Source organism: Crinia signifera, chromosome 4, assembly GCF_055691185.1.
Source record: "Crinia signifera chromosome 4, ASM5569118v1, whole genome shotgun sequence".
NCBI classification, from domain to species: domain Eukaryota; kingdom Metazoa; phylum Chordata; class Amphibia; order Anura; family Myobatrachidae; genus Crinia; species Crinia signifera.
The window spans coordinates 38,316,890-38,388,978 of record NC_139220.1 but is presented as its reverse complement, the minus strand read 5'-3'; the positions used below and the strand labels follow the sequence as shown (position 1 = coordinate 38,388,978).

Here is a 72,089-nt window from a genome sequence, read left to right as displayed (position 1 = left end):
TTAACCCCTTGAGTCAGGACCGCAAATAGGGGGGTGCTGTGAGTACAGCTGTCCTAGGCCCTGGCCTCTGGAAGGGCCCGGAAGCTCATTTTGCCCACTGCAACCCCCCGACTGCCTCCGCTGCTCTGAAAAAAGCAGGTCCCGGAGTGCAGGCTTCTTCGACCCAGGACGCCGGTAGCCAATTAAAATGCTGCACCGGCTTTTGAGCCAATCAGAGCTCACGTACCAGCAGCCAATCAGAGTGGCTGCCCTTACATGAGCTCTGATTGACTCAACAGCTGGTGCTGCATTTTAATTGGCTGTCTGCATACTGAGTTGAAGAAGCCTGCGCTCCAGGACCTCCAGACTGCAGCTCAGTGGAAGAGGAGAGGGGGGTTACGGTAAGTCAAGTGAGAAGGGGGAGGGGGCCCAGGGCCCGGACTGGAAATGAGTCCCGGGCCCCAAAATTTCAGATGGTGGGTCTGCCTTGAGTGGTGGGTTTTGTGGGGCAGGACAAACCTACCAGGGCAGGTCTGTCCTGCCCCAGCAAAACCCACCACAGAACGTATGGCCACCAAGAACCAACTTTCTTGCCAGGATCTTGCAGCACTTCCCTTAGCAACAAGCCTTGCACTTTTAACTTTAACTTGCATTTCCACCTTAATATTACATTTGTACAATCCCCCTCCATAACCTATTATGCTACTTACTAAGATGGGAGTTCTATTGAAAATGGGATGTTTCCCATAGCAACCAATTTATTTATTTATTTACAGTTTCTTATATAGCGCAGCATATTCCGTTGTGCATTTACAATAGGAAACAGTGATAAAACAAACTGGGTAGTAACAAACCGACATAGAGGTAGGAGGGCCCTGCTGGCAAGCTTACAATCTATAGATAAGATTCTACATATTTAGCACCTTCTAGAAGATATTAGATAGAATCCGATTGGTTGCTATGGGCAACATCCCATCTATAAAATAGAACTCCCATCTTACTAAATTTACCCCTGGGATTCCCAGCATTTGCTGTACTAGCAGGGCCCCATTCAGGCCTCCAGTGCAGGACAGATCTCACTCAGGGCTGTGATAAAGCCTGTCTGCTGACTGGAGGGATGCAGAAAGCTTTGATTAAATTCAATATGAAAATGGAAACGACTTTTAATTTGTTTGTGGTATAAGGCTGATTTTTGGAATGATTAGATTTAATCATGACTGCCGCGGCTGAGCTAAGTTTGCAGCTTGCAGATGAAAATAAAGACATTAAAATAAAGACTTTGTAGCCATATTAGCTGGAACGGCCGTTTTATTAGGGCCTGTCACATTTATATTTATATGTACACACTATTCTTTATCAATATTTGCACATAGGCACAATTCACAATACCGCAAAAAATAACATACCAATACAATTATCTTTATTTAATTCATTCATTTTTTATTTATTTCCTATTATATATTTTTTCTTTTTCCAAATCCTGCAATCTGTTTAATTTTTCTTTTTACTTCTTGCAATTATAATACTTCATTTATCTCCAAACACCGAACTCTTAAGGTGCCCACACACTAGAACGATTTTTGGGCCGATTGGCCGATATTTACCGATAATCGGTCGAAAATCGTCCGATGCTCGCTCCCGTGGATCTTTTGCTAAATCTTCTGATCTTACGTTCTGCACAAAAGATCAGAAGATTTAACAAAAGATCCATAGGAACGCACACGGGATCTTAAGAAAAATCTTTGGTAAAGATGTGCACTTGCCTGAAATCTTTTGTCCAGATCGGACAAAAGATTTGAAGGCTAATTTATGCGCACATCTTATGATCGCAGATCGCAGATCTTTCTAGTGTGTGGGCACCTTTAGCATGCATCAGCTAATTATTCCTCTAATTAACAGCCTACATATTGGTACGTATGCACTCAATTTATACATATCCCCAATTATCATTATTATTTTTTATATTTTTTATGTTTGTTTGTCCTTCACAATTTATAAAAACCCTCTCTTCCCCCCTTTTTTCGCTCATTAAAATCTTCACAAATTGTTTCTTATCTGATCAGATTTTCTGCCTGCCGAATGCCTCCACACTATTCGTCTTCAGTATATGCCTCTCATACATACATGCATTGGTTTATTTAATTAGCCAGCAATGGTTAAAGATCGCCACCCTGTCTCAGCTGTATCAGATACCTAATCAGCTGCATATATATGCTCGACATTGCGCACACCACGTTAGGCTTCCAGGTGATCAAGCCCACGTGGTGAAACGCGTTCTGACGCTGCACAGGCTACAGCAGCTCCCTGACTCCATGGGGAACTGTCAGCCTTGACATCGTTCCAGCCACCCGCAGCTGCCGCAGGTATCCTCCCCGTCCCTTCTTCCTTCTCTGTGCGTGAGGGACACGCTGGCGGCGCATCTCTGTCCTGCTCTACCCAGGTATCAGGTTAGACCTAACACCGCGCACAGCGTCTGTCCCCACACATCTCTCCTATTTATCTCTCCTGCAGTGTGCCGACTTCACCACTCTCTTATCTGCCGTCCGCTCAGTGAAGACAGGACTTCAGTGATTGATCCTGGCAATTTGCACTGCTATTTTCTTTACCCTTTCCTCAGGGGCAAAACATTAATACATGCAAACTTGCATCTTTAATTTCTCTAGTGTCTGAATGCTCAATGTGGCTAATTGTTAGATTGATAGGTGTTACAAATAACCAGTAACACACTTACTGTTTGCACATATCTCCTTTATTCTACCACCTATTTACACCAGATACTATTGTGGCCAATTGTTAGAGTGATAGGTGTTACAAACAATCAGTAACACACTTACTGTGTGCGCATATCTCCTTTATTCTGCAGCCTAAACTACACCAGATACTATGTTTTGACCTAATAGCCTCTGTAGCAGTTTAAGTTCCCATTTCTGGGGTTTTTTTATGTTTACATCACGTTAAACCTAACATATACATATTTCATACCTCCCAACTTTTCATGTGAAGAAATAGGGACACTCGCGCGGCAAAGCCGCGCGAGCGCCCGAAAAGGGGGCGTGGCGTATGCAAATGAGGGCGCGGCTTATGCTAATTAGCCGCAACCTCATTTTCATACGAGAATAGACGCTGTGCGCATGCGCACAGCGTCTATTCAACTACATTGGGGGGTCTCCCAACTGCCACCCCCCCGCAGCGGGACAATGCCTGCCGCGGGTGGGACGTCGGGACAGGACCCGAAAATCGGGACTGTCCCGACGGAATCGTGACAGTTGGGAGGTATGATATTTGAATATCCCATTTGATCTGACATAATTTTTTTTACAAAGGTTTAAAGTTACCTTCAGCCTCCCCCCCCCCCCCCCCCCCCCCCCTTTCCGTGTAGGAGAGACTTTCTGGTGGCAAATTTCAGCCCTGCAATGCTCTAGTATCAAGGCTGATCTAACACCACATACAGAAGTGTCCTCCTTACACTTGCTATCTTTCTATCAGTGTGTCAATCTCTTCTCTCACCCTCCGTCCGCTCATCTTTGTGAAGACGTTGGGCAGCAGAAAGAATTGAGTCCAACTCACTGTACTTTTCCTTTCCCCATCTCCCCAAGGGTACCTGTGATGCTATGAATATATACATTTTTGTTCTAATTGACGGGTATTGATGTGACTTTCTGTAACATATCTATTTAAGGGGCTGGAAAGTGCCCTATGATGGGAGCACAGAAACACTTGGTCGGACGCTGATCGGTCGGTTGCTTGGAGTCCGAGGCTGCACTGTGCCCCCGGGGAAACTCGGGAGTGCCGAACATGCACGGGTGATACCAAAATCACCATGCACTAGTAAGCACTTGCACTGCGCACTTCCCTTCAGGTCACGCTTCACGTCCTTACCTCGTCCTTTTGGATGGGGTAGGACAATTTTTCACACCCCCACCCCGGCCTTCTGGCTGGGGTCTCTTTATTATTTATTTCTCTTCCCCTCTCACGTTCGTCACTTTTCACGTTCCTTGTTTTTTGTAGTTTTGTCACTTTTTTTGGGTAGTGTGGTCGACCCTTACGGGCCTTCCATTTCCCCAATGTGCCGAAGCTCTCATCCTTTTGGGGAGAGCTTCGGTCCCCTTGAGGACGACCCAGAGCCGCAAGGCGGAGGGAAGTCTAATGCGGGTCTCTCCAAACCTTCCAGGGGTTGAGGAAAGAGGGTCTCTCTAAGCTTCGGCGAAGAGGACCCACCGATCCCTATTTTCCCCTCTTCGGCCTTATGGTTGAGAGGGGTTAGGGGAACCACGGGGCCCTTCTCCTTCGGGAGAAAGCCCGGTACTTATGAGTTATCCGGGCGTCCGATTTTTAAATCGGGTCGGATCGGGACATCGCATCGCATCGCATGCGACCATCGGATGCGATGCGATGACCCGATTTTTCCATAGGAATCAATGTTAAAATGGACTGAGTCCATTTTAACATGGAATTCAATGGTAAAAAGGGTCCTTTTCATACCCCTACTATCCAAGTGGGCATGGAGTTGGATATAAACCTGTGGCGAGCGTAGCGAGCCACCGAGCCCGAAGCGTGGCGAGCGTAGCGAGCCCCGCGAGGGGACACAGAATACCGTTTGCTCGCCACGCTTCAGGCTCGGTGGCTCGCTACGCTCGCCACAGGTTTATATCCAACTCCATGCCCACTTGGATAGTAGGGGTATGAAAAGGACCCCTTTTTCCATAGGAATCATTTTAACATTGATTCCTATGGAAAAATCGGGTCATCGCATCCGATGGTCGCATGCGATGCGATGCGATATCGCATCGCATCGCATCTGATTGTATGCCTTAACTTAAGGCATACAATAAAAAAATCGGCAGCCCGTATAACTCACAAGTACCGAAAGCCCATTCAATCGCACGACCCCCTATGCACGTGATTAGGCACAGCACTGGTGGAAGGGAGCACACCTCGAGCTCCTGAGTTTTTTCAAACCCATCTATTTAATCAATTTTGCATTTTTGACTGTATTATTAATGATTATACAGATTTGTCACACACTCTGGACGTGTCACCAGCTGTCCTATCTAAGGACCTAAATTAAATTGTATATTAATACTATACGTTTGTCTAAATAACACCACTAACTGCCACTCTTTTTGATACTGGTATATGGTAAATGTCAGTGGCTATTTTTGCTTACAAAACCTTAAAAAATATTGGTACTTATGTAATATCTGGGCTCCCGTTTTTCTTATGAGACCGCGTCCCCTCGCGGGGATCGCTGCGCTCACCACGCTTCGGGCACGGTGGCTCGCTGCGCTCGCCACACTATATAAAATCAACTCCATGCGTAGTTGGATAGTAGGGGTATAAAAAAATGGGGTGCATTTAACATGGGAGCCCAGATAATACATAAGTACCAAAATATTTATTTGTTGTTTAACTCTTCATGGCTAATTATGCATCATATCACATTATAGAGTTACTACTATTTTAGATTAATTGGAATTAAAAGTTAAGTTTTATATTCACTCATTATACATTATTCCTAATAATTTAAAAGTGTGCCTCCAAAAAGGAATCCTTTCTGTGAACGGTTTCCCACCTCCTGTGGATCACCGTTTCTCTTTTTCTAAGTATACTAGTACTTGATTCCTGGGGGCACCTCCAACATCATATAATTGTTGTATGTTGTCAACGATATTATCTTTCTAGTTGGTTCTTTAAATAAATTTATCAATCAATTTCTTTGTCCTGTGCATGATACTACCCCCATTTGTCTCTTTTATTAAGGCCCCCAGATGCCTAAGATGGCCCTTTTTCATGCAATTTTAACCTATCGTGCTGATACGTGTCCGCAGATCATCATGGCTGTCAAAAGGATTTCTCTGAGCCCCACAGCATACTTACCTACTGTCTGGCTGCCCTTTCCAGGAGAGGACAGCCAGCTCAGGGGGGCGGGGCCACCATGAGTGAAAAGGGGTGGGGGAGGAGCCAAATGCCCCTTTGTTCAGCTAACGTGCCATTTTGGCCACACCCCAAACATGCAATGCCGTTTTCAAGGCATTGAACTAAGGTGGGCGGGGCTAAAACCCATCATTTCACCTGCGGACACCCCTCTCCCACCAAGAGGGAAGAGGGGGTAGTGGGAGAGGGGTGGCTTTCCGGGAGGGTTGCCCCTCTTTCTGGGGGGCCGGAAGGGGACCCAATTTGTGGGACCATTCCGGCCAGGGTAGGCAACCCTGCCCCACAGCCATGACTGGGGTAGCATGCGATACATCGTATGCAAAAGAACGATGTATTGTTTGCGCTCTAGTTGCCTGAAAGCTGCTGGCTGAGTTGGTGGGGTATCGCATGAGATACCCGCAGTAGGGAATGGGGGACTTCCAGTTGGAATTTTGTAAAAAGCATTATAAACACTACAGAACACACAGTAGTGTAGCCATCTAATCCTGGTGGAAATTTTCAGTCTATCTAAAGTTCAAGAATTGACTCTGCAAAATGATGACATTACGGGAAAGATTTATCAGTTTACATTCCAATAGGGGAGATTATAAACCATAGCAACAAATCAGATTCTAGTTATAATTAATATAATACATCTATTCAATTATATCAAGGGTCCCTGTCCCCCCCATGAGTTGTTGGCTACGGTTAGTGAGAACCAGAGGCGTAACTCTGGGAGGCAATGGAGTCATCTGCCACGGGGCTCCTGTTCCCAAGGGGGCACCTCTCCTGCAATTTTGAATCAGTTCATTGGTAGTTTTTCGAAATCGCTTCCATGACTGACTCCCCCTCCGAGCAGGACCATAGGAATCACACTTTCTTTATTTTAAACATACAGTAATATACATAACATACATACATACATACATATATTTTATACAAGGTGCTGCCTATGTGTGTGTGTGTGTGTGTGTGTGTGTGTGTGTGTGGGGGGGGGGGGGGGGGCACCAAAATGTATCTTGCCTCCGGGCAACTGGGAGGAACTTACGCCACTGGTGAGAACTGGCAGGTTCCGGAGGTTTCCATGATGAATACTGCTACATGCTGTCTTGTATATACTTATGTTATTTTCTTAGATTACAGAATGCTGAGTTCCCACTTCTGCAATGTAGAGGAACTACTGCTCCTAGTTTTTATTTTGGTTCTAGGTGGACAAACTGCATTCCTGGAAAGCCACAATCAATCATGATAACCAGGACTAGTATCCGTCCCCTACATCTGTCCACCCTGGGATCCCAACCATGAATTAACCCTGAGATGTATATGTATTGCCCTGTATACCAAACTCCGGCAGCTGACTTTGGGCCCACTTCAGACCTGATCGCAAAGCAGCTTCCAAAAGACTGTGCTCGCTGTCCGAATAGATGTGAATGGCTGCTTCTCTATTTGCAGCTGAATGAATATGTCCAAATCCATTCGTAAGCAGCTCACCATCATATGATTTCCCTACTGGTCGCAGGCTCTGAGCAGCCAGGGATTTACTCTGAAGCTGCGATGAAATCAGGCTGATCGAGGCCGGAACTGATGTCACACAACCTTCCCTAAAATGCTTGGGTGCAGAGCTGATTGGCTGGTTGTTTAAAGGCCCCCATACACTAGGGCGACTTGTCCTTAGGACAAGTCGCCCCCGACTTCCCCCTGAGCTTCCCCGGCTGCTCCCCAGGGGAGCTTGATTAGATTGGCACTTAATGTGCCATTTTTTACATGTGATAAATCGTCTCGATTTATCACATGTAAAAAACCCGGGGAGCAGGGGGGGGGCGCTAAGAGGTGGGAGCTGGTGGGAGCAGGGGGGCTGGGGACGCTGCGGGGGACACGTCTGTGTCCCCCGCTGCTGGGGACGCTGCGGGGGACATCGTCTGAGCGGCGAGAAGGTAGAGGGAGCAGGGGGGGCTGGAGACGCTGCGGGGGACACAGGCTGCATAGAGCCGGGCAGGGGAAGCCGGCCGGGAGCTGTCAGTAATGAATAAAAAAAAAAAGCCCATACAATGAATGGGCAGCCTGTGATTGGCTGAGCGCTCTCTCAGCCAGTCAGCAATTGGCTGAGAGAGCGCTCAGCAGCCAATCACAGGCTGCCCATTCATTGTATGGGCTTTTTTTTTTTATTCATTACTGACAGCTCCCGGCCGGCTTCCCCTGCCCGGCTCTATGCAGCCTGTGTCCCCCGCAGCGTCTCCAGCCCCCCCTGCTCCCTCTACCTTCTCGCCGCTCAGACGATGTCCCCAGCAGCGGGGGACACAGACGTGTCCCCCGCAGCGTCCCCAGCCCCCCCTGCTCCCTCCACCGCCGCGCCGCCCCACTAGGTCCCAAGTCGGGTGGTCGGACGTGCAGCAGGTCCGACCACCCGACGCAGATCCGATGCGCACGGGACCGCGCATCGGATCTGAGGGGACATCAAAACTAGCCGATTTTGGTCCGATTTTGGCCAGATCCGACTGATCTGGCTGAAATCTGACCAAAATCGGCTAGTGTATGGGGGCCTTATCACTCTAAATTTTATCACTTTTGAAGCTTAGAGAATCTGGCCCTACTCTTTGCGGGCTTCCTGTATGGGAACAGGGCGGGCATCTGACATCCAGTGAGAGATTCTGAATGGTTACTCCAAAATCTTTGCTATTGCGAACAATCCCAAATTGCACCAATGTGTCTATAGTGGGGAATTTAGAGCCTAATACAGATATTGACCCAAATTTTCTTCACAGTTTAGCAATGATCAGCAATCCTGACAGGAATCTAAGTCAGGGTTGCCGACTTTTTGAGAGGATGGGGTCTGCAGCCATGCTGTGAGAGAGGCAGAGCCAGAGGAGGGGCTATCAAAGTTAGCATTACCGTGGGGGTGTGGCCATTGTGTTTTCTCATGGCCACACCCCTCACTGTGTAATGCTGGTATTTCAGGGATTACACAGCGGGGGAGCAATTAACGTCATTGGGCCTCGTGGACTCCCTGCTGAGGGGGGGGGGGGGGATTGCAGGAGAATGGCGCTATTTCATGGGGTAGGCAAGTATGAGCTAAATTAGGGGTGGGCAAAATGCAGCCATCCAGCTGTTAATGACCTACACATCCCAGCATGCCTTGCATTAGTTTCAGCATAGCCAAATAGCAAAACTAAGTCAAGTCCTGCTGTGTAGTCCTTCAACAGCCGGAGGGCCTCTTATAACCCATTCCTGATCTAAGTAATACTGCGGTTTCACTGCTACGGTCTTTCACTGGTGATCACAGAGAGCGATATTCGCAAAGTGATTGACAGTCAGGGGTCATCTCAGGACGTAACATTTTGGAGGCCAGCTTGAGACAGATACAACTGTTATGCCTCCAACCTCTTACATCCTGCAGCCATTCTGAGAAGCTATAGGGCTACTCCGAGCTTTGACAATGGACTGATCTGCAATGAATACTGCATCCTTGTATACAGCCACAAGGATTTGCAAAGCCCCAGGGGCATAGTTGCCTACCTTCCTGCATTCTGCAGAAGACTCCCTGAAATAGCAGCAATCTCCCTCTCTCCCTCATTAGTCTAGCAATCTCGCTCATTTCACCTAGCCCACATTACACTGTTACATTTTTTGGGGAAAAAAGGAATGAGAGACAGATACTGTACATTTACATTGAATCATCAGCACCATTTCCCAGCACTTTACCAAGTATAGTGTCTCTTACTAACTGCTTTGGCGCTCATCTACATTTGGATATAAGTCATTTTAAAAGATCCCTCTCAGATGTAGCAGTACACACCCACGCTTCTAGGTGCCACGTTCTCAATCTCTTTTCACAATCTCTCGATATATGGAATTAAACACGCCCTTTGGGTGGAGCATGACACGCCCCCTCAATGGGGTGCTGTGCAAAATTCTACTACCAACTACAATCTCCCTGAAACTCCTTTTCAAAAGTAGGCAAGTATGGGCAGGGAGCGTCTCATCACAGATCCAGGCACTGCAACATTTCCATAAATTCACACTGCCGCTGCAGACACATTCACGCCTGCAAATTAATTTACATGCAGCTCTGAACCCGGGCATTGGACAGTAAGCTCCAATGGAGCAGGGTCTGATGTGATTGCTTTGGTACACCCTAGCAAGCACTAGGGTAATAATATGAGTAATAAGTGGTACTATAAACAAAACAATAATAGTCTTCCTTGATCTCCATCATTATCCAGCTGCATCTTGTGTATGTGTGCTATGATAACAGCACTCACACAATAAGCATTCAGGCTAATCCCAGTGTCGGCATGCCGCATTAATCTCGCATTTGTCTAGTTTTACAGGACTGACCTGGTAACCCCAAATACAACGTCATCTTGTAGTGTAAACAAATATTTGTAAATGACCACAGAATGTAAATGGCCACCATAGCTATATTACACCAATAGTGCACACAATATTAGGCAAACGAGAAATGCAGGTGAATTGGATAATTGAATGGGCTTCCAGCACTAGAGTGGGGCCAGGGGCGCAAATAGATATTTGTAGGCCCCATAGCAAAAGTTTGTAAGGGCCCCTGTTTAGCAACTGATGGTGATACATGTATGTAAAATATATTACTTAGACCAGGCATGTCCAACGTTGGCCCTGAGACTACACATCCCAGCATGCTTTGCCACAGTTTTGCTGTTAGAGAATGCTAAAACTATTGCAAAGCATGCTGGGATGTGTAGTTTCAAAACATCTGGAGGGCCAACGTTGGACATGCCTGACAGTAAAGATGGGCCCCCTTCAGCTCTGGGCCCCATAGCAGCTGCACCCCTTACATCTATGGTAGTTTTTTTTTCACACATTGGGCCTCATTCAGGGTTGAGTTGTAGTTTTGTGAGTAATTGCCACAACTCCCGGTGCCAGCATGTGGGGGGCGCCCAGCACAGGGCAAGGCCGCCTGTCATGCCGGGTCCTTCCCCATGATGCGATCCCAAACTTTTGCTATTGCATCACTATCATGCACTTCACTATACAGCAAAGCACCTGCATGCTAAGGGTATGGCACAGGCTGCGCAGATGAGCTGGTCCACCATGTTTTGGGTTTCACCGGCTGAGTGTCACATCACGCAGCAGCCGCAGCCTGACCTGCAAACAGTCTGGACAAATCTGTGTTGTCCGAACTGCAACACAGCTATGTCGTATCTACACCCCATCAGTGTAGATACGACAGATGCACTAAGCTTCCACAGTGATAAATTGTAGAGTGATAAACCACCAGCCAATCAGCTCCTACCTGCCATGTCACAGACTGTGTTTGAAAAATGTCAGGCAGGAGCTGATTGGTTCATTGTTTATTACTCTCCATTTGATCACTTTTGAAGCTTAGTGCATCTGACCACTGGCGTAACTAGGGCTCCACAGCCCAAACAGTGGCAGGAGGAGCAGGCTCCATAGGTGCGCAGGGTCCCGGGCTGTAACCTGCGGGAGCCGGAGCACGGATACAGGGTACCATCGGCATCATGTAGCGCCTGGGGCTGTGGGTGCAGGGACTGGGCACTATTGTCTCCCATGCAGAGCCTCTCTACTCACCTGCAGCTACTCCCCAGTCACTGCGATGCACTTTGGCCTCCCCTGACTGACCCGCTGCTCTCACTGCACCCGCCGCCTCAGGATCCCAGACCCCATCATCCGGGGATCCTGCATCCGCGCTCTGGGTGCTGTAGGTGCAGCAGCGGTCGGAGCGGGTGGAAGCGCTGAGTGAGCCAGCCGCTGATTGCCTGAGAGTGATTTCTCTTCTCAGCCAATCAGCGACCTATCTTTTCAATTTTCAAATTCCCCCGTTACTGTCCGCTCACTCAGTGCTTCCCGGACACTGCGGACTGCCTGCTCTGACCGCCGTTGCACCTACAGCCCCCGGAGCGCAGATACAGGATCCCCAGATGATGTGGGGAAGGAGAGGAAGCGGCCCCCAATCAGCTGGGACTGGTGAGTGAGACACTCTGGCTAGCATGGGGGGTGGGGCACAGCCGGTCCAGATGCAGGGATGTGACAGGATGCTATGGAAAGCCGGGGATACAGGACCGGGATCGGGAACACCATGGGGGTCTGGGATCCTGAGGTGGCGGGCACAGTGAGAGCAGCGTGGCAGTCAGGGGCGGGCATAATGCATCACAGTGACTGGGGAGTAGCTGAGGGTGACGGAGGAGAGAGGCTCTGCATGAGAGACAAAAGTTCCCAGTCTCTGCACCCACAGCCCCGGGTGCTTAATGCTGCCCAGGTACCACCACCCTGCTTGGGGGGAGGAGCGCCATGGACTGTTTTGCAGGGGGGAGAACATTTTCTAGTTACGCCACTGCATCTGACCCTTACCCTTTGAAGTCTGAATTGCTGGGAAAATGGCCTAGTGCTCAGACTTAACACTGCTGCTCTAGTAGAAATCGGCAGAAGAATGGTCGCCATTTTTCCTGAGATCTGTGCATGCATAGTGGGTTCTAAGGGGGCGATTCTAATCCCCTCATGGATTTATATGTGCACGTGCAGGTCCTCTGCGAAGTCGCCGAGCCGTTCTCAGGCATCAGAGCGGGCCGAGGGGTGGACAGTGGCAGGGTCGGGTGTCGTCCATGGGAATGCTCAGAGTTTCATGGGGGTCCCAATGAAAACGCTGGGCGTTCCCATGGGAATGCGGACGGGACAAAGTGCACAGTGGGTGGGCCGCTGACATATGACGTTAGCCGCCCACACTCTCTTCGTCCCGGCAGCCTCCACTGACTTTTATTTGCGAAGGCAGGAGAAATCATTCGATGGTCGGGGTGTCTTCGTTACATATCCCCTCGCATGGTAGCGATGGGACTCGGCGGGGCCGGCACTCAGTAAGCTGCAATCCTCGCTGCATGTGAGAATAGAGGGTTGGAAGAAGCTATCGGAGATACCTTCTGCGGTCCCTTTTTAATACATACTGTATGGTGATGTTAAGATCGCTTAGAAAACGCCTCTCCATTGCTCCATATGTAGGGACCATAGCGATAGTGATGCGCAGCACCGGCACAGCGCTACCGCCTGATGATTCAGATCCAGCATGCTGAATAAATCTAGTTAGATTACCGGTCAGGGCCAGTGTTCTCACTGGAGAACACTGGTCCGGACAGATCGCTCAGCACACAGGCCCTTATTCTGATCGGTGCGGATATATCCGCGTGCGTTCGGCCCGCCGATGTTTTGTGTCTGCGCATGTGCAGAGGCGTCTCTGCGCATGTGCGAGCGGGGCATACGGCCATATTCCGCATGATATGTGAACACTCCGAACAGGGGGTGGAGAGGGGCGTGCAGGGCTATTTGGGCTCATTACCATATGCATACGCCCCGCGTTTCATGGGAGTTCCCATGAAAACGCTGGGCGTACGTATGGTAATGCGGCCCTGACGCACGTGTAGGGGCGGACATATGACATAGCCGGATGTCAGCTGCCCGCCCAGATCTCTGCTTTTGCATGGAAAAATGTCCGTGTGGTCTGAGGTTGCGGGAGCTGGTGGAGCACTCGGTCCTGCATTCGATGGTCTGTGACCATCGAATGATGGGGGAGGTTCCCTTAGATGGAGGAGGCGTATTCCGTGAAAAATACACGTGCGGTCCGTTCGGACAGCTTCTTACCGCATACGGACGGAGTTGGCGATCCGTATGGAAGGCGGGGTTTCGTACGCACGGTCCTGGCCGCATAATCGGCTCCGGCCGCACCGATCAGAATAAGGGCCACAGTGCGGACACATCACAGTACTGTGCTGTGTGCTGAGCAATCTAGCATCGCTCAGCAAAATCTCTACTTGCGTAGGCCCCATATGAGTGATGTTTATGCCATGGATCTAATCTAAAGATAAATACAGTATGAGGTGTAGAAAAAAAAACATACCAAATCACCAAAATGCAAACTGTTAATAAATAGGCCCTCACCGCCTATAGGCAATGGGTTTTAAAACTATGGTTGCCCTAATTTTTCAAAAATAGGGGGCGCTCTGATACAACCTACATTCTGTAATTTATATTATTTTATATATTAACGTTTATACCATACATTATGTACACATAATAGTATCGCTTGGATACTATGAAGCATACACATTCAATGGAAACAGAACTGGCTGAGGGCCGGATGCAATAAGCTTCAAAATTGATAAAATGGAGAGTGAAAAAACAGACAGCCAATCAGCTCCTACCTACCATGTCACAGGCTGTGTGAAAGATGTCAGGCAGGAGCTGATTGGTTGGTTGTTTATCACTCTCCATTTTATCACTTTTGAAGCTTAGTGCATCTGGTCCCGAATCTGATGTCAGCTACATAATAACAAAGTGGGACAGCCCCAGAAATCAAACCCTCCTCTGGGAGAGGAATCCATGAGTAGACCTTGTAGGTGTGGTGCCGCCTGTAACCAGAGTCCACAGATAGGGGGCGCTGGACCGAGTTCTTTCCATTGCAAAAGAAAGGACTGAGGCGGGCACACCCTGTACAGAGAGTTGTGTTCTTTTCATTACAAACTTCTTCAGAGTTCAACCTCAGCTAAAGTCCCACCATGCCCGTCAAAGGAGGAACAAAGTGCATCAAATATCTGCTGTTTGCCTTCAACTTCATATTTTGGGTAAGTGCTATCTCTTTGGACAAGTATCCGGGGCTGGTGGGAGTGAATGCAGGGACTGGGAGACACTCAGGCAAAGCCTGCTGTGGTCACTGTGATTGCTGTTTAGCTAGGACGCATGTAGGTGTACTCGACACTGTGCATCTACATCCTGTGTATAGCTAGCCTTGGATTGCCTGTGCTGTTGGGATACTCTGCATATTGCCTGTGTGTAGCTAGCATTGCATGTGGGTATACTCTGCGTACAGCATGTGGGTATACTCTGCATCTACAGCCTGTATGTAGCTAGCCTGTACTGTTAGTATACTCTGCATATAGCAGCCTGTGTGTAGCTAGCATTGCCTGTACTGTTGGTATACTATGCATACAGCAGTCAGTGTGTAGCTAGCATTGCCTGTACTGTTGGTATACTCTGCATACAGCAGTCAGTGTGTAGCTAGCATTGCATGTAGGCACTATATACTCTGTATCTACAGCTTGTCTCACACCCTGCTTGTTATGTACATACAGTATTTTCCTGCTCTTATGATGGCTGCAGCTGCCTTTTGTTAGATCATGTTACCTAGATGTACAAGTTACACCCAAGCACCAGATGTAGGGGGTTTATAGCTTTCCAGGTCATGCTGGAACTTGTAGTCCTACAGCAGCAAGGCTAAGCCCTGGAGCTGGAACAATAAGCCCTGTGTTAATGTGTTTAACTCATTGAGAGGAGGTGAGCGGGGAAATGCCTGGTGCCAGCTGGGCTTAATGCAGGAGGCAGATGTGTGTGTCTGATGCTGGTAGGGATCCATGCTGACCTCATTAAGCACAAGGAAGGGCAGCATTGTAAAAGGGATGTGAGGAGACCACTTGTTACTGAACCAACTGCATTCTCCAGTCAGTGACGGATTGTGCAGGATGTTGTTACACATGTTTAAATATGGTGTGCATTGAAAATAAATCAACTGTATGTGTGTGTGTATGTATGTATGTATGTGTGTGTGTGTGTGTGTGTGTGTGTGTGTGTATATATATATATATATATATATATATATATATATATATATATATATATATATATATATATATATATATATATACATTTACAAATCTCCTCAGAAAATCAAGTGAAATAATTAGCTCCACCTGTGGATATTTTAAAATGTGTCCGTGAGTAATGAATACACATGAGCACCTGCTGGGTGACCTGGGAAACGTGAACTGTGTGGGGTCCTGAGGACCAAGTTTGACAACCACTGCCCTAGATTGTAAGCTTGTGAGCAGGACCCTCCTACCTCTATGTCTGTTTGTTACTACCCAGTTTGTTTTATAACTGTTTCCAATTTTAAAGAGCAACGGGATAAGCTGCGCTATATAATACCCATCTCCCACTAGCAAAACTAGTGGAAACACAAAATCCCAGGTCGACTGACTCGGGACTTCGACCCTGGTAACTTCCAGGGTTGGACCTGGGACACTCGCGGGTACAGGGGCAGTGAAAATGATGCAACCCGGGTCTCATGCTGTCATCTCCCAGCTTCGCCCCACCTCCCGATGACGTCACCCGCACGGCTTCAAATGGAAAAGCTTTTGCAAGCCTGTTGCGACCCGGCTTGCTACTGGAAAAGGGGTATAATAAACTATAAATAACTACAGTAATTGGGGTGTGGTATATGGTCCTGACTGTCATTAGCCCAACGTCGGGATTCCAACTGGCCCAATTCTGACAGCATGGCGAGCGCAACAAAGCCCCTTGCGAGCTTGCTGCACTGGCCACGCTGCGGGCACGGGATTCTCGTGGAGAAAAAAAACAGTGTGTCAGTGTTTTGACTGTCGGGATCCCAACATCGGGGTAATGACTGTCGGGATCTCGATTGTTGGATGTTGTGGTTTAGTAGGCGACACAAAATAAATGTTCTGTTCCCCTCAGCTGGTCACAGTTATTTGTTTATTTTGAAAATATGTATCTTGTATTTTCCATATTTGCATTGATCCAAGTTTGACATTTTCCAGAAGTGTAACTTTAATTTAGGCGCAATTGCGCCGTCAGAGACTGTGGCTTGTAAACAAGACTGGCAGAGCGCTCCCACAGCACACAGCTGAGACTAATCTATTTTTGTGTGTTTGACATAATTGGGTGCACTGGTGTTTTGCAGTAATTTGCCAGGGCGTGTTGCTGTTTTCGGGGCCCTCCTACATGTCTGTTCATTGTTCAGCAAACATTGGCATGAGAATGGCCTCATAAAGAATGTATTGTACAGTCCCTTTTTTACCACTGAGTTTTAACAGGGGACACCAGATTTGCAAATGCTGTTAATTGTGTTGTGATATCCTTTTGTAAGTGATAAAGGTTTTTTTTCTCTCTACATTTTTTCCTTTGTTTTGGAGAGAGAGGGTGTATGTGTGTATATGTATATACTGTATGTATATGTGTGTACACAAAAGAGGTCCTTTTACACAGGCGGTAACACTGTCCAAATGGCTATGGGTCCTGACGGCCGACATACATTAGGTCGACATAACTAAGATCGTCAAAAGGTCGACATGAGTTTGTTTGTTTTTCAAATGTCGACATGCCCCCACTCATGGCCCGAGGCGCTCGCCATTCATTAAACACCCAATTATATTATCCCACCATGCCGTAGCGGATGGTAGGGTATGAAACACTAACTGTTGGCACAAGTCAGCTAAAAAAAAACCGTGAAAAATGTGTCAACCTTTTTACTGTTGACCTAATGCTTCTGTCGACCTAGCCATATCAACCTGTGGATCTTTTAAAATGTGTCAGTGATTAATGAGTGCACAGCTAGGTTGTCTGGAAAATGTGAACTGTTGGTAGCTCTCGAGGGCTAGGGTTGGCTACCACTGTCTTAGCAGAACAGGTGCACTGCAGTGAGGCGATCCCCACTTACAGCACCACAACCAGTTCATTGCAGTAAGACAAGTTTTCCAGCTTACTAACGCTTTTAAGAATGAAAGCAGGTGAAGTTTCCCATGGCAACCAATTAGATTCTGTGTATTATTTATCTTTTGTATCTTAGAAACTGATAGACCTGATCTGGTTGTTGCTATGGGCAACATAACTCAATTTTTAGAAGCTTTAGGAAATCTAAGCTGGCCGTACACTTGTGCGATTTGGCCGTTTTCAGACGATTCCGACGGATCAGGCGTAAAAAATCGCGTGAAAAGTGTACAAATCGCAGAGGTCCAATCCGATTTGCGGTCCCACGATCGGACGAAGGATAAATAGCAGCCATCAGTGCATTTCGCAGGTGCTTTTTATAACCTGCCATATATCTTTATACAATTTCCATTGAGTCCTGAGATCTGCCGGGGGGGAGTTCAAGGGAAATCAGATGCGACTTGCCCTTCAGACACTTTGCACTAATGCAGTGGTTCCCAACCCTGGTCCTCAAGTACCCCCAACAGTGCATGTTTTGCAGGTCTCCACACAGAATCACAAGTGCTATAATTAGCTCCACCTGTGGATCTTTTCAAATGTGCCTGAATAATGAGTGCACCTGCCGGGTGACCTGGAAAACGTGCACTGTTGGGGGTACTTGAGGACCAGGGTTGGGAACCACTGCACTAATGTATGGTGACCTTTACCCCTACATGTGTCATTTACACTAGAACTAAAATGTGCCGCGATTATTAAATGGGTGTTGCAATAGATATTTACTTTTTGAATGAAAATATTCCTGCTATGTACTAAAATTATCTTGCCGGGATTATGTTACCAATAATACTTGTCCCTACAAGTTATATCCCCGGAATATTGGGAGATTCTTCCTCATTTGTAAAATACTTTTTCGGGGACTGATGCTGCGCATTTGAACACTGTCATATTCAGAAGTCAGGTGGAGGCTGTGGGAGATGGATCCTAAGATTCCTCTCTTATGATTGGCCACCATAAGTGTGAAGCAGTTTGTCAACTGGGGATGATGTAAACCAGTGGTTCTCAATAATACTTGTCCCTACAAATTATATCCCCGGAATATTGGGAGATTCTTCCTCATTTGTAAAATACTTTTTCGGGGACTGATGCTGCGCATTTGAACACTGTCATATTCAGAAGTCAGGTGGAGGCTGTGGGAGATGGATCCTAAGATTCCTCTCTTATGATTGGCCACCATAAGTGTGAAGCAGTTTGTCAACTGGGGATGATGTAAACCAGTGGTTCTCAAACACAGGGGTAGATGTATGAAGCAGTGATAAGGGAGGAGAAGTGGCCCATGGCAACCAATCAGGACTGACGTAACAACTATAATTTGCATAATATAAAGTTATACAGAGCAGTGTCTGACAGGTGAACACATGACTGATACATTTTAAAAGATCCACAGGTGGAGCTAATTATTTTCACTTGATTTTGTGAGGAGACCTACAAGACATGCACTGCGTGGGGTCCCCAGGAATGACTTTGAGCACCTGTGATGTAAACCAAGTCTGCAAAGTTTTTGGAGTTGGCTACATAGGGGATCACACCATAGTCCTCATTAATGGCACCGCACCCCGATGCTAGCCGCATATGTTAGTACATATGCGGTAGCATCGCGGCGGCGAGGGGCGTCGATGTATATTAATACATCCCGCCCATTATGAGCTTATTGGTCATCTATTATTTATTTACAGTTTCTTATATAGCGCAGCATATTCTGTTGCACTTTACAATTGGAAACAACAGTGATTAAACAAACTGGGTAGATACAAACAACCATGGAGGTAGGAGGGCCCTGCTCGCAAGCTTACAATCTTATCTATGCAGAAGACTTAAGGTCCATACACACTGGGAGACTATGCCCAGCATGTATGGACAGCGATGATGGCATTCATCGCTGGGGGGAAAGCATACACACTGAGCAGCTTTCCCCTTGCCCGGCGCCGTCAGGGGGAGGACGGCTTTGCGCAGTGCTATGTAAAGCCGTCCTTTAAGCCGCTCATCTGCAGGTATTACCACTGGGTGGCTTTGAACTGAAAGCCGCTCAAACTTGCTGTTTTGAGCGGCTTTCATCTCAAAGTCGCCCAGTGTGTATGGGCTTTTAAGCACTGCACATGCTGAGTAATGCTCCATTTGTGGTAAATTTTAATACTTCTTGTGGTTTATGTGGAATGGACCCAGTTGTTCACTGTGGGGACATAAAACTGTACATTTTTGGCAAATCAGGCTGATGATTGCATAGTTCATAACCGCAGGCAATGAGGAGATTAGCCAACGGAGCAATCTTCCAACGTGCATGACTGATTGGTCGGCTGCACCTGACATCATAATTTAAGGCAAAGTTTTCAGTTTTGGGTAGAATCTTCTAATTATACCCCCTTTACACCAAAAAATCCAAGGCGGTGTAAATGGGGTCAACCCATGTCAGTTTACACGGGACCTCTACCCTGGTTCTGACCTGGATGGAACACGACTAGGACCAGTGTAGAGGCTGGTACAAATGGTGCCAGCACGGGTTGAGGAAGCAGCAGCGGGGTCCGATCACGGCGTGCAGCGCTGGGGAGGCAGCTGGGTCCCTGCGGTGGATGGGCAGTCAGCGACAGGGTCCTGCGGCGGATGGGAACTAGTAGCGCTTCCCATCCGCCACAGGGACCCCGCGGCTGCATGGGGGATAGGAGCTCGCGGTTCACCAGGCTGCTTTGACTATATACAGCTGGGCTGCGCACAAAGCTCTCTGCCGGCTGTCATTTCTTTAACCCCTTCCCGACATTTGACGTACATTTACGTCATGGTCGGGAAGCACTTCCCGACACATGGCGTAAATGTACGTCATGGATTTAAACTGTCACCGCGTCTATAGACGCGGTGACAGTTTCAACATGTCTGCTGTCCCTGACAGCAGACATGTCCGTGCATGCCCCGGGGGGGCTGCGATGCCGCCCCCCCGTCGGCGATCGCTGTGATTGGCTGTTCAGTGTGAACAGCCATTCACAGCGTTTTCCTGTGTCACCGGCGAATAACGTTCGCCGGTGACACGGGATCAGAGGTGATTGGTGCTGTAAAGTACAGCACCAATCACCGCGGGGTGTAAGGGTGACACTGGTGTCACCCCACCTCACCCCGCCCGCCCCCAAAGGCCGTGATTGGTCCGTCGGACCGACGGACCAATCACAGCCAAGGAGGGAGATTTAAACTAACGGTGACTGCACTGCAGACGCCATTCCGGTCTGGAAAGCGTGCAGTGCGGTCACCGTACCCCCCTGCCGCCATACTGACCAGAAATACTTGCTGCAATACTTACCTGATCGCTGCTGATTGCTTCCTGGATCCTGTGCAATAATTGTGCCATACTGTGATATTGTGCTGCTGCACTGTATTAGTATTAGCTAGATAGATAGAGAGATAGATAGAGAGAGATAGAGAGAGATAGAGAGAGATAGAGAGAGATAGAGATAGAGAGAGATAGAGAGAGATAGAGAGAGATAGAGAGAGATAGAGAGAGAGATAGTGTCAGAGAGTGCTATATTTTGTGCTGCTGCAGTGTGATATAGTTATAGATAGAGAGAGAGAGATAGAGAGAGAGAGATAGAGAGAGAGGCCTACTGACAGAGTGCTATATTTTGTGCTGCTGCAGTGTGATAGTTATAGAGAGATAGAGAGAGATAGAGAGAGAGAGATAGAGAGAGATAGAGAGAGATAGTGACAGATTGTGCTATATATTTTTTATATAACTGACTGCTGCCCCCTCCTTTTGTGCTGATCAGTATAAATTAACTGATCAGTAACTTTTTGGGGGCGCAGGTTTTTTTTTATATATAGATATACCTGTGAGTGCTGCTGCTGCAGTGTCATAGAGTGTTAGATAGTGTTAGATAGTGAGAGATAGAGAGATAGAGAGAGATAGTGATAGAGAGTGCTAAATTTTGTGTCTGCTGTCCCCGCCTTTTGTGCTGATCACTATATCTGAGGTGATCAGCAACTTTTTTGGGGGTACAGAGGTTTTTTTTTTTTTATATATACCTGTCAGTTGCACCAAAGGTTGTGCACCTGCTGCACCTCACTGGTAATCAGTGTCGCATCACTGATCACCTTTTTTTTTTGTGTGTGTGCTGTGGGGTATTTTTTTAATTTTTTTTTTTACACACACTGTGATTTTGTGGGTGTCCTGTGGCCGCTGTGCGCTGATCAGTGACGTACATCACTGATCATCTCTTTCGGCACAGGGTTGATCTATTTTTTTTTTTTTTTTTGATCAAATTCCTGTTGCCTTTGAGCGCTGTTCAGTGACAGACGTTACTGACCAACATCTGTGCTCAATTTTTGGCGCAGGACCTTTTTTTTTTTAACCCCTTCCTTTTTTTTTTTTTTAACCCCTTCATTTTTTTTTTTTTTATTGGTATAAAGTATTTTTTTTTTTTTCTGCACCACATACACACTACACACTACATACCCCCCGGATTGAAATAAAGTTTGTGCCCCCCCCTACACTATACACGTGTTGAAACATTTCACTACCGGTAACACAAAAATAAAAATGGCATCCCAAATGTCCTCCCAAATGTCCTCCCAAATGTCCTCCCAATCATCCAGGAGAATGTATTCAGTGGAGGAGGCATATGCCATGCTTGCTTCTGACTCTGACACAGCCAGTGATGCAAGCGGGGAATTTGAAGGATTTGCCTTAAGCTCCTCTTCCTCCTCTGCTGATGAGGGACCCCCTCAAAGACGCCCCCGTAGATCAGCTGAGATTCCCCCCCCAATAATTGATCTAGTATGGACCCCACCACCAGACAATTTTGAGCCCCAGGTTCCTGAGTTTTTGGCCATGCCAGGAATCCAATTTGATTCCACAGGTCTCAGAGAAATTGACTTTTTCAAATTATTTTTCTCTGATGATTTTATAAATTTAATGGTGGACCAAACTAATTTATATGCCCAGCAGTTTATTGCTCAAAACCCCACGTCATCATTTGCTAGGTGGACCCCTGTAGATGCAGTAGAGATGATGACGTTTTGGGGTCTGGTGTTTCATATGGGCATAGTAAAAAAGCCAGAAATTAGGCAATATTGGAGTACAGATGTTCTGTACAGTACTCCATTTTACCGTATGGCCATGCCCCGGACTCGATTTGAGACAATTCTTAAATTCATACATTACACCGATAATGCACAGTGCCCACCCAGAGATGATCCCACCTTTGACCGGCTATTCAAAGTCAGGCCGGTCATTGATCATTTCAGTGCCAAATTTGAAGAGGTGTACATCCCTGAAAAATTTATTTGTATCGACGAGTCCCTTATACATTTTAAAGGAAGGGTTAAATTCCGCCAGTACCTTCCCAGTAAGAGGGCAAGGTATGGCATAAAAATGTATAAACTGTGTGAAAGCACCTCAGGGTACACCCACAGGTTTAGGGTTTATGAAGGGAAGGATTCAAGAATTCAACCGCCAGAATGCCCCCCCTCCCTCGTAGGTGTTAGTGGGAAAATTGTCTGGGATTTAGTGCACCCCTTCCTGGATAAAGGTTATCACCTCTATGTGGATAACTTTTACACTAGCATCCCCCTGTTTAAGGCCCTTGGTTCAAGAGGTACAGCAGCTTGCGGTACTGTGCGCAAGAACCAAAGAGGCCTCCCAAAAACGCACATTGCCCAAGTAATGAGAAGGGGTGAAAGCAGGGGAATATGCACCGAAAATATGTTGTTGGTCAAATATAAGGACAAGAGGGATGTCCTTATACTGACAACAATTCACGGAGACAGTACCACCTCCGTCCCTGTACGAGGTACCAGTACCCACACCTCAAAACCTAATTGTATCCTGGATTACAATAGGTACATGGGCGGAGTGGATCTTTCAGATCAGGTACTGAAGCCGTACAGTGCCCTGCGGAAAACAAAAATCTGGTACAAGAAGGTGGCCGTGTATATCATCCAGATGGCACTGTATAACGCTTACGTGCTATTCCGTTCTACCGGCCAGAGGGGGACATTTATGCACTTTCAAGAGGAAGTCATAAAGGGCCTAATATTTGGGAACCAGCAGGCAGAGGGCCCCAGTACTTCTAGTACTGGCCCCCGTATTGTACCAGGGCAGCATTTTCCTGATGAAATCCCCTCCACTGGAAAAAAGGGCAGGACACAAAAAAGGTGCAAAGTTTGCTATAAAAAGGGAATAAGAAAGCAAACTATTTTCCAGTGTGACACTTGCCCCGACAAACCCGGCCTATGTATAAAGGAGTGTTTTAAATTATACCACACATCTATGGAATATTAGGTTCATAATTTCACCGTGCTTCGGGGGTCTTGCTAATGCCACATAGCACCCACCATTCATTCCACCAGAATCTGAGCCGCAAAATCCAAAAATCACTCCTTCCCTTCTGAGTCCTGCCATGCACCCAACTGGTATTTTTTGGTCACATGTGAGGCATTGCCGTACTCGGGAGATATTGGGGCACAGATTTTGGGGTGCTTTTTCTCCTTCATACCTTCTGAAAATGAAAAATTTTGAGCCAGAACTGCATTTTTGTGTAAAAAATGTAATTTTTCTTTTTCACTGCCCACTTGTATCAAAATTGGTGAAACCCCTGGGGGTTTTAAATGTACACTATACCCCTAGATGAATTCCCTGAGGGGTGTAGTTTTCAAAATGGGGTGACTTGTGGGGGGGTTCCACTGTATTGGTGCTTGGGGGGTCTTGCTAATGCGACATAGCACCCACCAAAATTCCACCAGAATTTGTGCTGCAAACTCCAAATATCACTCCTTCCCTTCTGAGTCCTGCCACTTTTTGGTCACACATGAGGCATTGCCGTACTCGGGAGAAATTGGGGCACAGATTTTGGGGTGCTTTGTCTCCTTCATTCCTTGTGAAAATGAAATATTTTGAGCCAGAACTGCATTTTTGTGTAAAAAAATTTAATTTTTCATTTTCACTGCCCACTTGTATCAAAATTGGTGAAACCCCTGGGGGTTTGAAATGTACACTATACCCCTAGATGAATTCCCTGAGGGGTGTAGTTTGCAAAATGGGGTGACTTGTGGGGGGGTTCCACTGTATTGGTGCAACATAGCACCCACCATTCATTCCACCAGAATCTGTGCTGCAAAATCCAAAAATCACTCCTTCCCTTCTGAGTCCTGCCATGCACCCAACTGGTATTTTTTGGTCACATGTGAGGCATTGCCGTACTCGGGAGAAATTGGGGCACAGATTTTGGGGTGCTTTTTCTCCTTCATACCTTCTGAAAATGAAAAATTTTGAGCCAGAACTGCATTTTTGTGTAAAAAATGTAATTTTTCTTTTTCACTGCCCACTTGTATCAAAATTGGTGAAACCCCTGGGGGTTTTAAATGTACACTATACCCCTAGATGAATTCCCTGAGGGGTGTAGTTTTCAAAATGGGGTGACTTGTGGGGGGGTTCCACTGTATTGGTGCTTGGGGGGTCTTGCTAATGCGACATAGCACCCACCAAAATTCCACCAGAATCTGAGCCGCAAAATCCAAAAATCACTCCTTCCGTTCTGAGTCCTGCCATGCACCCAACTGGTATTTTTTGGTCACATGTGAGGCATTGCCGTACTCGGAAGAAATTGGGGCACATATTTTGGGGTGCTTTTTCTCCTTCATACCTTCTGAAAATGAAAAATTGTGAGCCAGAACTGCATTTTTGTGTAAAAAAATGTAATTTTTCATTTTCACTGCCCACTTGTATCAAAATTGGTGAAACCCCTGGGGGTTTGAAATGTACACTATACCCCTAGATGAATTCCCTGAGGGGTGTACTTTGCAAAATGGGGTGACTTGTGGGGGGGTTCCACTGTATTGGTGCAACATAGCACCCACCATTCATTCCACCAGAATCTGTGCTGCAAAATCCAAAAATCACTCCTTCCCTTCTGAGTCCTGCCATGCACCCAACTGGTATTTTTTGGTCACATGTGAGGCATTGCCGTACTCGGGAGAAATTGGGGCACAGATTTTGGGGTGCTTTTTCTCCTTCATACCTTCTGAAAATGAAAAATTTTGAGCCAGAACTGCATTTTTGTGTAAAAAAATGTAATTTTTCATTTTCACTGCCCACTTGTATCAAAATTGGTGAAACCCCTGGGGGTTTGAAATGTACACTATACCCCTAGATGAATTCCCTGAGGGGTGTAGTTTGCAAAATGGGGTGACTTGTGGGGGGGTTCCACTGTATTGGTGCTTGGGGGGTCTTGCTAATGCGACATAGCACCCACCAAAATTCCACCAGAATCTGAGCTGCAAAATCCAAAAATCACTCCTTCCCTTTTGAGTCCTGCCATGCACCCAACTGGTATTTTTTGGTCACATGTGAGGCATTGCTGTACTCGGGAGAAATTGGGGCACAGATTTTGGGGTGCTTTGTCTCCTTCATACCTTCTGAAAATGACAAATTTGGAGCCAGAACTGCATTTTTGTGTAAAAAAAATAATTTTTCATTTTCACTGCCCAGTTGTACCACAATTGGTGAAACCCCTGCGGGTTTGAAATGTACACTATACCCCTAGCTGAATTCCCTGAGGGGTGTAGTTTGCAAAATGGGGTCACTTGTGGGGGGGTTCCTAACTTTTAGCATGTTATGGTGCCTAGAAACCTACATGGTGCCTAAAAAATAATCTCATAAAAAGGAGGCTCCAAAATCAAGTAGGTGCTCCTTCTATTATGAAGCCTGTGGTTTGGTCACCGTGCACACTAGGGCCACATATAGGATATTTATGAAAACAAAAGAATTGGGGGAATCAATTTTTAGTCACATTTCTCTAGTAAAATGTACTGTGTTCCTTAGAAAAATGTATTAAAATTGCAAATCTGCAAAAAAAAAGAAATTTTGAAATTTCACCTACACTTTGTTTTAATTCCTGTGAAACACCTAAAGGGTTAACAAACTTCCAAAATGCTGTTTTGAATACTGTGAGGGGTGCAGTTTTTGAAATGGCATCATTTATGGGGGTGTCTCACATACAAGTCCCTCAAAGTCACATCAGAACTGAACTGGTCCCTAAAAAAATCAGTGTTTGAAATTTTCTTGAAAATTTGAGAATTTGCTATTCATATTGTAAGCCTCCTAGTGTCCCAAAAAATTAAAAGGAAGTTGAAATAATGATGTCAACATAAAGTAGACATATGGTCTATGTTAGTTATTCACTATTTTGAGTGGTAAGATTATTTGTCTCACAAGCAGAAAATTTAACATTTTGCAAATCGCTAAATTTTCCATTTTTTCACGATATTTTGGTATTTTTCACAAAAAAACACAGACTGTATCGACGAAAATTTACCACTAACTTGAAGTACAATGTGTCACGAAAAAACAATCTCAAAATCACTGGGATAAGTAAAAGCAAAAAAAAGTTATCCCCACTTAAGTGAGACATGTCAGAATTGAAAAAAAGGGCTCTGTCAGGAAGGCAAAAACAGGCTCTGTCAGGAAGGGGTTAACTTTTGTGTGCGTCCAGAGGCTTCCCCTTGGCAATGATCAATATCACTCCCCCATCTGGTCATCCCACGGCTCCCACCTCCTTGCCCTCTCCATAGCTTGTGGTGCCCATCCCTGAGACACCTAGACGCACTCCCTCCAGGTCCTGCCCTGTACTGCGGTTACTCCCTCTGACCCCCCACCCCTATAATTCAACCAGGATCCCCCTTTGTGCAGTACCCCAGTGGTATCCCTCTCCCTGTGCCCGGCAGTCTCTGTGCTGCTCCATCCGTCAGTGTCTGGTACACTAGTTGATGCCTTTATTGTACTCCGTGTCCTTGGTGCAGATTCTGCCCCTTCCCCTACCGGCTACTACCCCCTCCTTCTGCCCCAGTACTTGCATGCATGGGTCCCTGCATTGTTGTCTGTGTTTCTAGTAGAGATGTGCAGGTTCTGATTTACTGTGATTTACTCTGATTTCAAAGCAGGATCTTATTGGCTATCAATTGTCAACAACTGTCATGTGATTTGGGATAGCCAATAAGATCCTGCTTTGAAATCAGAGTAAATCACAGTAAATCAGAACCTGCACATCTCTAGTTTCTAGCCATTTTTAATGACATCCACAAGAACAAGCAGGGCTGACCCAGGTTCAATGTTATACTACTTTCACATCAGCCTAATTTCCCGGGTTGAGCCCGGGAACAACCCGCGACTAGCGCAGGTGTGAAAGGTTCTCGTGCCAAAATCCCGGCAACCCTGCTATGGAGCAGGGTTGGTCCCGGGTTCATCCCGGGAAGCTGGCCTGTGTGAATGGGGTAGGGGATACTTACCCGGGTTGCTGGTCCTCTGTGCTGTCCGGCTGGGGATCCACACAGGTGGCGGGCGCAAATGACTGGACAGCCAGCGGATGAAGATGACGCAGCTCTCAGGCGGCAGCCAGCGGATGAAGAGCTGCGTCATCTCATCTACCAGCTGTCCCGTCATTTGTGCCCACCGCCTGTGTGAATCCCCGGCCTGCAACGGGGGTGAGTATTCTACACCACCTGCCCGCCTCTGCCACCATCCCGCCGACTGCCCGCCTCCTCCCCACCACCTGCCGGCCTTCTTCCTGCCCCCTTCACACACCAGAAAATGCAGGGACTTTTCTGGTGTGAAAGGGGCCGGCCCGGCATGATTCCTGGGCCATATTCCCAGGTGGGTCCCTGCATTTTGTGGTGTGAAAGGGGTATAAATGGGGCAGACCCAGGTCGAAGTGCTGTGGAAGCAGGGACATTCCTGGGTTGGGTCCCATTCACACATGCTTTTTGAAGCAGGGACAACGTGGGTCTATACTTTTCATACTGAATCCGGGATGACACTGCATTTCTATGAGACTATCATTAATAGACATTAACATGAATAGATTATTGATTATTAATAATTAAGACACAAAACATTTGTAGTGTTTAAGCCTTTGTTTACTTTTATAAAACAAATGAAAAGCCATGTAACAGTATAAAACTTTGCCTAGGCACAAAAGTAAAGCATGTGGCACATTAAACACATATCAACCATCAAGACGTTGCACACATTGCAGGCTTTCAGGGGTTAAAACGCACTTCTGGGGTCTGTGGTGCCACAGAACATGCACACTGTATGTTGCCTCTGGGCGTGTCTGTGAGCATCCACCACAACAGGAAGTTGCCCTGCTAGCCAACGCTGTATGCTGCCTCTGGGCGTGTCTGTGAGCATCCACCACAACAGGAAGTTGCCCTGCTAGCCAATCAGCATTAGCTGACCTCAGCAGAGGCAACGCAGGAAGGAGGGACATGTCCCTGCACCTTTCACACCAGCCAGTAGTCCGGGAAGGGCCCGGGAGCAACCCGGCTACCAGGAAGGGTTGAAATGTCTGCAAATTGACCCAGGAATTTGTCCCATGAACCTTTCACACCAGTGCTAGTCGCGGGTTGTTCCCGGACCCAACCAGGGAATTTCGGCTGGTGTGAAAGAGGTATAAATGGGTATGAAGCTGAGTCCAACCCTGGAAACTCCAGTGTTCAAAGACCAGGGTCCGACCAGGGATTTTGGTGTAAAAGGGGTATTAGTTTACCTGGTGTCTGACCTGTGCCTAGGACAGTGATAGCTAACCTTGACACTTCAGCTGTTGTTGAACTACACATCCCAGCATGCCCTGCATCAGTTTTAGCATGGTCAAATAGCAAAACTGTAGCAGGGCATGTGGGATGTGTAGTTCAACAACATCTGGAGTGTCAAGGTTAGCCATTACTGGCCTAGGACCTATTGTACAGGCTGTATCAACTAGGTGAAACAATACAGGTTCTACTACCCCCAATGTCTGCGGCAAGTTAAAATGGCCGACCACACGCAAATCACATCAATTCTCCCCATAGAAGTGAGGAGCAGTGATCCTTTTATAATGTAGGATAAAAATACTTCTGTTAATGGGATTTTTAAATGTCCCACCCTCCTTGGAGAGTGATAAAAGGGAGAAAGTACCTGCCAATTGGCTTCTAACTGCTGCATTTGAAAAATGACAGGAGTTGGTACATAGACCACTTTTTTTTGAAAAATGTCCTTTAGATGCTAGCTTCCTGGTACCTTATATCAATCCACCTTATATTTCTCCAAGGGGCCCATTTACTAAGGATCGCATATGCAATGTCACTGCATTCTGCTGTGCCAAGGGGAGATGCTGTAAGTAGCCCATATTCTACAACGGGCTACGACCATCTCAGAATGGTGGTAGCTGCGGGACCCAATGTGATTATTTCTAATATTGTTAAGGCCCCCATACATCGAGGCTATTTGGTCCGATTTTGGCCGATTGTGACCAATCGGCCTGTTAAATCGGACCAAATCGCCTCTCCCTGACATGCAGTCGGGTCCGATGCGCGGTCCCGTGTGCATCGGACCGGACTAGGTGGTCGGACCGGCTGGCCGTCCGTCCACCCTTTCTGGGATGGGTGGGAAGCAAGGACGCATGCGATCCATCACAACAGATCGCATGTATCCCTGCTGCTGGGAAGGTCCCGGCGGCTCATACTCCGTCGGGTGTCTGTACACTGCTGCAAGACGTCGCAGGCAATGTATGGGCACCTTTATACTGGGCAGCCTTGCATCCCCCATAGAAACCTATGATCGCAGCAGGTATCACAGTTTGCCCCCCTCCCCAAAATATATAGTGTTGCCCTAACTTAATGTGACTTTAATAGAGCTGTATAATCCAGGGCTCGACAAACCCCGGGGGCCAGGTCGCCATGGCGACCAGATTCTGCATCCTGGCGACCAGATTTTTGAGGGGAGGAAGCAGAATCTGGTCGTTGCCGGGTGTGCTCGTGGTAACAGCCGGGCAGAGTGGTGGACAACCCACCCCGGCTGCGTGAGAGCGGGTCCACCGCGACTATTTCAAAACACGAGAAGGCAGGGGCATAACTTAATTTACTATGCAGAGAAGTCGTGTTTCCCCTGAGCTCCTGCCTCTAAAGTCCCGCTCTGGGGTCCTGGTGTGCACTGAGAACCTCACTGCTACCATTTACCCGACCCACATTTAGCAGCAGCACTCACGGAGCTGGTGGACCCTGTCCAGAAGCCGGGGCTGTGTCCGTAATGCAGTGCGCCCAGTCTCCCCGGATCCTGAGCACATATTGCTTCCACAGCGGCCAACTACAGCAGTGCTGCTGACGCGGTGGCAGAGCGTCAGGAAGCCAAGGCACGCTTGTCACAGCTGCGTGCAGGAGACGGGAGATCCGGGGAGACTGGGCGCACCGCATTACGGACACAGCCAGGAGAGAGGGGCGCCTTCACAGAGCTAATGCCGGCATTTCAAAATACAGCATGCTTGCTGCACTGACCCTGTGTGAGCGTATACTGTTGCAGGAGCTGCTCATTCTTCTATAAGGAAGGACATTGTTGCTGATATCGGCATTTGTATATGGATCAATTGGAGGTAATATAACTGTATATTTAAGAACTACAGGGACATTGTTGGCTTACACTAGTTTGGCCCAAAACACGCATATATTCAGCTTTCATTGACTACCTATTTAAAAAGGATCAAGAAACCTTATCTTTGATCATATAATTAATAGGTGGTATATGCAATAACCCTGTTCAGAGCAGCTGCAGCGGGCACAGTCTCGCCCTCCTGTCACACCAGCCGCCCGCAGCGCCTGACCCCTGCCTCCTCCTCCTCCTATCAGAGGAGCGGAAGCGCGGACGGTCAGAGACTCCCCCTCCTGTCAAACCAGAAGCCCGCAGTTCCTGACCCCCTTCTCCCCCTCTTGTTAGAGCAGCGGCAGCGCGGTGCCTGACCCCTGCCTCCCCCTCCTGTCAGACCAGTGGCTACCTACTTCTCATGCAGGGTCTCCACCAACTGCCAAAAGTCCCCCATCGGCATGCAGGTCTTTCTTTGCTTCTTGCTGCTGGATGAGTGGGGCTGCATGGCTTCCAGCAGGCAACCCCTGGCATCAAGCATCAAACTCCATATCAATGAGCATGTAGGGTAAGCTCCACTTATGTGGGGTAATATGTAATAACCATGACTGCGTGTGGTATTATATGTAATTGGCAGTCCAGTGTTTAATAGAACGTGTAATGGGCATTATGGCACGTGCAAATTTTGTGTGCGCGCCTTCGCCGCTCACTGTTCCTCTTATTAGTTTATCTGGCTCCTAAATTTTCATTTTGGCTCCTAGATTTTAAATAAATTTGTCGAGCCCTGGTATAATCCATTATGCAACCTAGTCTCCTCTTTAGGGTTCACAGAAAGGAAGGGGGAAGAAGGGCACCCAACGCTGCAGTCTTAATCAGACTCTGGAATGTGTGTGGCTTGCCGACATTTAGTATATTGACAAGCACTGCTGGGACCCAGGAATGTATGTCCTGGGTGATTGAATAGTATGATTAACGTTTCCTATGTGCAGTGCCGGCACTACAGCTGTAAACCTGATGATTTAACGGTCATCTTTAAAATTGGACTGCCGGCGCCTGTGAAATGCTTCACTTGTTGAATTTCCAGGTGTAGGCATTCCGGGGTCCATGTTCCATATGTCGACATTGTAATTGTCAACAAGATATCATTTGCTCTGGACTGTACTCTAGAAAACAGTCTTTGTTTACTTGTGCATGAGATTTGTTGTCTCTATTTTTTGCCTATAATTAAACCTGGTGGTTGTGTCGGTTATCTGTATTCATACCTTTGTGGCGTAGACTACTCCCCAAATGACAACATTCCATTTCCACAACGACATCACACAGCCTGTATCATTACGAAACACCTCTTTGCCGCTCCTGTACTCTGAGAGGGGTATGTTGTAACTCTCCGACAGTCAGTTGGGATTTAGACGGCCGTTTCTCCAATATCGGAATCCTGCCTGTCAGGAGCCTGACGGGGGCAAGCGCATTCCAGCCCCTTGCTGGCTCGCTGCGCTTACCACCTACTCTATTCTCTCTCTATGGGGTATACACCCCTACGAGGGAAAAAAGGCCGTATAAGACGGGATTCCGTCTGTCAGACTTCTGACAGTCGGGATTCCGATGTTGGAGAAACGACCGTCTGAATCCAACTGTTGGTCAGTCATCCGGCATTCCATCTGAGAGTATTTCACATGTCGGACTGAAACACAAACACTGGTCAGATATGTCGGATGAGACAGATAAATAGTTTCTTAGAAATAACATAACTAACGTAAGAATACACTATCATTTCCAAGTGTAATGTAGACATTTATACACAATACTGTAATGCCCCAGTGGCCTCTCACGTCTTGCGTTGAACACAAATTATGGTTTGCAGTTTCATTTCGCATTGTAGGAACTGCAGTAAATCTGTTTTATGTTTGGTTTCTAGGCAGCTCTTGGTAACCGTAGAAATGATTAATTGAAGGAAACAGTGTGGGCCTTAATCAACCCTACACACCCCAGATTCCCCATTCTCCTCTATACAGTCATTTTCCGAGTGTCCTGTTATCTGAGGGAAAGGAAATTATTCCTGGCTGTGTGTTTCGGGGATTACCATGCATGACAAGTCTGCCCTTAGTTGTGTAATCAGTGTCTATATTGAGGCTTTATTTACTAGCATGGGTGCAAACTTGCATTGTGCAGTTACCCATAGCAACCAGTCATTCACTCGCTAACAGAATAGATACACGATATAATGTACAGCAGGCTGCCATCTGATCCTTCACCTGCAGCCTTTTGCTCCATTGTTAGGGATGTTTGTTATAGCTTATAATATGTAATTACATATGGGTGTCTTTGATTAAATGTATTGTTCTAATCTATTACTGAGATGATGGGTAGTGTGCAGCCTGGTGAAGGTTTGATGGTCTGCCCATGTGGCATCCGATTGCCTGTTACTGCTCGGGACTGATCAAAGCTAGATGCTCGTTCATGGAGTATAGGGAAGTGTGGTCTTATGCTGTGTACACACGGGGGCGATAGGGGCTGAAATCGCTAGAAATATGGTCGCAGGTGACCATATTGCCAGTGATTGGAGTGCGCACCAACGATAAATCGCCGGGTGCGCGCTCCCGTTTTTAGCCCCCTTATGATCGCTGGTCGCAGGAGCTTGCTCCTGCGACCAGCTGATTACCTCTGCTTCTCCCACGGCAGAGGTTCCCTTTCATCAGCGACCATCTCTGGTTGCTGATGAAAAGGAGAAACTGAGCAATATATTGGGATATTGCTAGCAATATATGGCTGAGCAATATATCTCCCCCGTGTGTACGGGGCTTTAGCGTTTAGACGTAATTATTTGGAACTCTCATTGTTGTACAATTGTTTCCTGGAGACCTCCAACTCACCCACATGCGTGCGCCGCCCCCCCCCCCCCCCCCTGACAAAATGGGCGTGGTCTCATTGAAATGGGTGTGGCCTCTGTAATACAGACACTGAAAGTGTCATTTAATTACTAAAAGTGGGCTCCCGGTATAGTTGTGTCAGGTGTGTGTAGCTGTCACACACACTGTGTGACAGCTACACACACCTGAAACAACGATACTGGGAGCACTTGTACTGTACAGTAGTCACAAACAGCCAGCGCTACCTGCCCTTGCTCCAGCAACGCCACTCAACATCTTCTGGTGGCAGTCCGACAGGCCAGCTCACTGAGGCCGGGTAAAGAAGAGGCAGCCGCAGCATGCGCCAGAAGATGGTGAGTCCCGACCTCATCACATGCCGCCCACATGCACCATACCCGTCTAGTATCTGACACGCTACATCGCTGCCCCTGCAGACAAAGACTCGCGAGATGATGACATCATCATCTCGCGAGCGTGAAGCTGTGGAGGCAGCGGTGGACGGGGGGCGGCCCAGGTGCTCTGGGAAGAGGATAAAGGGCTGGAGGCTTTTTCAGATACCTGGATTCCGGGAATCTGGAAAAGCCTCCTTGAGGGTTGCCACCCAAAACGGGAGATTCCCGGAAATCTGGGAGACGTGGCAACCCTAATCACAGCTAAAGCTGGGTATACACTGAGACTATGCGTACCTGGTCGGCAGGCTGACCTATGGCATCCTGGGTACACATTAGGCCTAATTTCAACACTCGGAACAGGGCAAATTGGTCCCCGTTCCGGAGTTTGTGTATTTGCGCATGTGCAGACCCTGGCAATGAACTGCTTCTGTGAGTTACACACTCATCGGGCCATTCTTTGCGGGGAGGGAGGGGCGGAGGCAGAGCGGGACCATGGGAATGCAGGCAGGCCGAGGTCTGCCGGGAGTGGTCTGCTGATGTCACAGGCGATTTGCGGAGGAAATAAGTCAGTTTTTACTGACTTTCATTTCCGAAGGCAGGAGAAATTATTCGATGGTCAACGACCATCGAAATTTCCCCTGCTGGCGGATGCGACACGTACCCTCACATGGTACTGACTTGATTTGGCAGGGGAGGGAAATTGGGTGTTTGGCGGGGCGGTGTTAAGCCGCTCGGTAAGCCGTGAATGACCGCTGCTTACCAAACCTTATTGAACCACCTTCTGCTGTGTCAAATATGGCATCAACCTAATGACTTTCGATCTAGATGATCATCGGTCGGGATACCCTTCATTACATATGATGTTGTCACTTAGCACTATTGCCTGGTTGGTCATGAAGCATGGCTGACTGGGTGGCATTGTGGGCACACGCAAATCGTTCATACACACTGTGTCCTCATCTAGGGATGACAATCACGGGACCGGGATTGGCAGGATGCTGGGATTTTGGCCGGGATTTGAGGATTACAATGCACATGAGCATTTCATCTTATGTTTCCTGGGCAGTGTTGAGCGCGAGCAGCGCTGGTACTTTATCTTTCTCCACTTTTGGTCGTCGGATCTGTGCAGCATTTACCGTATGCCCGCCCTTTGTTGTTTGCACCGTGCTTGGCATACAGGGCTGGAAATGTTCAGGTTTCCATTTTAGACGCAGATTTTTGGATATTCATGCCGTGTGTGTGATTAAAGATTCAGAAGCTGCAGCCGCTTTGTCCTCTATAAAACATGTTTCCCATAAATAGATCTGACATTTGCGTTCTCCTGGTTATTAGCGTGGCTTTCACACACAGAAATCCTCGGCACTCCCTCTTTTTGATCTAATATATCACATGGAAATGCAGCAACCATAACTCGTATAAACCGTTTCGGTAGCCTCACGGTGCACCACTAGAATTACCCACCAGGTCACCTGAAGAGTAAATCTGGCGTTCCCCGGCAACTCCTTCACTGAGCGTTCTCCCATTCCTCAGGGAATCAGCCGTTCCGTCACCAGGAGCCATAGAGCACTGCTTCAAAGTACGCACTCTGTACAGAGAGCCTCCAATTCATCAGTCCTGGTGTAATACCTATCAAATCTTACACTACAGAGGTTATATTTATAAGTGTACATGCATATAAATGGTGAAGTGTGGATGGAAGAAGAAACAGTATAGTCAATCTGTGTCTGTGTGTATATAATAATATACTGTGTGTGTATATGTCACAGCAGTGTAGCCCTATTTGCTGTGCATTGGTTCCTACAGGGAGGCTTCATTCCCTGACCAAGATGGCCACAGAACCTAATATTGCACAGGCTTTGTGTTAGAGCACCACAGTTGAAGTTGGACATCTTCCACTTGGCTCTGAGAGACCTGATACCCCCTTGCATCCGATTGAAAAATCTGCAGAATGCCACCTGATGGTTGATCATCGACCCAAGGATGACCTATAAACACAATTTAATTGTATCTAAGGGTGCCGTGTCAAAATTCTGATACTCTAGGGTGCCACAATTCAAAAAAGTTTGGGAACCACTGGTCTAGTGTATGGCTTCATGTATGTGTTATGTACTGTATGTGTTTATTTTCTTTTGAGGAATGTAATGCTGGTTTCACAGCAAGTCTCTGACCTGACCTATAACTGGGGTAAACCTGACTTGGGGCCAGATGTATCAAGCTTCAAAAAAGTGTTAGAGCGGACAGTGATAATCAGCCAGCCAATCAGCTCCTACCTGTCATGGTACATGACAGGTAGGAGCTGGTTGTTTATCACTCTTGTGTTCTCCAAGTCCTCAACACTGGTTGCAACTAGGGTTAAACCCAGGATGTCCTTGATCTGCTACTGTCTGAAAGGCGCAACCAGCACCTGGTTATGTTACCAAGCTGCTCATCGGAGGATCCGTAGCACAGAAAGTCAATGTCGGCCTGTGATGTCTATTTTTTATGACTCTGGGTCAGACCGTGTATTGTGAAAGGGAAAACCCAGGCAAAACCTGCAGTGAGCAAAGGGTTTGGCCGCTGTGATGAGGCTTGAAGCTTTTCCCGGATCAGAAGTTCTCAGAACCAGGATTTAGCTATGAAAGGGGTATAATTGGATATGTTATGTTGGAGTGGTTTTGATGTGTTACTCCTGGGTAGTTATAAGGCAGGGATGGGGACCATTTGGCCCTCCAGCTGTTGTTGAACTACACATCCCAGCATACCCTGTTACAGTTTTGCTATTTGGCCATGCTAAAACTGTTGCACGGCATGCTGGGATGTGTAGTTCAACAACAGCTGGAGGGCCAAAGGTTCCCCATCTCTGTTATAGGGGGTTGCTGTAAGAGAATGCTGTGCTGCAATCTACAATCTTTGCCACATATCTTCTCCAGAGATTGATCAGGAATGTATTCATTGTACCAGTTGTCTGTCTGAAAAAGGACATTTCTACAGAAATTGCTATTGATGGTAGCGTTACGTTGGTGTATTATATATTGGGGTGTATTCAATGCTTTCTGCGAGCTGTGACGGTGAGCAGGGCCAGTATACAATTGACCCCCTGCCACACACCATTTCTCCCTCGCTAGGTTTTTGGAGCGAGGGGGAAACTGTGTATGCGGCCACTAAATGCAACGGACTCCCTGCATTAGTCGCGAGCCTCGCTGTTTGGGGGATTTCCCTGGCACGTTGAATATAGTGTTCCTTCTAGGAACCAAACGGGGCAGGGCGCTGGAGGGGCGGACCAGGCACGGCGACAGCACATATGGGGGCATGCCCGGGCCGCCGCATCACAAATGGGGGCGTGCCCGGGGCGGCGCGTCACAAATGGGGGCGTGCCCGGGCCACCGCGTCACCGAAGGGGGCATGCCCGGGCCGCCGCGTCACCGAAGGGGGCGTGAATACGTCCCCGAGCTGCCAGGAAAGCACCGTGCACCGCAATCTATGGCGGCGCTGGGCTTCACCGGTGCACTCCGGCAGGACAGGCAGCAGGCTGTTTTAGCGGGGCACTACTACTAGAGGGGCAGGGCACATTTTGCCCTTTAAAAATCGGGCAGGGCGCAGCGCCCGGCTAAAACAGCCTAGCGGGGACACTAGAATAAGGTGAGTGGCCGGCGCGGGGGTTAAAGAGCGAGGATCGCTTGTTGTTGGCAATCCCCGCCACTTAACCCCCTCGCCGGCCACATTGAATCCACCCCATTGTGTGCAGATCTGTTGTGGGGCAAACAGCTGGTGTTTCCATAACGGAGACATGCATTGGACTAGGGGGTTCACTCTAGCACCCTGCACCTGTCACAACCCGTGCAGTTGCACTTTCCTGCCTGGGTTCTTGGTGACCCTGTGCAGCAAAATGGCTGTAATATGACCTCAACTTCTTGCACCAAGTGCACTTCAGCCTCTGCCGCTGGAGCAACCTGATCCTTTGACTATATAAGGAGGCTATCCAATTAATTTAGCAGGAGTAATTGCTTTTTATCACACTAATAAAAGTCCCATTTCAGTGCTGAAACCACTAGCATTTCACTTACCTCAGTTTATTACCACTAGACGGTGTGAGTTGAAGTGCAGGTGCCAACAGCCGGTTTTGCTCCCATGGAGCAACAATTGAATAGCTTCATTGGATTGCATCTGCTGGCTGCGCTCTAATAATCGAATACATTTTCTATTACCTGGAGTAGGAATGCCAATCCCGGTAATTAGGATTGAAAAACGCCCCCCCGTCCCCCCACATAAATTTACTTGGGGGATCAGGGCAGGCGGCAGTGGTGCTGAATTGGCTTCAGGAGCGGGCAGATCTCCGTTGGCGGAAGTACCTATGACCTAGTCACGCTGTGCAGGCCGGACACCGGGGTTTGGAACAGCCGAATGCTCAGAACCTGACATTAGACTGCGCATGCAGGAAACTCCAGTCCCAGGATTGAAATTCCGTACGTTTTGGGGCCACCCTAACCTGGAGCTACAGTATAATCCCCACTTCAGCGGTCAATCACTTACTGGGTGACAGTGGTTGGTTTGTGCATATTTTTTGAAGAGGTTTTGCGTTAAACTTTTTGCATTAGACCCAAATACTTCTGGACATTTCAGAGGTTTCAAAATGAGCCTGACAAATCAGGCGATAGACACTGACACCAGTTTCTGTTTCATGACGTGTTTTATTGGGATTTTTTTTTTTTTTTCGTAACAGTCTTGCATAATATGCCATTAACTCTAAATATCCTGATCATTCATGTAATCCTAAACCACTCGTCCTTTATCACAAAATGACTGCAATTCCCAAATAATATTAAACCCAAATTTATGCCACCCTTAAGATTTAGTTCAAGAACTGACACCACTTATACCCCTTTCACATCAGTAACCCGGGTCGGACCCGAGAACGCAATGTTGTGGTCGACCCGGGGCTGATGCATTCACATTAAACTCGGGTCAACGATTATAAGAATTGCCTGGTTGCTCGACCCGGGTTATAAGGTCTGGAGCTTTCACAACTCATGTCGTCCCGGCAACAACCCGGGTCCGACCTGGGATATTTTAGCAATGTGAAAGGGGTATAAGGAAGTCTTCATTTACTCCTGATCCAAAACAAGAATGACAACCCAATTTAATCCGTTTGACCAAACCATTTCCTGCTTTAAATGTTGCATTGAAAAAACCAAAGCATATGTGACCTATGAATTTAAGAACATAGAGACTGAACTTGATGAAATGGAGGTTTAATACAACAAATATCCCCATTTTGTTTTTATGAATTAAAGTAAAAGTTATAAGTGCTAGACCTACAAATGCAAACTTTTCCTTAAAATTGGGATTAAAGCAAATGGTCATAGCTTGCATGTTCTTCTTTCTGATACATGGCTAGAATGTATGGACTGTTAATGCTTATTAATACTAAGCATCGAGAACTAACAATTTTTATGGCAGCACTTTTTTTAAACCATTGTCTTTCAACCCAAACTCCCTTTTCTTTGTGACATCTGGGCAGATATACCCATATACTAGGGATATATAGATTTGACATGTGGAAAAGTCATGGAACAATATTACCTTTAGAAATGAGGACATAACTCATTTAAATATACTCAATGGTATATACTGAGGACACTGGCGGGGGATCCCCCGATAGAGATTATGTCTTTTAACAATAAGGGATTTGAAGAGAACGGTCATAACACATAGATCTTGAAATATAGTGAGACAAAATATGTTAAAGCAAGCAATGATGACGTATATATTTCGTATATGTTTTCTTTTATTAGGGAAATTGCAAAACAATAAGTATTGGGCGACAATATATTCTGGGCACTGCGGACGGTGTAATGGTTAGCATTACTGACTCAGTGCTGAGGTCATGGCTTCGATTCCCACCATGGCCCTAACTGTACGGAGTTTGTATATTCTCCCCGAAAAGCGTGGGTTTACTTCGGGTACTCCGGTTTCCTCCCACAATCCAAAAATATACTGGTAGGTTAATTCGCTCCCAACAAAAATTAGCTCCACTAGGGCAGGGTCTGATGTGAATGTTCAAATATTCTCTGTAAATCGCTGCAGAATATGTGTGTGCAATATAATTAAATCAAAGATGGTAATTACAAAGATCCGTACTGGATTTCTTTGTGCTTTTCCAGTACTGGATTTCCAATCAAATTACATTAAAAACACACACTGAATAAAACAATCATGTATTTTCACAATCATGTGTTATATGATTGTTTTATTCTGTGTGTGTGTGTGTGTTTTTAATGTAATTTGGGTACTTATGTAATATCTGGGCTCCTGTTTTTCTTATGAGACCGCGTCCCCTCGCGGGGCTCGCTGCGCTCGCCACGCTTCGGGCACGGTGGCTCGCTGCGCTCGCCACACTATATAAAATCAACTCAATGCGTAGTTGGATAGTAGGGGTATGAAAAAATGGTGTGCATTTAACATGGGAGCCCAGATAATACATAAGAACCGTAATTTGTGCGTTTTGAAGAAATCCAGTACGGATCTTTGTAATTAACATCTTTGATCATGTGATCAGTCTGGGTATAAATATCTGCCCAATGCTAGGCCTTTATGTGCCTGAAACGTTTTGGTCTTTGGAGGTGTCCATATCCTGTCTTTGGAGCCTGGGTACCTGTATTTCCATCTCAGGTTAACTACTGCATCTTATTCTGGACAAGGTGCAGTGGGGAATATCTGGTGTTCCTTAAACAGGTGGACTGTTCTTGTGCTATTTAAGAAAGGACTTTTTATCTGTGAAGTGTTAAGTTTGTTTTATCCTAAATAAAACCTCGGTACTTATGTAGTAACTGGGCTGCCGATTTTGAAATCGGGTCCATCGCATCGCATCGCACCCGACCATATCGCATGCGATGCGATGCGATGCGATGGACCCGATTTTTCCATAGGATTCAATGTTAAAATGGACTCTGTCCATTTTAACATAGAATTCAATGGGAAAAGGGGTCCTTTTCATACCCCTACTATCCAAGTGGGCATGGAGTTGGATATAAACCTGTGGCGAGCGTAGCGAGCCACCGAGCCCGAAGCGTGGCGAGCGTAGCGACACAGAATACCGTCCCCTCGCGGGGCTCGCTTCGCTCGCCACGCTTCGGGCTCGGTGGCTCGCTACGCTCGCCACAGGTTTATATCCAACTCCATGCCCACTTGGATAGTAGGGGTATGAAAAGGACCCCTTTTTCCCATTGAATTCCATGTTAAAATGGACTCAGTCCATTTTAACATTGAATCCTATGGTAAAATCGGGTCATCGCATCGCATCGCATCGCATGGTCGTATGCGATGCGATGCGATATCGCATCGCATCGCATCTGATTGTATGCCTTAACTTAAGGCATACAATCAAAAAATCGGCAGCCCAGATACTACATAAGTACCAAAACCTCTCTTGGATTATGTTTGGAACCATTTGAATTTGTCAAGCTAATTGATGTGACGGCCATTTGACAGAAAGAAACCTTTCAAGGAAAATAGGACGCTGTATACAGGTGCTGTCTTAAATTTGATGGGGTCATATATGAAGATTGGATATTTAAAGAAACCTTGATGTGCCTATAGGGCCTTGATAAAAGGTCAGTTGTTTGGTGGAGTGAAACTTTCTGAAAGTATTCTACTGCAGAAAGTGTCTGATTGTCTGTCTGCTATTTATTTCTCTCACACCCATGAGAAAAGACTGCGGATTGATATATATCAAACAGGAAGGAAACCTGAGCGTGTAACACGTCAGATATTACCACCATCCGTGTGATTTCTGTTTATATTTGGGAGTGGTGATCCCAGGGGGTGCCGGACGCGGTCCCGACAGTTGGGATCCCAACAGTCATTTACCCGACGTCGGGATCCTGACTGTCAAAACGCCGACAGACGGGTGCCCGACGGCCACCCGCTATTTTCTCTCGTGGGGGTCCACGACCCCCATAGAGGGAGAATAGAAGTTTGGCGAGCCCGCGCGGGGCTTTGTTGTGCTCACCATGCAGTCTGAGTCTGGGCAGTCGGGATCCCGACGTCGAGCTAATGACTATCGGGATCCCGACTGTCGGAACCCTATACCACACCTGATCCCAGGTGCTAATTGGTGCTGCAAGTCTCGGGGCGCAGATTGTGCTTCTATTTTTCTCTATATTATAAGTTAACAATATGCACAATAATGACATTTTTGTACATATAATCTAGTGTGTACACACTATATAGTTAACAATGTGGGCTCCCACTGGTAGCCATCTTCCCCTGGCGACTGCATGCTCCTGGATGTGGACAGCGCTTTACAGAGAATATTAGAACATTCACATCAGTCCCTGCCCCAGTGGAGCTTACAATCTATATTCCCTACCACATGTACACGCACATACAGACATTCTAGGGTTCATTTGTTGGGAGACAATTAACCTATCAGTATATTTTTGGATTGTGGGAGGGAACACGAGTACCCGGAGGAAACCCACGCAAGCACGTATCTGTACTATATCGTTTGGCCAGGAGTTCCAGGCAGTTCAAGAGAAATGGGTACATTTACTAAAATGGGAGTTCTGTTGAAGATGATATGTTGCTATGTGCAACCAATCTATTATCTTCTAGAAGTTGCTAAATAAATAAGTAGAATCTGATAAAAAAAAAAAAATACTGCTAACAATTTAGGCCTCGGCGGTCGTCTTGAAGTTGTGCTATATATCTGCAGCACCACTGTTTATTGGCACTGCAAGGCAACAGAGCAGCAGATAGAGGCTTGATAGGCAGCTGTAGTGTGTTCAGTACAGCCACAGTACACATGTAAGCCTGTGCTGCTCTGTCCTGAGATGAAACTGTTGGACTGGTGTCGGAGAAACCAGTTTGTACAGTTATCTTGGCTTCCTTGCAGCTCTGTTTGTCAGGGGAACAATGAGTCATCTTGATAGGAAATCTGGGTAGAGCACTGTGGTTTCGATTGACATTTCATCACATCGTTTTATCCCTTCCAGAGGCACCTAGCTGAATTGCTTCAGTGGCTCTGGGAAAAGCTGTCCTGTGAAAGTGTTTTGAGCAGCTCCCCATCTGCAGATGGCAATGTTCCGTGGTGCCATACTGCGACCTCTAGTCGATTGTTGCGTCTACATTGTTTTATCTTGCTGGCTTCTGTCCAGTTAGGAAACATTAGGAATGAGGCGTTTATGGTGTCTAGAGTGTGACCTATTATCTTAATTTGTCCGTTAGGTTTGCTATATTTTGTACACATATTGGCCCTTATTCAGATCTGTTCGCAGTACAAATTCGTTCGGAAAATGGGCAAAACCATGTGCACGGCAGGTGGGGCAGATGTAACATGTGCAGAGCGAGTTCAATTTGGGTGGGGTGTGTTGAAACTGAAATCTAAATTGCAGTGTAAAAATAATGCAGCCAGTATTTACCCTGCACAGAAACAAAATAACTCACACAAATCTAAAACTCTCTATAGACCAGTGGTCAGGAAACTCGGTCCTCATTACCCCACGCAGTGCATGTTTTGAAGGTCTCCTCACAGAATCACAAGTGAAATAATTAACTCCACCTGCGGACCTTATAATATGTGTCTGTGAGTAATTAGTGCACCTGCTGGGTTACCATCAAAACCGGCACTGTGTGGGGTAATGAGGACCGAGTTCCCTGACCACTGCTATAGATGTTACATCTGCCCCACCTGCAGTGCACATGGTTTTACCCATTTTCCCAAAAAAATTGTACTGCGATCAGATCTGAATAAGGGCCATTGTGTATTGTATGATCCCACCATAAGCAGGTGTACGGATGGAGCCGGCCTCTTCATTGCAGGGGCTGGCGAAAGTATTGAGCGACCCCGTGGCAACAGAGTTTGCCCCGGGTCGCCGCCAGTCCCCCTCACCACCCCGACACCCCTGAAGCAGAGACAGTCAGGGACCCACTGTGCTGCCTTCAAGAGACTAGGTCTTGCGTGCGTGTGAGACGAGCATCCCAGTTCAGTGTAGCCCCTGTCCGCCGGCGCTCGCCAGAGGGGAGGCTCTGGTGAGCCCCGGCCAAGGACGACAGGGGCTCCATCTGTAGTTTATTTAGAGCACAGGTTCTCAAAGTCGGTCCTTGGGACCCCACACAGTGAATGATTTGCAGGTCTCACAGAATCCAGTGAATTAATTAGCTCCACCTGCGGATCCTTTAAAATGTCAGTCAGTAATGAGTGCACCTGTCGGGTGACCTGTAAAACGCGAACTGTGTGGGGTCCTGAGGACAGAGTTTGAGAACCAGTGATTAAGAGCTAATATGTCGTTCAACGCGAGTTCTTTTCTTGTGTAAAAAGGAGTCAACCTTTTGGTTGACCCTGAGTTGACCCTTTCACACAGAAGAAATACCCGTGCTAATCTGCAAATTACCAGTTAGAAATACTTGACCCAGTAATTTTGCTTTTCTGTGTGAAAGGGTGGTGGTCAGACCAGGAGTGGCGGCATTAAAATGCCATATAAAAGCTGTGGTTTACAGAAAAATCTGTATAAAAGGGGTATTTTTGAGGAAACGTGTTATATGTAGTATTTTGTATATGGAAATAAAGAGAATAGTTACTCTTCCTTACAAATATAAATTCTCAACGTGACTCCGGTTATCCGGTCCTGTGACCGCACATGTCACTTGAACTGCTCTCTCAAGGAGTGCGAGGAACCTCCACTAAATGCGTGGGCCTCCTGCGGACATTCCTGGAAGAATAGGAATGTTCTGCTCTTAACCTTAATCTAGCTACAGTGGGCCGGGGTGTATAGTGGTGCGATTCCCTTGGCCATGTGGGATGCCTGCTGAACTTAAAGGTGTTTTTTTTTTTTTTTTTTAAAGTGACAATCCTTTAGTTCGGCAGGCATCCCACTCAGCCACCGGACCCACACCACATCAATGATGTCATTTGTAACATTGAATGCCTTGTTCTACCCATTTTGTTTTGCAAAATGCATCATTCAGTTCCGTGTATAACCTTGGTAGGTACATCTGCTATTAAACAGCAGAAAGCATCTCCCATGTTGTTTTAAATAGATTTTCCATTTTGTCAAGGCATTATATGTCGAACAGAATGAAAGCCAAATTTTGGTCATTCTATCTGGTGGGTGGCCTGACCACTCCTTGGCATATATTCAATGCCGTGGGCGAGCTTTGTCTGCGAGCAGGACTTTTTGCTCGCAGTCACCGCTCACCCTGTCAGTATTCAACTGACCCCCCTCATACGCAAATTCCCCCTCGCTCCGTTTTTTGAGTGAGGGAGAATTTGCGAATGTGCCTCCAAAAGCTGTGAGAATCGAGGCTAATTACAGCGAGTTTGCTTCACTAGCCGCGGCTCTCGCAGTTTAGGGGAATCCTCGCCGTTCTGTGACGGTGAGGATTCCCCCGGAATGTTGCATAGTGCGAGCAGCCGGCGCGGGGGTTAAACTGCGAGGATCATTGGTTTTCTGTGATCCTCGCAATTTAACCCCCTCGCCGGCCGCTCGCACCGGCATTGAATACATGTCAATGCCTCTGGAGGAGTGGTCAGGTCACCTTATGTGAGAGAACAATTGAGACTTTATGGCTGAAAAACACTTTATGGGACAGATTTATCAATGAGTGATATTCTTGTTATCAACCAATCTGCATCTGTCGTTTTATCAAACACATGATGTTCTGAGCGGTTTAGTCTGAGGACTATTAATCATGTGTAGCCATGGATAATGAGAATAACTCTCCATTGATAGATCTTCACCTGTGTTTGCTATATAACTGAAGCGTAGTTTAATTAAGCTTGGTGAAGTGATAAAGTAGATGGTGATAATGCAACAGCCAATCAGCTCCTAATTGGCAAGTTACAGGCTTGGTTTGAAAAATGACAGGAGCTGATTGGCTGCTATGTTATCACCTTCCATTTTGTGTACAATACCTCTGCTATGGAAACATGCGCACAGGCTTTTATTGGTGTTTTACATATAGCAACTTGTAATAGGTAAACTGTTCCCATAAGTGTGTTTGCAGATTCACATAAACAAATCAGATCCTAGCTGCGTGCATTCTGGTGCTGGTTTGTCTATAGAAAACCATTACGACTGGCTGACGTGCATTACACAATATGCTAGGGTTAAACATAAGCCTTACAATGCTACAGAATTGGGTCTCCATGCGTGGAGATCAGCTTTCGTATTAAACGTATCTGCATGGCTAGCTTCATTGTGCCTTACCAGTAAATATGTATTTTGGTAACTTTTTATATTTTCTTTTTGTCTCTCCAGCTGGCAGGAACAGCCGTTCTTGGAATAGGTCTATGGCTCCGGTTCGATAGCCAGACAAAGACCATATTTGAATCTGATACGAACAGCTCCTATTTTACTGGTAAGTCCTATAAAGTACATATTTCCTGTGTGTGACGTTTGCAGCTAGGATGCTTTACATATGACCTCTTAAGCTCTCCGCCGTAAAGGTTTGAATATGACCCCAATGTTCATTAGTGGACCGTGTATGGGGCATTTTCTCGACTTTCGGTTTTGCTGACAAAATGGCTTCCCTCCATTGTGTGTACAATTGTACTTTAAAAGAGAACCCAAATCTTGAATGGAAAGATTATTACAAGCCTTATTTCATATTGATTCAGTTTGGCTAGTGATGCTACCAGATGTTTAGGGCATGAGTGGTCAAATGCGGTCCTCAAGGCACCCCAGCGGTCCAGGTTTTAAATATATCCATGCATGGCCAAAAGTGACTTAATTAGCACCTCAGTCAATTTGGTTTAACCATCTGTGCTGAGCCATGGATATACCTAAAACCTTGACCGTTGGTGTGCTTTGAGTACTGCGTTTGGGATCCTCTGGTGTAGGAAGATTCTATATAACTAACATGAAGATGAAACTCAAGGAACAAAACGGACATTACCTGACTCTGCATTGTCTGTCTTTTCATTGCAGGGGTCTACATCCTGATTGGCGCTGGAGCACTTATGATGTTGGTTGGTTTCCTTGGATGCTGTGGTGCAATCCAGGAGTCAGAATGCATGCTGGGATTGGTAATTTTTTTTTCTTAAGTCTAACTTTATGTGGATTGTGGTTTGTTTCCTTGACCGATTTTTTTTCTTTGCTGTACATAAAACCGTTGTTTTCTATAGTTTTAATATACTGTATACAAAGAGTCAAGAGAAAAAAATTGCCTGAGCCTTCTCTATATTCCTTTTGTTGCTTCTAAAGATCAGCTGCATAGCTGCCATTTTCCTGTAGATTTGTGCATGCACAGTAGAGCCACCAGGAGTGTGGCCCAGATGCCATTTTCCCAGAGTTCTGCACGTCGCGAGGGAGGAGGGTGCTTGTGCGGCGACTACACATTAGCCTCCTCTATGAAAAACATTCTACTATATATATAGGGGTGTATTCAATGTGGCCGGCGAGGGGGATTTTATGGTGAGGAAGGCTTGTTTTCCTAGAGGATCGCAGAAACAAAGCCTTCCTCGCTGTTTAACCCCCTCATCCTATTCTATGTTCCGGGAAATGGCGAGGTTCACCACACATAGCCGTGAGCCTCGCTGTATTAACGGTCATACTCGCCGTTTCCACCTCGCTTTCTAGAAATAACGAGTGCAAGGGTTTCAGTTGAATACTGAGGACGGGCTATGACGGTGAGCAATAGGCACTGCTCGCTATCATAGCTCGCCTAATCGGCATTGAATATACCCCATAGGCATATATTCAATGCCGTGGGCGAGCGGTGACTGCGAGCAGGACTTTTTGCTCGCAGTCACCGCTCACCCTGTCAGTATTCAACTGACCCCCCCTCATTCGCAAATTCCCCCTCGCTCCGTTTATTGAGCGAGGGGGAATTTGCGAATGTGCCTCCAAAAGCTGCGAGAGCCGAGGCTAATTACAGCGAGTTTGCTGCACTAGCCGCGGCTCTCGCAGTTTAGGGGAATCCTCGCCGTTCTGTGACGGTGAGGATTCCCCCGGAACGTTGCATAGTGCGAGCGGCCGGCGCGGGGGTTAAACTGCGAGGATCACTGGTTTTCTGTGATCCTCGCAGTTTAACCCCCTCGCCGGCCGCTCGCACCGGCATTGAATACTGGCCATAGAGTTATTGAACTTGGTACAAGTAATACCTCTCTCTCCATGCGCCATGTTTTAAGGTGTTTGTTCGGTGATGTTACTGGTTCCCTATGGAATACGTACTCACCGCTGTGTTACAGCATATAATAAACACAAACTGCGGTGCCTGGAAGAAAGTTTTGGATGTGAATTTAGATGCAGGTGTTCTTTTTCCAGTAATCTATTTACAGCACTTTTATGTTATTTATGTCTGTGTTGTGGTAGTTTTATTTATTTGCAACCATATTTTTTTTTTTTTCCTCCTTGCAGTTCTTTGCTTTCCTCTTGGTCATTTTTGCCATTGAAATTGCTGCCGGTATCTGGGGTTTTGCCAATAAAGATAAGGTGAGGTTGTTTTAACAACATAATTATCGCTTTCTTTTTAATTGGTGCATGCTGCAATTCATTGAAAGTTCTAAAACATTGTGTTTTAGACATTAAAAAAAATAATCACATTTTAAAGATAAAAAAAAAGTTTAACCCTTTGAGTGCCAAGTGAATTTGTCAAAATTGGTGTGAAAATTGGCAAGCAACCCTTTGTATTTATCATAATGACCTGTAATGTCGGCACTCGAAGGGTTAACGATTGACAGGACTGTGATATTATTATTTAATAATCAGGCCCTGCCTCAGTGGAGTGTACAAGCTAGATTCCCTACCACATATACACGCACACAGACATTCTAGGGTTAATTTGTTGGGAGCCAATTTACCTACCTGTATATTTTTGGATTGCGGGAGGAAACCGGAGTAAACCCATGCAAGAACGGGGAGAATATACAAACTCCACACAGTTAGGCCCATGGCCTCAGCGCTGTGAGTCAGTAATGCTAACCATTACACCATCTGTACTGGTCAATTCTTCTGCTTCAGTATAGGGAGCGGCATCCCAATTCTCCTACGTTTTACAAAGATATATGCAGGACAAAACAAGCTGCACTCAGTCTACCCATAGTCCAGACGAACAGCCATCAATTTTTTTAGGCCCAAAGTTGCACCCCATACTAGGTTTATAACTCTTTACTGTAGGTCACTGCAAAACTGTTTTTTTGGAAACCGGGCATAACGCAACAGTCACCCCCTATGTGTTATCCGAATAACAGCGCCATTATTGGGGGACAAACCCTGCCACCAACTGATGGGGTTGTGCTCAGCATCTACGGAGGGTCTGAGGTTCCCCCCAAGCTCTCCACTTAATGTGAATAGAATGACCGTTATTCCTGTGGCGGTACAAGCCAACTGTTTTAGACTACAACAGTGAGAGGATGGTAATGCAGCCATTGTTCTCCGTAAAGCCTTTTTGATAGGAAAGTCTTCTATTATTATTATCCTTTATTTATATGGCACCACAAGGAATCTGCAGTGCCCAATTCGAGTACATAAACTAATAAGCAGTACCTGCCAAACTCTGAATACTGTTACATATGTTGTGGATAGAAAAAGGTGGATTGTAGATTTTTTTTTATGTATGGGTAGATTTTTGAGCACATTCATAAATACCAGTTTAGAATTTTGTATTCTAGTTTCCCTTCTCACAATAGAATACTTACGCAGGAAGCTATATACATCGCTACCAATCTAACGGCCCATACACATTGGGCAATTTTGAGCTGAAAGCCGCTCAAACTTCGTGTTTTGAGCGGCTTTCAGCTCAAAGCCGCCCAGGCGATGAGCGGTGATGTGTCCTCCCGCATCATCGTTGGTATTACCAGCAGATGAGCGGCTTTGTGGACGTTCGCCCCCCTCTGACAGTGCCGGGCAGAGGGAAAGCCGCTCAGTGTGTAAGCACTGAGCGGCTTTCCCCCCAGCAATAACAACGGCCATCGCTGGGCAAACATCTGGAGCTTTAGATGTTTTAATCAGAACATTTGCTAGAAATTCTAATTGTTTGTGCTTTTTTGACCTCTAGGTTGTTGACGAAATAAAGAACTTTTACACGGAGGCTTATACTAAGTATGTTCAGACTAAAGAGGCGGCTCTGAAGGAAACACTGACGGGTATACATGCCGCTGTAAGTTTTATTTTATTTTGTTTCTTTTTATATTGCAGTGACCATGCAATACCGAAACCAAAAATATCTCTACTGCCCAATTTTAATTGCGTTGTTGTTATTGAAAACTCTCTTGTCTTGTTTGCATTTCTTTGTAGCAGCTAATACCCAGGTCAAAGGGCACTGTAAGACTCAAGTAGGCCCATGGCAAAAAATCATTTTTAGTTGGGCCACCAGTGCCACCATTGAGGACATGAGCAGTAACTTGCTACTGTCATAGGGTACAATTGTAAATATCAAGTGCATCACATTTTTGAAGTATTAAGGCCCCATCCACTAGTGTGATATTGCCACGATTTATGCGTTTCCGACGCATTGCTGCAATGGATCGCATGAAAAGTGTCATAGCAGTTGCTTTTCCTGCGATTACGATGTGAGGCGCATTCTTAATTGAATGAATATTTGTCGCAGCCTGTAGCCCCTGCTAGGATCGCATACGATACATTGCATGCAAAAGAACAGCATAGTATTGTATGCGATACTGTAGAGTGAGATGGCGGGGTATCGCATGCAATACTTCGCCCTAGTGGGTGGGGGCCTTTACATTTTCCTCTTGAACAATGTTTGCTGTGTGTAATTCTCAGTAGTAAGTTTGGTGGATGTTTTAGTAGGAGTTGGAATAGATTTCAAGCTCAAAGTAGGCCTATGCTCCAGAGTTGGTCCACAAATTCTGTTGTAAATAATAGGGAAGTGCCCCGGCTACTGCCGCGGAAAAATGTTGGTTCGAACTTGAAAAATTAGCTTAATAAAGTTGTGGGGGGTTTTTTCTTCTAATTTTTATTATCTTGTTTTTTTGTGGCATTTTTTTTTAACAAAATACTATGTTTAAAAATGAGTTGGTAATTGCATTAATAGAATTGTCTAGCCCCAATTTGTGGATTAGAATTTGGTCATTTAAATAGAAAGAAATTTTTTTACAAAACAAAAAATTAAAATGTTGGCTTTAGGGGGAAATATTTTGATATAGATTTATGCTTTTAATCGCTATTACTGGTTCCAGGAGTGGCGCTGTGTCTCTTATTGGGTTTTATCTCAGGGCCGTCTTGCCCACTTAGCTGGGTGGGCTACTGCACTGGGGCTCCAGTGCAGGGCACATCAAAAAAAAAAAAAAAAAAAGTTTGGCTTATGGCAATCCTGTTAGTACTGGCCTGTATTTCTCCTGTCTCCTCCAGTGGTCGCACTCTATGTCGGGTGTGACGTCATCACGCCCGACATTATTAGTGAGAAGTGCTTTGTCTAGGGGGCCCATAATTCTGTTAAAATGGCCCTGTTTTATGTTCCTATAATCATTAGATGACGTGTAATCTGACCGTTTCTCTTTTCCAGTTGGAATGTTGCGGAATAACGCCCATTATTGATTCCGCGATTTCAGACACCTGCCCCTCAAAGAATGTATTGGAAAGCATCACTACACCGGTACAGTATTTTATTTCCATTATTATGACTTGGATACTGCTATGTCTCTCTGTACATGTATATTTGTGCATTGTATGTATAATTAGGTGTATATATAGTTATCGTTGGCTTGTTAGATGAAGATGCCTCTATGTTGGAGTAGATAATGAATGCGGGTTAGTGGCTGGGGGTGAGAGTTGGTTACCAAGGGTGAGGCTCATTTTGATTTTGATTTATTTTATAGTGTACAAAACTCAGAGTAACTACTCTTTAGTGGTTTCCTTATCCCACGAGCATTTTATACCTCCCGTTAAACCATGAGAGTGATAAAAAAAATGTCTTCTGTTTTTACAGACCTGTCCGACAGCCATCGAAAAAGTTTTCAACAGCAAGTTTCACATTATCGGCGCTGTCGGGATCGGAATTGCTGTTGTAATGGTATGTATTTTTGTGACCTCATAGTGTGGTGCATCAGAGATCAACGCAGCTTGACACCCACCCACCGCCTTGTGTTGCCTTTTTCCCTGATGTTGTCAGCAAGATGTTCTCTTTTGGGAATACTGGATGCTAGTTGCAGTTGTCTGCCGGTGGATTTACTTATGAGCTGTAAGAGATGGAAATAGGACACGCCTACAAGATTCATGGTTATATAACGGTTCATATCATTGGGGCATTTAACCCTTGGAGTACCAAGTGAATTTGGCCAAATAGGTGTGATAATTGCCAAGCAAACCTTTTTATTCATCATAATGACCTGTAATGTTTACCTTTTATATGGGTATATGGGGAATATATTCTTTTTTTTTTTACACAATATTTTTTATTTGTCTTTATATGACAAATGTGAGTGGCATTGTTAGCCGATATTTTGCACACCTTTTAGAAATGTTGGCAGTTTTTGCGGATATTTTGCAGCATCTCTCGCAGATGTTGGCACTCAAAGGGTTTAAAATAATGGGTTCAAAAAATTTAATGTTAGTGATCTACTGCTGGCGGCGAGAGCAGGTTGGGGGGGGGGGGTGGTTATGGCTGCAGTCAACAGCGGCCGTAGAGAGAAAATAAATTGCAACTGCATGAAAAGTGTATCCCCTGCAGCCAGGTGTGGATCAGTTGGTCACCAGCAAGTTGACCTAATGACTGTCTAACAACTTGCTGGTGACCCAATGACCGTATCCCCTGCAGCAATAGGATGACCCTTCTGCATCCTAAAGGCCCCCATACATTAGTCCGACTTGACCTAGGGACAACTCAGACCTGATTTCGCCCTGCAGCTCCATGGGAGGGGGACACACGATTAGGCACTTGATGTGCCAAGTTTTGCATATGATAAATCGCATGGATTTATCATATGCAGTCCCGGGGGGAGCTACAGAAGGAGGGATCCTTGAGACTGGCTGGGCAAGGGGGAGCTGTTGTGGAGGGCAGGGGAGGAAGCCGTGCGGGGTATGCCGACTAATAGACAGCCAGGCAGAGGGAACGGGGGAGGCGCCGTAAGGAGCCGGGCAGGTGAGAAAGCTGTTGTCCTCCGACTCACCGTGCCAGCGGGAGCAGGGCGCCCGGCGGCCGGCAGAAGACGCTGGCTGCCGGGCAGCGGTGGAAGGAGCAGACAGCAGAGCACTTGGAAAAAAAAAAAAAAAGTCCATACAGATAACTAGGAAGCCATTGATTGGCAGAGACCGCTCTCAGCCAATCAGCGATTGGCTGAGAGCGGTCTCTGCCAATCAACGGCTTCCTGGCACTGTGAGTCCGAGGGCAACAGATTCCTCACCTTCCCGGCTCCGTACGCCACCTCCCCCTGTTCCCTTCTCCCGGCTGTCTATTAGCCGGCATCCCCTGCACGGCTCCGGGCTGCACATAAGATTTGGCAAATCCTTATGTGCAGCCCGTCTGACCTCCCGACTCCAATGCGATGCGCACGGGACCGCACATCTGGTCGGACGGGATGTGTACAAGTGCGATTTGGGCCGATTTCGCGTGAAATCGTGCCCAAATCACATAGTGTATTGGGGACCTTAACCTGGTGGAAAAAACACTTTCTATGTTGCTGCGGCAATATAGGGGTCGGCCAAGTGTGGTCATGCCCAGCAGCCGACAGCAGGCGTTATTTACACTTTTGTGGCTGGTTTTCAGGTGGTGTTAACAGTCCTATTTCATATCAAGTACCATTTTCAAAAACAAACATTGGAAAAGACCTTTTTTTAAATTGATAACTCCATTTTTTTATTTTATTTTTTCAGATTTTTGGAATGATCTTCAGCATGGTTCTTTGCTGTGCAATCCGAAACAACAGGGAGATGGTATAATGAAGGTCCAAATGCAGCAGTTTCTTCAAATGGGGGCAGCAGGGGTTGGGGATAATGTTGTTTTAGTGTTTAAACAGCCCTTTCTAAAATAAAGTTGTGCTATATTTTTGTTTATTTTTTTAATGCAAAGCTTTTTTTTTCCATATTTTTCATTTTTTTTTTTTTTGTTTATTGTTTTTGTTTTCTATTTTAAGATTGTATGTTTCAGATGTAAACCAATGATACAAGGTACACCATTTGTTGATGGGTTAAATTCATATATATATATTGTATATCTACAAAAGGCTATATAAAGTGTAGTCAGTTTAGGTTTGTCTTTCGCTTTCTTAAAATATTAATCAAGATATAACTTAAATGTAATTTGGTACTTAAAAAGTAAATAAAACAAAAAAAACCTGTACAAATAAAATCATTATTGTTCTTTTATTTATTTATTTTTATATTAATTCAATGTAGGCTTTCATCTGCCAATAGGAATTTTAGAAATAACTGCACTGAGCAGTGATACTGAGCTGTCTCTGGTATCGTACATAATACATATATTTTTGTATGTAATGTATGTATGTATGTATGTATGTAGTAATGGGACCTATTTTCTTCTGACGTGACTGTACGTTGCAGCGCGCAAGCTCTAGGCGGGTTCGATGGAGGGAAAAGTCAGCTCCAACACCACCGAGCGTCAGTCGCCTACAAGCTTCCGTACGGTTCGTATCGTGGTTTTAGTGGACCCCTGTCCCTAGGCTCAGTTGCTGCTTAAAAATGCAACGTTCTATCGAACAGCGCTAAGCCATTAAATTCTGTCTGGGACTCGGAAAATCGGCTATGAAGACGTTAGCCATAATCCAGAAAGTGTTCGGGAGCGAAAGCCTATCAAGAGCTGCTGTTTCATGACAATGCACCAAGCCACAACAGCTTCATAGTCAACGACTACCTGGCCCAGAATGGCATCGCAACGCTTCCTCAGCCCCCTACAATCCCGTTCTGGCCCCGGCGGATTTCTTCCTGTTCCCCTGAGTTAAGACAGCCCAAAAAGGACACCGCCATGGGACCGTAGTAGAGGTCAAAGCGGCTTCGAACCGCTGCTTGAAGCGCTTTACGGAAAGGACTTCCAGGGCGCCTTCCAATCGTGGACAACTCGGCAGAAGTGTGTCGACGCACAAGGGACTTATTTTGAAGAATTTTAATTGTTTGTTTGTAGTGATATCTTCAATAACTCTCCCCCCCCCCCCCCCCCCCCCCCCAAATTTGGTCTCATTACTCTTAATACAATCCCTGTGTAAGCTATGTACAGACAAATACGACACAAAAAGTTTCATCCAGCCATGGGTGTGTCCCTGTTATTAGGCAATCAAATGTTCCTATTTGTAATTAATTCTTAGTACAGTATATACTGAACTGAACTGAAAGCAGCAATGTCAGAGCTGTAATTAGAAGACAGTATAATTTACCTATTTTATTTTCACATGGGAACTTTTCTTTAATATAAAGCTGCATGTACATTTTTAGTTAAACTCCACTATAGCCAACATGCAGATCTTCCTTCTATATTGCCACAGACTGATCCTCCTACAGTAAGACCTATGGAGACCAAGTACTGTTCATGTACCATGCAAAACCTTATTTCCCATAAAAATTCCCTGATGTCCTCATTTTCTGCTGTTTTACAAAGCCCTGAGACCAAATGCCGCTCCTTTAATATTTCTCCCACGCTAAGGATGCATGAAGCCAGTGTCATGTGATTATGTAAAGAACTGGAAAGGTTACCGGTAATCGTACCCCTGTGTGTATTTTTATTCTAGTTTGTGAATATTCACGGTTAACTTAGCAGTGATTTACAAAAAGGGCATTGAGAGGGACATAGAAGTTGGTTTATTATAATATAAATTTGCCAAACAGGTATATTTTAGTTAGGCTAATTTAGAAGCAGAGAATTTGTTGGCAGATGAGAACAACTTGGTCAATCTAGTCTGCCCCCTTTGTAACGATATTGGTGCCTCAAGCCCTATTTGATAATTATTACTTTGTAAGTACAGTATATCCTTATGTCTGTCCCATTCATGTTTAACTTGCTCTACTGTCTAAAGCTCTACCACCTCTGATGTGAGTCTACCTTGATCAGGCCTGACCAACCTTTTGGCTCTCCAGCTTTTGTGAAACTAGAAGTCCCACCATGCATTGCCACAGTTTTGCTATTTAGGAATATTAGAACTGGGGCAAAAAAAAAAAAGTGGTTTGTACCAGCACTGGCTGATGAACACACTTGAGACTGTATAGTATTATAAATTTTACTGTTTAGACCATATATAATATAATAATAAATTTCAAATAAAAAAAATAAAATTTTAATAAAAACTCATTGGTTAAAAGATGACTAATCGTGGGACTCAGTCTCTTCTTACACTTAGTGGTATAAAAAGAAAGTCATAACCAGCTGAATAAAGGTAAATTTATATTACCATCCTTGTAGACAATATTTGTATTCCAAAGGTTTGGGTTTAATATGGACCAATTGTTCCCAGTGCTCTGTATTTCAATGAGCTCAGGATTCCCTTGTAGCTCACCTAGGTATCCAATTCAGGGATTAGGTAAATCCCACAGCCGCAGCATGTTTCCTGGATCCAAATAGTATGGTGTGCTGATTGCAGGGAGAGGTGGGTAGGTCTCTAGGATGGGTTACCCCTTCAGCTGGTCAAATAATGGTGCTCAACGCATTTCCCCGGTTAGGTAGGTATCCGGCTTCCTCAGAAGCACTTGCACTTGTATTTTTTTATTTGAAATTTATTATTCTATTATATATGGTCTAAACAGTAAAATTTATAATACTATACCTTCTGAAGTGTGTTTATCAGCCAGCGCCGGTACAAACCACTTTTTCTTGCCATAATTATTAGGGACTGACATTCCCTAGTACCGGCTGCTGCTAATTGCGCACCCCACACCTCCTTTATCTTCTAGAACTGTGGCAAAGCATGCTGGGATGTGTAGTTTCACAACATCTGGAGAGCCGAAGGTTGACCTACAGATGGAGCACCTCCCAGCCAGCCTGAGGAATTACCAGATTCCCCTGAGCTGGCGCAGGCTGGTGGTCAGGTGCTGGGGACGCTGGCGGCGGAGAGCGGATTCCCTGCCCATCTCCACTACAGAGAGACGGACTGGGAAAGCCGGCGGAGGGCTTCAAAGGAACGAGGCACGCATGTGCCCGCATCTCGCACGTGCACCCTTCTGTCAGCTGGAGGCGGGTAGCGGGGTCTGGCGAATGGCGATAGAATCGCCAGGGGCAGCTTTAATGTGAGCTGCTCCATCAGTAGATCACCAATCCTTTGTTGTACCCCTTCTGATATGCTTTGACCTGTTGCATACCTTTTCAGTGTATCAAAAAGGGTATACTTTTCCTTACATACCATTCGCAATGTCAGGCTTGTGCAGCTTTTGTTTTTTACTTTGTTTTCTCAGGTTTACCTTTTGAGTTTTTTTGCTGGCATGGTCTAGTTTTTACTCCAAATGATTCCTAGCCTTATGTATTTTACCTACATAGGTCCATTCCTGTACTTGCATACTCTTCCGGAATGGTCAGAAGACTCCCGAAAAGTCAGTAGCCCTCCCGGTCTACTGGGGAAGTAGACACATCTCCCGGATCTTGCCTTTAGCAGTCTCATTACATGGAGCCATCGGAGACCCATTCATCCAGCCACAAAAATGGGCAGTCCAGGGTTTTTTGGTGAATAACCTCAACATCAATCCTACCCCTGCTTTACAACAATGGTTTCTTCAAATTCTTATTATACACCAATAAAATGGCTGCCTTGAATAGAGAGGGACTTTTTGATCTCACTATGGCTGCTGCTATATAGTAGTGTGGAAAGGTGAACCTGAAAACAAAATGGCCGCACCTAGTTGAGCACAAGTTTGTATCCAATAGGGCTATTGCTGTATTTGCCTTACTTTGCAAACTAGGCAGACCTTTCCCACATTACTAAACATTGTAGGAGTACATTGATGTTAAGGTGTGTACACACTATTACACTGTTTGTGTTTAGCCTGTATACTATTGCAGTCTCACTTGAGAAGTGCTCTTTCAATAATGACATTGCTAAGAAATTGGCTGCATCAGTTATAGGTAGCTATTTCAGGGCTATTTTTAGAATATACACATTACCCTTTGGGAACCATGTTTCCAGAGTCCTCAATTGGCATTTTGACATCAAATTGTTTACTCATTGGCTACTGGCAGTGACGTGCGGTGAGGCACAGACTCCGCTTGAATTGCTGTTGGGTTTATTTTTTTTACAATGAAAAACCAGTCTAAAACTTAGTACTAACTTGCCCAAATCTCTGCCCCTTTCAAATCTCACTATCTATTGCTTGAGGTTAAGGAGGGCCCAAATGCTGAATTCAGATATCACATGTTGTTTTTCCTGGTATGTAGTCTGGCACCTTTATAATTGCAAACACTTTGAGTGCATCATAGTAGTTTTATTGTGTGTGTGTGTGTGTGTGTGTGTGTATATATATATATATATATATATATATATAATATACACACACACACAGTATTATCTAACTCGTTCCCATTTCAAATTCTACATCACAAGAGAAACCGTAAGACCTATTGGTCTTCCAAATTCATCTGACATTTTATGAAAGTAGATCATTGGTTGGTACATATAAAGAAGTGAGAAGTGGAAGCCAATCAGCTTCTAATTGTCATTTTTGAAACCCAGCCTGTAACATGACAGGATTCGATTTGTGCATTGTTGCACGCAATTTTATCACTTCTCCAGGCATAATAATTCTATCACTTTATCCCTCTCCAAAACATGATAACCCCCTCCCCCGAGGTTTTCATGTGCTTTATTTTACCCCATTTCAGGTCAACCACAGCGAAAAATGGCCCAGCCCATCAGCCATATGTTTTACAGGAGTTCAATGGATAGAATATGCCCTGTTCAAACAGAATTGTCTTGAAATTCCAGCATTTGAATGCCAACCGGTCATTTAAATTTTACCGGGTCTGGTCTGACTCCCCCTCGTTTACACTGTCAAGCATTTCTACCCAGTAGTAAAGAGTGACCCGGAGATTTCAACACAGGATCTTTTCTTGTGTGAACCCGTCAACCCGAGTTGACATTCCCGGGTCGTAGAAAAGGTCCCATGTTTAAAGGCAAAATACCAAGTAGAAATGCTTGACCCGGGTAATTTACTTTGCCATGCGAACAAGGGTATAAGATGGGAGTTCTATTGAAGATGGGATGTTGCCTGTAGCAACCAAACCTATTTAATCTATTATCTTCTAGAAGGTGATAGAGACAGGATTATATGCACCATAAAAAGTTTGAAATATGCATGAAAAATACTTAAAATATGCATGAAAAGTGTTAAAATATGCTACATTAAATAATAAAAAAAGTCATTTTTAACTTATTTATTTAAAAATCAGCATAAAAATAGTTGCAAATAAACCTCAAAAATAGGCCCACAGCACCTGCAGATGTCTAGTGCTATAAACAGGACTTTTTTCTTCCTGGCTGCTACAGCAGACTGCAGCGTCCAAAGCTCTTTTTGCATCAACTACAAGGAGCCTCATCTCCAGCGCGGATGGATCAAATGTCAGCATAGCGTGTGAGGGCGGCGCAGTGGAAGGCTTCCTCCCTGCGCCGCATACTCACTGTGACACGGCATTTCCTCCGCGCCGCGTGATGTCACAACCCTTCCACCCGCCTCCTCTGCTGCAGAAGTCTGTCTCTTGGTGTAAAGTCCCAGGCCAGAAGCAGGCAAAGGTTCAGGAGCTTCGTAATGCAATCCGCCCCGACTGACTTTATCAACATTATTGGCAGCCTAGAGCAGTGTCATACATATTGTACATCCAAGGTTCCCCACTCTGAGCACATATTGCCACAGCCTGCACACTCTACCACTACCTGGCCAGCAGCAGCAGGGCAAACAGTGCTGTGACTCGCGTGTGGAAAGGGGGCAGGGCCTAAAATATGCACCATCACTAGATTTTAGGTAAAATATGCAATAACCAGTGAGAATGGGCAAAATATGCAAATGCATATAATCCTGTCTCTAGTAATAAATAAGTACACTCTGATTGGTTGCTATGGGCAACATCCTATCTTCAATGGCGTCACAAGGGGTCTGCAGCGCCTAGTTACAGCGTACATAACTGAGGTGGCCATTTCAGGATCCCGGCTTCTGCATTATATTGTCAACATGGTCACTGTGGACTGCATAACCCATTGCCAGCTAATTATCCCTCCTCCACTATTTTACGTAGCAGCTGATTGGTTGCCATGAGCAACTTCTCCACACTTATCACCACTTCATACATCTCTCCCTCTGAGAAAACAAAATACTGAAAAGCAAAGTGACCACAAAAAAGTTTTATTACATTACTCGCAATACTTACAGTGTCAGCATATTCCACAGCCATTTACTGCTTGGAACAAACAGTAATAAAACAAGACTGGGTATTAACAGATTGGTAAGATGGAAATAGCAGCTCAAGAATGTGGCGGAGCTGAAAATAACCTGATGTTCACAGCATATATAAGGTAGAATTATAATTATAAAATTGGAATTAAATATCAGGCATTTAAAGACCGTAAAAAACATCCACTTGTTAAATCTATGTCACCAATTAAAGGGTGAGACACGAATTGATACATTCAATAAATAAAGAAAATTTGCACTGTCCTGGTGTATAATAAAACATCCAGATTCCAAATACTGTGTATATAATATTTAGTCGTTATTTCTGCTGGTAACAGTGCAAGGTGAGCAGTGTACAGGGGCCCCTGCTTCCAGGGGGCCCTACACACTGCACCAATTTAATTCTACACACTGTCTCATTGGCCTGGTGCTTGCTGCAGAGCTGCAAATATCAATTGAAAAATGGCCGCCTTGGCCACTTCCTCCTCTGTTAAAAAGCCCCTGCATCCACTCCTGAGTTTTTCTTTTTCTCTGTGGTCTAGATGGTAGAGTAGTGTAGTCCAAATTGAATAGAAAGTTAAGGCCCCCATACACTAGCCGATTTTGGTCAGATTTCAGCCAGATCAGTCGAAATCGGACCAAAATCGGCTAGTTTTGATGTCCCCTCAGATCCGATGCGCGGTCCCGTGCGCATCGGATCTGCGTCGGGTGGTCGGACCTGCTGCACGTCCGACCACCCGACTTGGGACCTAGTGGGGCGGCGCTGCTGCGGTAGAGGGAGCAGGGGGGGCTGGGGACACTGCGGGGGACACAAGCGGCATAGAGCCGGCGGGAGCTGTCAGTGTTGAATAAAAAAAAAAAGCCCATACAATGCATGGGCGGCCTGTGATTGGCTGAGCGCTCTCTCAGCCAGTCAGCAATTGGCTGAGAGAGCGCTCAGCCAATCACAGGCTGCTCATGCATTGTATGGGCTTTTTTTTTTTATTCAACACTGACAGCTCCCGCCGGCTCCCCCTGCCCGGCTCTATGCCGCTTGTGTCCCCCGCAGCGTCCCCAGCAGCGGGGGACACAGACGCTGTCCCCCACAGCGTCCCCAGCAGCGGGGCACACAAACGCTGTCCCCAGCAGCAGGGGACACAGACGCTGTCCCCCGCAGCGTCCTCAGCAGCGGGGCACACAAACGCTGTCCCCAGCAGCGGGGGACACAGACGCCCCCCTGCTCCCACCTCTGTAGCCCCCCCCCTGCTCCCCGGGTTTTTTACATGTGATAAATCGAGACGATTTATCACATGTAAAAAATGGCACATCAAGTGCCAATCTAATCAAGCTCCCCCGGGGAGCAGCCGGGGAAGCTCAGGGGGAAGTCGGGGGCGACTTGTCCTAAGGACAAGTCGCCCTAGTGTATGGGGGCCTTAGAGCTTGCAAGCTTACGATCTCTACGTTACAAAGGGGGGATAAAAATCCAGATAGATTCTCCATACTATACGTATATTAAGAAGGAACAGGCATAGTAAGTGTAGGAACTGCACGTGAGGCCTGTACTGGGGTGGCTGAAAAAATGCTTAGAAACGTTTCCTCCAAAACATCCAACAACTTCTACACAAGGGGAAATGATGACTAAGTTCTCGGAGTAAGCCACACAGCGGATTGAAAACACGTTTTTGGGGGGTGTCCTGTCTGAAGAGCACCTGTTTCTGTTTAAACAAATATCTTAAATATAAACATGTTTTTTCTTAACTCTTTTGCAGAAGTTCTATGTACGAGAGAAACTAATTTTTACATTCTGTACTGTGTTTTTACAGCATTACTTCGTGACCTGACAAAAATGACAATAGTTTTATTATACTGGAAGTATATTGTCTACTATAGTGTTGTTTTTCTTTCATTTTGTTCTTTGTCCTTTGTTTCCATGGTGATTTCTTCAGGGTAACAGCTGATTTTAGGCTCATTGGGGGAATTTACATATTTGGCTGTAGTACAGCTGTCCAGGGGTGTCCCACAGCCATAGTGCCAGATTCAGTGCTCCTAAATCAGAAAAAAGGTGAAGATACTGTCATGCTATTGTATACATTCCAACTGTCCCGATTTTCCCAGGAACGTTCCCGCGTCCCGCCCAGGGCCAGCAGTGTCTATTCCCGCAGCCAGAGGGGCTGGGGGCATTGTTAGGTCTAAATCTTAGTGGGCTAAAGGACCTGTCACATGACAGGGGAGGAGCAAGATGTGAAGAAAGGACCCAAACGGACCCTCGCGGACTCGCGTCGCTTGTCACTTGTTACTAAAGTCAAACAGTGGTGGGGTGGATAGTGAATATGCAAGGCCCCCTGCCTTGCTCCTCCCCAATGGGTGTGAAAATAATGTTGGGACGTATGCTATTGTCCTGAGGCTCCATGTAAAGATATTTTCAGAGGAGCCAATGTCTTTTAATGATTGAAGGAGTGTGGTATAGGGGTCCGACAGTTGGGATCCTGACAGTCATGATCCCGAATGGCCGGACCCAGACAGCATGGCGAGCGCAACAAAGCCCCTTGCAGGCTCGCCACGCTGTGGGCGCTATTCTATTCTCCCTCTATGGGGGTCGTGGACCCCCACGAGGGAAAATAGCCGTCGGCCATCGGGAACACGTCTGTCGGTGTTTTAACAGTCGGGATCCCGACTGTCGGGACCCCGTCCGGCACCCGAATGAAGGTTCTCTAGTCCATCTCATAGGACTGACTAATGCCACACACTTAGTTGGTTATTGGTATCAGCATCACAAAACTTTGGCTGTGCTCAGACATCCACAGCTGGCTACTAACGGCACACAGCTAGAGGCGGATTTAAAGAAGGGGTAAACCACCATCGGGATCGCCATTAGTAAATATTAACCATTGATAGTTTGCCATCTATGTTTTTGCCATAAGGTTTGGAGGTCAGATAGTAGGACAGTGATGTCTTTATTTTTTATAATTATCTTTTAATGTCCTTCACGCCACGCTCCCATGACACATTCCTTAACCCTGGCCTTCTCTGATTGGCTGTGCTACATCATTAGTGTTGACTGACGATGTTTTAAACCATCAATGTTTTTCCTTGATGGCTTCCTGACAGGTGGCATCACTTATGATGAACCATTTAGTGGACTGATGTAGTCCCCCTCCTGCTTGTACTGTGTGGCCCAGCCCACTGTGTATAGCTCTTTCACGTCCCAGAGAGCGGCTGCAATGGCGTTACCTCTCTTCAGAATTCGGGCAGCCAGGATTGGTTCCGGTTCAAAGATCTTCAGGATCTATATCAACAGTCAAAAGATCTACATGGTCAAAAGGTCAGCATGAAAAAAGTTTTGCAAGGTCGACACTTGAAACAATCGACATGAGGTTTTTACAATTTTTGGGGGACTTTTTCATTCTTTAGCATCCACGTGGACTACAATTGGGAACGGCTGAGCCAGAAATCACTCGGCGCTCCAAAGGCCATGGGAAGAAGGAGGCCGTGGATGATGTCAGTGGCCCCCCCACCAAACGCCCTGGAGAAAAATGTCCGCAGGGTGTCAATCAAAACCTTCGCCAGCTGCCTTTGAGCGGACAGCTCATGAATGCGCAGTCCTTTGATTATCGCTCATCGCAGCCCGTGTGAATGATCTTAGTTTCCCATCATCTAGATCAGTGATTCCCAACCTGGGGTACAAGTACTCTGCATACCAGTTGGGGGTACTTGAAAACAATATTGGTAATGGCGGAAGATGGAAAAAATATTTTGATGGCAGAAGAAGCCCCATTGCCCCCATTGCCATGGAGAAGAACCATGTTTTGTCACTTACGTTTCTGTCTTCAGCGTCATCAGCATCATCAGTGTCTCCTGGTGCTTTTGCCTGACCAGCAATCCACTGGTAGCTATACATGCTGCCCTCAGACATCAGCGATCACCTGCCCTGTGCTGACACAGGTGGAGGAAGCAGCGGCATTAATCCTACAGGTGTTAGTGGGAACCCTGGAGACAACACACAACCAGCGGTCAGACACGGAAGGACACGATTCCTGTCCGCTACTCCTTAATATAAGGACATAAGGATACGCATACCGCTCACTTCCACTCCACTCATAAGTGCTGTCTATATTTTAAATTGAGAGGAGGGGGTACTCATCAATGAAAAGCCTAATCAAGGGGTACGGGAGAGAAAAAAGGTTGGGAACCGCTGCTCTAGATAAACAACTTGTTCATTTCATGGGAGTAGGTCACGAAGAATGTGGGCTGCCCGTAAGGCAAATCACTTCTAAATGAATAGTCTGTAATACATACTATAACCTCCAACATCAGTAATAGATGTGGCACAAGTCACATTCCTGTATTTTTCTATCTAGATTTCAGTAGGAAAACATTTCCGAGTCTTTGCTGAGCCGGTAAATCTTTAACCCCAGTCTGTTAATATAATTTTCATCAGCAGAATTAAATCAGATCTGTAGATGAGATAAACATGTCTGCCATAGAGAAATGCATGAACGCACAGTGTTATGTAATGGCATTTTGTTTTCTTAGTCTAATTGCTTATTTGCCTCTGATACACTGGATGATACTATTAATTGGCTGCTGGTGCTCGGGGTGAATTTTACATCACTGTTTTTGTCTTGCAATAAAGCCTTAGAGGATATCTGCAGCCATGGAACTGTTTGTGTTTCTCCAGCAACCTTACATTGGTTTGCCATTAATAAAGAGGTTGCCTAGCTTGTGTTCTTTCCCATATAGGACGTCATACCCATATATTTGCCTCTTACTACATACCGTTGACCAGGGGCGTAACTAGACATTCGTAGGCCATATGGCAAAAGTTTGTGGGGATCAGAAACCCTGCCCGTCTCCGCTTCACGGAGACAGGCAGGGTTAGGGGTGGTGCGGAGAGGCGGCGGGGACCGACAAAGAGCTCAGTCGGAATGGGGCGCGCAAGCATCTCGTGCGGGCGCGCCCCCTTCCGGTGGCTGGTGGAGGCTGACGGCTGGTGATTCTATCTCCAGCCCCCAGCTGAATGACGGGGACTCCATCTGTATGTAAACATGATAAGTAGGACAGATTACAGGGACATCATTTGCGTGTCCTATTTACTCCTTTCAAGATGGCCTATGGTACAGTACATTGGCAATGTTTAACAGTTACTTGTACATTGTAGGCTGACCGAAGCAACATAATCATCCAAGTGCCGCCCACAGACGTGTGCCTAATGGGAAATTCTCCACTGCAGTCAGAGAGATTGCTACTCTTCAGGGAGAGAGGGAGATTGCTGCTATTTGTGGGAGTCTCCCTGACAATCAGCAATTATGTATGGGGGACATGTATAAAACCTTAAAGGCCCCCATACACTAGGGTGTTTTGCATGCAGTTTGGGCTCTTTTCATGTGATCGTGGGAACCAGTCGCATGAAAAGCGTTCAAATTGCATGTGATTGAAAGCAGGTCCGATGCAATGTCCAGTCCCGTGCACATCGCATCGGAGCCTGTGAATCACACCGGCTGCAGAAGCAATCTGTTGGATTGCTTCCGACCTGGCTCGGCTGGGACTGCATGCAATACATCGCATTCAAAGGGACCACTCAAATGTAACTTATCCGCTTATCTAGATTGTAAAACAAAAGCTGAATTCCCAGTGTTCAGAGCATGTTATTTGTGGCAATGCAGTTGTGACTGGAAGCAGCCAGTTTATGGAAAGAGCCTGGCTGGTTGAGAGAGAGAGAGAGAGAGAGAGAGAGAGAGAGAGAGAGAGAGAGAGAGAGAGAGAGAGAGAGAGAGAGAGAGAGAGAGAGAGAGAGAGAGAGAGAGAGAGAGAGAGAGAGAGAGAGAGAGAGAGAGAGAGAGAGAGAGAGAGAGAGAGAGAGAGAGAGAGAGAGAGACTGTGTTCTCAGTTATAACAGGCGTTTCCAAGTTTCTACAGCAAACCCTTTTCAAGTGCGCCTGACACATCCCCCCACATACACACTGCTCGCTGATTGTGTCAGTGCTGCCAACATCTCAAGGGCGTATTTAATGCATTCAGTTACTGTACACTGATTAAGTCACTGCACTGATGTCAGGACACATGGGGAAAGTGGAAAACTCGGTACAGATTCCTTCAGCGAATCACTGGGTAAATCCACCCCATTACATAGATCTCTCCAACGAGTTTCGCAGCATTGACTTATAATAAACCGCCTTGCCCACAAGTTTTTGATGCACACATTTTTTTTTAAGGTATGAATATTAAATATTTCAGCCTCTCTTAGTCTCACTGACGTAGTTATTAGATAGACAGACATTACAAATTGCTGAAAGCAAGCTGGGTTATAGGGATATTCACCTCATGGTTGCCTTATACACCCCTTTCACATTGCACAAATAACCCGGGTTATTGCCAGGTTGAGGTGCGTTGTGAAGCACCAAACAATTCTACCCGGGTTATCAGAAGCGTTGAACCTGGGTCTCTCTGTGTGTGTATTGGGCATCCCTGGTTTAGTGTGAAAGGATCGGACCTGGAGTTGGGATGGGAAAGTGCCATTAGTTGGATACTCTCCTGCATCTTGCAGGAGACTCCTATTTCAGTCATAAATATACTGCTGTCTGGCATTGTACTCCTAAACTCCCTAATTCTTCATATTCTGCCACTATTGAGTTTCGTTGCAAGGAGAATGATTTATTGTAATCAATGTAATAAACTGTAGCTGCTCAGGAGTCCTTGCTGATGTCTCTCATTATCTCCCACTTGTGGGTACCCCTGACAGTAGAGAGAGATGGCAGCACATGATTAATCACACTTATCTGTACTGGTGTGCACTCATTCATAGCTTGCTGCTGCTTCTGCTAGTAGTGAGTGACTTTAGCTGGGTATACTTTACACAATATATGTACCCAACAACTTTGTGTGTGACAGGACCCGGCGATGACAAGTGCATACACACTTGCAGATGCTGGACGAGTGACGGAGGGGTCTTTGCAAGTGGGGCCCAATGATATCCTCCATTGTCCTGCATGTACAGATGATGGAGGACATTTATAACGACCCATGGAAGCGCGCATAATGAACAATAAGCACTAGCTATGGGATAAATTCACACATGGTCAAATTGCATTTGAAAAAATTAGATCTCACGGTGACTATATTGTTGCAACAAGTTACCTCATTTTGCAGACCACAGTGTAAGTATCAATATTTGCAAAATATTCCCAAAATATATTGTTACAAATGTTGTATAGAAAAAGCTCTCGAACACAAGCATTTAGGCATAGACACGCCCATAAAGAGAACTAGACACTCCCCTTGGGGAGAGTATGACACACCCCCTCAACAGCTTTGCGCAGCGCATCCTACTGTAATCTCCTTGATTCTAGTTTTCAAAATTAGGCAAGTTGGGATCATTGTTATGAATAGATAAAGACATGGTTTGTCCTATGCACTTCTGACAGGCATCTGGGTACAATCTGGCTATTGTAAAATGTATACAGGTTCCGGTGCATAAGTTACCAACGCTGATGGATATCTCCCTTGGGGCATATTTAATAACATTGCTATCTGTCCCCAAAAATGTTAATTTCTTATAGACATAGGGGTAAATTTATTAAGATGGGGATACTATTGAAGATAAGATGTTGCCCATAGCAACCAATCAGGTTCAAACTATTATCTTCTTGAAGGTGCTAAATAAATAAGAAGTTGATTCTGATTGGTTTTCTGGACTAAACACGTCTTTAGGTGACGTTGAAGGGAGGTTGTCCCTAGGTGGGCAAGATCCTTACCCCTGCTTATTGGAGTTTTACATAAGCTACAAATGGCAATATTTTTGTTGTCCGGATGCGGATAAAAAAAAATTCCAGACCGCAGAGGTGGATTTATTGGTCCTTTGTCCAGGCATGACGATGGGCTTCTTCATCCCATGGACAACAACTTTTTCCCCCACAGGTGCCTCATTCCCCCCTGGGTGCATCATTTAAGCAAACCAAGTCTCCATCCTCCTTGACAACTTCCTCCTCAGTGCCAGCTACATCAATATCCTCCTCCTGGTGTACAACATCACCTTCACTAAAAAAATCTGGAACTAGACTGTGGGTGATCCTTCCAGCATATGCAGAGGGTGTACTGCAAATGGTGGAAGGAGCCACCTCTTCACGTACAGTGATGGGAAGGTCCGGCATCACAACCACCGCCACCCTAGGACTCTCCGTGGGGAGTTGGGATATGTCTTTAGAAGGATGAGTTTTTTCCAGGTTTATTTTCTGAATTTTTTTCTGGGTTTTTTTCTGACATTTTTTCAGACTTTTTTGAGTCTGTGTCAGCCTAACTCTCTTTAATTTCCTATTGGGTGGGGAGAGAGGAGGAGGAGGACTTTCCTCGTCATCTGAAGCTGCACCACTAGTCATGAAGTTAGGCCATGGCCTTAGCCGTTCCTTGCCACTCCGTGTCGTAAATGGCATATTGCCAATTTTAAGTTTCTCTTCCAACGATTTACATTTCATATTTTTATTCCTTTTACGGAAGTTTGGTTTCGATTGTACATGCCCTCTGCTTTCACACTGGGCATCGGCCGTGGCAGACTACGTTGTTGGCATTTCATCGTCTATGTCATGACTAGTGGCAGCAGCTTTAGAACTATGAGGAAGTGGATCTTCATCTTTCCTTTGTTTGTTAACCTCCATATTTTGGATCTCCATTATTATTGTGGAGTTATGTCACAGAACAGCGCCACTGGAGTGCAATTAATATATGTCAGTGAGTATGCACCAGCAGGCAGTTATACAGATACAGCAGTATTAGGCAGTGAGCATCAGACCACACAGGTACAGCAGTATTAGGCAGTGAGCCCTAGACCACAAAGGTAGATATACGACAGTATTTATCAGGTAGTGAGCCACCGACCAGACAGTAGATACAGCAGTATTAGGCAGTGAGCCCCAGACCACACAGGTAGATATACGTCAGTATTTTATTTATTAGGCAGTGAGCCCCAGACCAGACGGTAGATACGGCAGTATTAGGCAGTGAGCCACAGACCACACAGGTACGGCAGTATTAGGCAGAGAGCCCCAGACCAGACAGGTACGGAAGTATTAGGCAGTTAGCCCCAGACCACAAAGGTAGATATACGGCAGTATTTATTAGGCAGTGAGCCCCAGACCACACAGGTACGGCAGTATTAGGCAGTGAGCCCCAGACCACAAAGGTAGATATACGGCAGTATTTATTAGGCAGTGAGCCCCAGACCAGACAGTAGATACAGCAGTATTAGGCAGTGAGCCCCAGACCACACAGGTAGATATACGGCAGTATTTTATTTATTAGACAGTGAGCCCCAGACCAGACGGTAGATACGGCAGTATTAGGCAGTGAGCCCCAGACCACACAGGTAGATATACGGCAGTATTTTATTTATTATGCAGTGAGCCCCAGACCAGACGGTAGTTACGGCAGTATTAGGCAGTGAGCCCCAGACCACACAGGTAGATATACAGCAGTATTTTATTTATTAGGCAGTGAGCCCCAGACCACACAGGTAGATATACGGCAGTATTTTATTTATTAGGCAGAGAGCACCAGACCAGACGGTATATACGGCAGTATTAGGCAGTGAGCCACAGACCACACAGGTACGGCAGTATTAGGCATAGAGCCCCAGACCACAAAGGTAGATATATGGCAGTATTTTATTTATTAGGCAGTGAGCCCCAGACCACAAAGGTAGATATACGGCAGTATTTATTAGGCAGTGAGCCCCAGACCAGACAGTAGATACAGCAGTATTAGGCAGTGAGCCCCAGACCACACAGGTAGATATACGGCAGTATTTTATTTATCAGGCAGTGAGCCCCAAACCAGATGGTAGATACGGCAGTATTAGGCAGTGAGCCCCAGACCACACAGGTAGATATACGGCAGTATTTTATTTATTAGGCAGTGAGCCCCAGACCAGATGGAAGATATGGCAGTATTAGGCAGTGAGCCCCAGACCACACAGGTAGATATACGGCAGTATTTTATTTATTAGGCAGTGAGCCCCAGACCAGACGGTAGTTACGGCAGTATTAGGCAGTGAGACCCAGACCACACAGGTAAATATACGGCAGTATTTTATTTATTAGGCAGTGAGCCCCAGACCAGACGGTAGCTACGGCAGTATTAGGCAGTGAGCCCCAGACCACACAGGTAGATATGTGGCAGTATTTTATTTATTAGGCAGTGAGCCCCAGACCAGACGGTAGATACGGCAGTATTAGGCAGTGAGCCCCAGACCACACAGGTAGATATACGGCAGTATTTTATTTATTAGGCAGTGAGCCCCAGACCAGACGGTAGTACGGCAGTATTAGGCAGTGAGCCACAGACCACACAGGTACGGCAGTATTAGGCAGAGAGCCCCAGACCACAAAGGTAGATATACGGCAATATTTTATTTATTAGGCAGTGAGCCCCAGACCACAAAGGTAGATATACGGCAGTATTTATTAGGCAGTGAGCCCCAGACCACACAGGTACGGCAGTATTAGGCAGTGAGCCCCAGACCACAAAGGTAGATATACGGCAGTATTTATTAGGCAGTGAGCCCCAGACCAGACAGTAGATACAGCAGTATTAGGCAGTGAGTCCCAGACCACACAGGTAGATATACGGCAGTATTTTATTTATTAGGCAGTGAGCCCCAGATCAGACGGTAGATACGGCAGTATTAGGCAGTGAGCCCCAGACCACACAGGTACGGCAGTATTAGGCAGAGAGCCCAAGACCAGACAGGTACGGCAGTATTAGGCAGTGAGCCCCAGACCACACAGGTAGATATATGGCAGTATTTTATTTATTAGGCAGTGAGCCACAGACCAGACCGTAGATACGGCAGTATTAGGCAGTGAGCCCCAGACCACACAGGTACGGCAGTATTAGGCAGTGAGCCCCAGACCACAAAGGTAGATATACGGCAGTATTTATTAGGCAGTGAGCCCCAGACCAGACAGTAGATACAGCAGTATTAGGCAGTGAGCCCCAGACCACACAGGTAGATATACGGCAGTATTTTATTTATTAGGCAGTGAGCCCCAGACCAGACGGTAGATACGGCAGTATTAGGCAGTGAGCCACAGACCACACAGGTACGGCAGTATTAGGCAGAGAGCCCCAGACCAGACAGGTAGGCAGTATTAGGCAGTGATCCCCAGACCACAAAGGTAGATATACTGCAGTATTTATTAGGTAGAGAGCCCCAGACCAGACAGGTAGGCAGTATTAGGCAGTGATCCCCAGACCACAAAGGTAGATATACGGCAGTATTTATTAGGCAGTGAGCCCCAGACCACACAGGTACGGCAGTATTAGGCAGTGAGCCCCAGACCACAAAGGTAGATATACGGCAGTATTTATTAGGCAGTGAGCCCCAGACCAGACAGTAGATACAGCAGTATTAGGCAGTGAGCCCCAGACCACACAGGTAGATATACGTCAGAATTTTATTTATTAGGCAGTGAGCCCCAGACCAGACGGTAGTATTAGGCAGTATTAGGCAGTGAGCCCCAGACCACACAGGTAGATATACGGCAGTATTTTATTTATTAGGCAGTGAGCCCCAGACCACACAGGTAGATATGGCAGTATTAGGCAGTGAGCCCCAGACCACACAGGTAGATATACTGCAGTATTTTATTTATAAGGCAGTGAGCCCCAGACCACACAGGTAGATACACGGCAGTATTTTATTTATTAGGCAGTAAGCCCCAGACCAGACGGTAGATACGGCAGTATTAGGCAGTGAGCCACAGACCACACAGGTACAGCAGTATTAGGCAGAGAGCCCCAGACCACAAAGGTAGATATACGG

At 46.1% G+C, this 72,089-nt stretch overlaps 1 protein-coding gene across 1 annotated transcript; it reads left to right on the top strand.

Moving 5' to 3' along the window:
* The first annotated feature begins 14,245 nt into the window (after positions 1 to 14,245).
* Positions 14,246 to 54,292, top strand: CD9 (CD9 molecule). Its single transcript, XM_083181594.1, has 8 exons — positions 14,246 to 14,495; positions 46,289 to 46,388; positions 46,958 to 47,055; positions 48,389 to 48,463; positions 50,028 to 50,129; positions 51,495 to 51,584; positions 51,918 to 52,001; positions 53,801 to 54,292. The coding sequence occupies exons 1-8, from the start codon at positions 14,430 to 14,432 to the stop codon at positions 53,864 to 53,866; spliced, it is 681 nt and encodes a 226-aa protein (XP_083037720.1). The 5' UTR covers positions 14,246 to 14,429; the 3' UTR covers positions 53,867 to 54,292.
* Positions 54,293 to 72,089: the final 17,797 nt, after the last annotated feature.

Bases quoted from the DNA above. Each gene is read 5' to 3' on its own strand.
- CD9 (XM_083181594.1), top strand. From the start codon at position 14,430: ATGCCCGTCAAAGGAGGAACAAAGTGCATCAAATATCTGCTGTTTGCC. The intron at 14,496-46,288 runs GTAAGTGCTATC...TTGTCTCTCCAG, and splicing joins CCTTCAACTTCATATTTTGG to CTGGCAGGAACAGCCGTTCT. The intron at 46,389-46,957 runs GTAAGTCCTATA...TTTTCATTGCAG, and splicing joins GAACAGCTCCTATTTTACTG to GGGTCTACATCCTGATTGGC.